Source organism: Lactuca sativa, chromosome 4, assembly GCF_002870075.4.
Source record: "Lactuca sativa cultivar Salinas chromosome 4, Lsat_Salinas_v11, whole genome shotgun sequence".
NCBI lineage: Eukaryota > Viridiplantae > Streptophyta > Magnoliopsida > Asterales > Asteraceae > Lactuca > Lactuca sativa.
In genome coordinates, this window is record NC_056626.2 from 202847258 (window position 1) to 202919346 (window position 72089).

A 72089-nucleotide genomic window follows, 5' to 3' on the forward strand; every position below is an offset into this window, starting at 1 on the left:
GAAACATTGGATCGATGCTTTACCTAGAAGACCCTTTTTTGAAACTACTGCTGATTAATCTTCTAGAAAAAACAAGCACCGTGGTGGAGAAACGACAACTAACCCCATTGAGAGAAACTAACTCTTTAACCATAAGTCGAAGACTCCAAGGTCGTGCTCGACAAGAAGACAAATAGTTTCCTCCTATAATTAACCATTCTGACCAGAATTCACACATTCGACCAGACCAGGATCTCCCCAGCCTTGTGACGTCCTACTAATAAACCGAATTACGGACCCCAGGACTAACCACTATTGTCGATAACCTCGCATAAAAATGCACTAGTGAAGTCTTGAATGTTAATCAATTGAGTGCATACTAAACTATACTATATACCTACTCGACACAATCAACCCTTACCCGCTATCTAATAACCACTCTCGGGCTTACCCCCAATCCACCAACTATCAACTGCTCTCGGGCTTCCCCCGACCCACAAAGCACTAACATCTCTCGGGCTTACCCACGATCTGCTAACCAGTACTATCTCCCAGGCTTACCCCTAATCTGCTAACCACTAATAACTCTCGACTTTAACCCGAATCTGCCAACCAGTAACACAACTACCTAGCCTAATACAGGCACACATTGAACTTATGAAACGTAACTATCCTTATTAGACCATTGGGTTGTGACTCGAACCCTTAAGTCCCAATCAAACAAGAACAAGGAAATCCTCACCACAACCCTTGACCTCAACCTTCTAACGTTCTTGCACTCTAAACATGACAAAATCATATGGAATCACCTATGAAACCTATAACACTCTGATTTCCTAGATGCAGAACATGAGAATTTATTCACAATGTAGGACCTACTCGACGAGTTGGTTGGTCCCAAATTGTAGTGTAGGAGTTGAGAAGGCCAAGTGATTTTTTGAGTCTACTCGATGAGTTGGAGGACCCCAAATCGACGAGTAGGAGCTTAGTGTGAAAACCCTAATTTTTAGGTTTGTGTCCTATTTAAAGGACCTTAAGCCTTCATATCCGCCTCCCTTGTCACCCTAATACCCTATGAGAAACCCTAATCATGTGTTTTTTCTTGTGAGAGAGAAAGAGAGAGAGTGAGAGAGAGAGAGAGAGAGAGAGAGAGAAGCTAACGTTGGGTGTCCTAGTGTATATTTGGAAGAGGATTGAAGAGCATCAATCCTTAGAATGAGAAGAGGCTTTCGGATCAAGTTTTTTTCTGTGCTAGCTTCAGTTTGAGTGTAAAAAGCTAGCAGCTTGAGTATTTCTTTTGATAACTCTACTTCTAGGGAGTTTTAGGACTTTTTCCCCTTAGCTTGTGGTTCTTGAGTTACTGGAGCTTGTCATGGAGTTAAGACTCCAGATCTAGACAAAAGGAGGTCCCATGAGCCCAAAGATCCAAGCTTTATCAAGCTTTGGCCAAGTCTCCATGCATGGAACCCTTTATGGAGCTTGTTTTGGCATTTTGAGCCCTAGGTGCCATGCATGAACGTAAATCTTGAATCTTTACATGATAAGTGAGCCTTAGAAGGCTAGATATAGAGTACGAGACATCATTTCCACCTAAAAATGTCTGACTTAGAAAATGGAATGAAGGGACTCGACAAGTCGGTGAGCTGACTCGACGAGTTGGTTAGGGTTTTCCCCGATGAGTCTGGACACGTTGTAGCTCACCGAGTTGATGAGACAACTCGACGAGTTAAGTTGGATTTCCACAAAACTTCTGTGAAAACGAAGGAACTCAACGAGCCACGTAGAGGCACTCGAGGAGTTTAGTTAACACGGACTGTTGACTTGAGCATTGACTTTTGTTGACTTTTAGGGTTTGGTCAACTATGGACTTTAAAGACCATAGAGGGGTAAAATGGTCTTTTCACCTTTTTTGAGATTTATGGGAGGTGTTAGCTTACCATATCGGAGTGGTTATTACAAATTGCTTATTATAGATAATTACATTATGTAGGCGGAGTCTAGATTGTTCGTGGGGTGCTAGATCTACTTGCATACTTCCGAGGTGAGTCTTCTCACTATACTTACCTGAGTGGTAATCATTGTGTGACCGGGGGGGGGGGGGGGTCTTATGTGCTTATACTAAGTTATGTGATATCATGCATTTTGTCTTTATGATTTATGTCGTATATTACTCCTGTGCCTTATTGAGTTATTTTGTTCTCGTGAGACTGGAGGGTCTTCACTAAGATACCGGACTGGAGGGTCCGACCCGAGCTGTGAGACCGGAGGTGTTGGATTAGTGTCTAAGCTCGTAACTATATTTGGTTTGCCTTCACCAAAGCAGCATGATAGGATGATTTATGAACAAAGAGGTTATTATGATTTATTAATATGTTATATGAATAACATATTAAAATAGAAATCATATAGTTTAGTTAATATTAGAAAAGAATTAATTATGTGGCTAAAATAGATTAATTAAATAAAGGGGACTGGAACTGTCAATTGTTTGATAGTTGACTTGGGCTGAGAATTCTTTTGGATTTAAGGGGTGGACGGAATTTGAGTGGGAGTCCATCTAAATTTCGTCCAAGGCCTTTATTCTGGAAGGTTCTTTGGACTGCTTAAGGTTTGCAAGTCTTTATTCGAATTATATACACTAGATATAAGGTTTGCAAGTCTTGGATGAACTGCATGTACAATAGAGAAGCCTAGATCCAAGCATTAGGGTTTGCATGAGCACATAGGATGTTCTTTTGGCTCAAACCCATCAGGAGGGTCTTCACTGAGACACATGACCGGAGGGTCCTTATCGAGATATAGCTATGAGAGGCTAATTATTTGCATGCGGTATTTTGGGTAAATCACTAAGCTTCGTGCTTACCGTATTGTATGATATGTGTTTCAGGTACTTTTCAGGATTGTAGGAAGGCACCGACTTGATTGTACACACTAGTTAGAGATCATGATTTTAAGGATTCTGGGATTTTATCAAGGGTTTAGGTCATTTTTGGTCACTTATCTTTTGGTTTTGTGCTCATTTGGTCACTTAACTCTTTTTAAGTTTTAAAAGGTCATTAAACTTTTGGCTTTTTGCTCATTTAGTCACTTAACTTTTGGTTTCGTTAGATTTAGTCACCTAACTTTTAAAATTGTGCTCATTTAGTCACTAAACTTTTAAATTTTTTTTAAATGTTTAATGACTAAATGAGGACAATTTTAAAAGTTAGGTGACTAAATGAGCACAAAATCAAAAGTTTGATGACCATTTAAAACTTAAAAAGAGTTAAGTGACCTAATGAGCACAAAACCAAAAGTTAACTGACCAAAAATGACCTAAACCCTTTTATCGAACATTGTTGACTTGTGTTTTGATAAATCATAAGTTTTTTGGTTTTTGGGAAATGAGATATCGAGTTTATGTGATTTTAAAAATGAAATTTTTATTTGAAAATTTACAGTGTTACAAGTTGGTATCAGAGCCTTGGTTTGAGGGATTCGGATGTACTCTCAGATATGTTTGGACTCAAACTGAGGATTTGAGAAAAAATTTCTAAAAATAAATTATTTTTCTAAAACGAGTAAGAGTTGAAAGAGAAAACGAGATGGAGCAGTGTGTACAATCAGCCAGAACCCGAGCGGTGATTTCCCAAAGTACCATTACTTATTTACATTATGAGATATTTATGATATTAGAGTTGCATGCTAGAGGATAGGGTAGGTATTTCAGAAATTAGGGATAGAGTTGCCTAATTCATGATTCGTTAGCGTAGGGGATGCTATTGAGAGAGTAGTTAGATACAACGAGAGGTAGGGTTACTTGAGTTCGGTGATACGTTTTGAGTTGTGGATAGAGCAAGTGGAATTGTATGCTAGAGTAGCTTTATGTGCGGGTGCAGGTTATTCGATGCCCGAATTTTTCTTGCTTTGTGCTTTGTGGAACTCTTGATGATGGGAGTCAGCTACTAAGTGAATATGACGATATTCAGGAGGTAGATGGCTGGCATCATGAAGAGTTCTTCAACAGCTAATGGCATAAGAGTGTGAGAACCTAGGGAAAAATTTTAGTGCGATGAGTACGTTGTTTAGAGTTGATTATTCGCTGGAGAGCAAGTACGTGTAATGGGATTGGTGATCGAAGAGGTTGAGCAACTACTTAGGAAGTATGGGACAATCCGTGTGGAAAGTATGGGTAGATGTGGTAGGTAGTATGGGCCCGTACTATTGAAAGCAGAGGAACTATACTCGAAACAGGGAGAATTCCAAAGGCTCTAAATAGCAGGTTGAGGGGAGATAACATGGTTCGGGTACCATGATTTGTAGCAGAGTGTGTTTCCATCTTTACTAGTTATCTGATGATGGGTGTTCAGACTGAGAACGAATATGGTAAACTGGGGGGGGGGGGGAGAGGGCCATGTTGGTTAAACTTCTATAGAGTGTACCTTGCGAGGGAAAATTGAGTTTAGATCTCAAGGAGTTTGACTGGTGAGCTGCCAATTGGAGTCGCAGGACTTGAGGAAAAGTGGAGATGTTACGTCGTGGAGGATTGTGGTCTAGTTTGAGTGAGCGGCCAATGATTGAGATGTCACTTTCGGTGACGAGAATTACACTATTTCCGCTTCCCTTATGGAGCGAAGTAGATAACGAGTTTTCAGTCTCAGAGTTTGGAAGTAAACCTTGTGGAGTAGCATTTAGTTCAGATATCTTCACTAGAGTATGTGGGGTATGTCTGGTGGGAGGTATTTATATATCATGAGAGAGTCACTACAGGGGACTGAGATGGATGAGGACAAGGATATGCCTTAGATGAGTATAAGTAAGACAAATTTTTGCAGCAGTTCCAAGTAATCAAGAGGAGTATCGGGGCGGCAGCCCTCGTTGTTTACATTGTACATCAACTGTGAGAGTGAGGTCTCTTGCTTCTATGATAATTCACACGATGGCATGGTGGCTGAGGAATCAGAGATGAGGTGTGTGTCATAGTTCATTACTCTCAGGTTGAGAGTCATAACTAGTTCGGGACAGTCGAGATGTTCGGTGATGTGTCGGTATGAGATTTTGGGTGACTAGAGGCAGTCACATTGGGAGGATTTTAAGGTTTTCATCTGAGATACAGGATGCTTGGAGTTATTTGGTCATTATCTAGAAGATCATCGAGTGTTGTGTGGTATGTTCCATGATTCGAGAATGGTACATCTAGTGAGCTAGTCTGTAGTGTGGTTTGTTTGGTATGTCAAGGGACGATGGTTCGAACCCTAAGTGGGGGAGAACTGGGTATTCTAGGGGGAGGATCCTCAATATGATGTGGTACAGAAGTTTGGGTTATAGGGATCTGCAGACCCAGTATATGAGACGAGAGTCATGTGATAGTCAAGACAAGTAAACAGTAAGAGGATGCATCTTGCATAGACTCATGAGAGAATGAGTGTCTTCATGATAGGTGGCCGTTAGACAGGAATCTGATTATGTTCAGTGTTCTTTAGGTTTGCCAATATTTGAGTTTCAAGACAGTCGGGTTGTTGAGGTCAAGTTTTGATTGCTGAGAGATCGATAGTTAGGCGTATAGATTATTACCTGTACTTCGGGAAGGGCGCGATTTATTTTTCAATCAACTTCATGGTCGGTATGAGTAGTTTCACAAGGGCTTGATCGGTAGGGGATGCGATCTTAGATTTTCGTCAACGCATTCTCAATCGTTTATAATTCCTCCATGCTGCAAGTTGTGAGTTGGAGTACTTCAAGGCTTCGAGTTATGTGAGTGGAAGATCAGTAGTCGTGGCAAGACACTGTGAGATTTTGTGATGGCATATCGAGGTATCCTAGTATGATTCCCTAATTTGTTGGATTACTATGAGACTTGAGTCTGTCAGATGGCAAGTGGATCGAACGACTATATTTCCAGATGTGAGATTATCAGTTATTTGTCGCCGACAAGGATTTTCCAAGGGTGTGAACTGTACTGAGGGAAAGTGACTAGTCTACGAGAATTTTCGTCAAGAGTAGTGGTGCATAATCTGGGTAGGTGTGTGCACCTATCTATGTTGGGCCGCGGAGCATGATTTAGTGAACTCAATGTGGTGATCATTTGATGAGGAGTTTGTGAGGTGATAAGAGAGTGAATGGATCCGAGTGGGAGTAATCACTTAGGACAGTCAGGGAAAAACCGTCGAATGAGCTCATGGCTAGTGAGAGAGTGTTGTAAGACTACGGAGAGTCGTAGCATACACGATTCAGTGAGGGAGAGTATCGTATTACTGTGGGGAGCCGTAGCATACACAAGACAATGAGAGAGAGAGAGTATCGTATGACTGTGGGGAGCCGTAGCATACACGAGTCAGTGAGAGAGAGTATTGTATGACTGCGGGGAGCCATAGTATTCATGAGTCAGAGAGAGAGTATGGTATGACTGCGGGGAGCCATAGTATACATGAGTCAGAGAGAGAGAGAGATTATCGTATGATTGCGGGGAGCCGCAAAATACATGATTCAGAGAGAGAGAGAGTGTGTGTCGTAAGACTGCGGGGAGTCGTAGGATTCACGAGTCAATGAGGGAGAGTATCGTAAGACTACGAGGAGCCGTAGCATTCACGAGTCAATGAGAAGGAGTATCATAAAACTACGGGGAGCCGTAGCACCCAGAAGTCAGTGAGAGAGTGATGTAAGACTGTAGGGAGCCGTGGCATTCACTAGTCAGAGTGTAATGAAGAGGGGTTTTGGGTTTGACTAGCCTTGTCAGTTGAGTCTTTGGGAACCTGGTGACCGAACCATGGGCGAGACTAGGGTCTCAACAATGGTCGGGAACCGTTATATTTTGAGTTAGGGAGGGTTGTCGCAAATCGGAAGGATCATGTTTTAATGCATGCGTTGGTTCGTGGAACATGGTTTATGAGTTGAATGTCAGATTGGATATGAGTGGTTCCAATTCAGTATCGGACCAGAGACTCTGTTGTTTGAGTTTGGCTCTATCTGTGTGGAGGACAAGTCGTTTGGGGTTCGGATTTTTCAGATGAATTTCATTCTGAGTGGAAATGTTTCCCATATGATGTTTTTAGACAGGGATGAATCGGTTCGTTAGTTTGAGTAGGACCACGACACATATGAATTAGCAAGTAGTATACGACCGAGGTCATAGGTGAGGTGCGACTTCAGATCGGTTTTAATAATCGCTTGGGATAAAGCGAACTTCAGAATTTTGAAGTTCAAGTGTGATTGGTTGAGACAGCTCGGTTTGATAAAATGACTGTGAAGTTGTATGTCCGACTATGCTAGGGTAGCCTTGAAGGTTCAACTTTTAGGTCGGGAGCTGACCTGGGACTCTAAGAGGGAAGGAACATTTAAAGGTAAGCTGAGGCCTATGATTATGGATATCTGAGGATATTTCCGACCGGGCATGGTCATTCTGTTGTCTGAGGGCAGAGTATTGAGATTCATTCTTCAGATTGGTTCTGATTGCAGTGTCGCTGATTGGTCCTTGGTGAGATGTGACTCCTCCGTTCCTTTTGAGTTACGATCGGGATCGAATAGTATGTCTGACGTGAGTGATCGACAACAAATTTTAGTTAAAGAATTGCCCCCATCAGTCGCGATGAGATAATCAGAGTTGGGAGTGTTATCAGTCCGAGATTCGATGAGCGATTGGTTTGGTGATATTCTGCATGGGCGGTCTATCGGGGAGATAGACCACTACAGTTTCTGAGTTTTGGAGAGTCAAAGTCGATGCTGCGTCAGGAACGGGGTCCGTCCTTTTCAGGTTGGGAGCTCCTGTCAGTTTTGGATGTCTTAGGAAGGAGATCGTTGTATGATATGATATTTTCCGGTAGTTCTTCTCTGGTTATTTTTTCGATCAATGTGTTGATAAAGATTGATTTTGAGGACGAAATCTATTTCAAGTGGGGGAGAATTTTAACACTCCGATTTCCTGGATGCGGAACTTAAGAATTTATTCACAGTGTAGGACCTACTCGACGAGTTGGTTGGTCCTAACTCGTCATGTAGGATTTAAGAGGGCTGCGTGATTTTTTGAGTCTACTCAATGAGTTGGAGGACCCTAACTCGATGAGTAGGAGCTGAGTGTGAAAACCCTAATTGTCAGGGTTTGTGTCCTATTTAAAGGACCTTAAGCCTTCATATTCGCCTCCCTTGTCACCCTAATAACCTGTAAGAAACCCTAATCATGTGTTTTTGCTTGTGAGGAAGAGAGAAGAAAACTTTAGGTGTCCTAGTGCATATATGGAAGAGGATTGAAGAGCATCAAGCCTTGGAACGAGAAGATGCTTTTGGATGAAGTGTTTTTCTGTGCTAGCTTCAGTTTAGTGGTAAAAAGCTACCACCTTGAGTATTTCTTTTGATAGATCTCCTTCTAGGGAGTTTTAGGGCATTTTCCCCTTATCTTGTCATTCTTGAGTTGTTGGAGCTTGTCATGGAGTTGAGACTCCAGATTTGGACAAAAGGAGGTCCCATGGGCCCAAAGATCCAAGCTTTATCAAGTTTTAGGAAAGTCTCCATGCATGGAACCCTTTATGTAGCTTGTTTTGGCATTTTCAGCCCTCGGTGCCATGCATGAACGTAAAGCTTGCAGCTTTATGTGATAAGTGAACGTTAGAAGGCTAGATCCAGAGTATGACACATCATTTCCACCTAAAAATGCATGAATGATAAAATGGACTTAAAGGAGTCAACGAGTCGGTTAGGGTTTTCCCCGATGAGTCTAGACACTTTGTAACTCACCGAGTTAATGAGACAACTCGATGAATTAAGTTGGATTTCCACGAAACTTCTATGAAAATGAAGGAACTCGACGACCCACATAGAGGCACTCGAGGAGTTTAGTCAACATGGACTGTTGACTTGAGCATTGACTTTCGTTGACTTTTAGGGTTTGGTCAACTGTGGACTTTAGAGACCATGGAGGGGTAAAATGGTCTTTTTACCCTTTTTGAGATTTAGGGGAGGAGTTAGCTTAACATGTCGGAGTGATTATTACAAATTGCTTATTTGAGGTAATTACATTATGTAAGCGGAGTCTAGACTGTTAGTGGGGTGCTAGATCTACTTGCTTACTTCCGAGGTGAGTCTTGTCACTATACTTACTTGAATGGTAATTGTGTGACCAGAGGGTCTTATGTGCTTATACTGAGTTATGTGATATCATGCATTTTGTCTTTGTGATTTATGTTGTATATTACTCCTATGCCTTATTGAGTTACTTTGTTCTTGTGAGACTGGAGGGTCTTCACTAAGATATAGGATTAGAGGGTTCGACCCGAGCTGGGAGATCGGAGGGTCTTCACTACTACACATGAATGGAGGGTCCTTATAGAGATATATCCATGAGAGGCTAATTATTTTCATGCGGTATTTTGGGGAACTCACTAAGCTTCGTGCTTACCGTGTTGTGTGATATGTGTTTCAGGTACTTTTCAGGATCGCGGAAAAGTACCGACTTGATTGTACACACCAGTTAGAGATCATGATTTTGAGGATTATGGGATTTTATCAAACATTGTTGACTTGTGTTTTGACAAATTATACATTTTGTGGTTTTTAGGAAATGAGATATCGATTTTATGTGATTTGAAAAATGAAAACTTTATTTGAAAATTTACAGTGTTACGAAACCTATAACTAAGGCCATCTAGAAAGGATTCGCCAACTAGAAACGTACCTGGCATAGAACTTCGAAGATTAAAAAATCATGCAAAAGTCGCTATCTTGAGTAGGATGGCAGAAGACTGGAACCTGGTCCTAAATTCTCACACTACGTATTCTCCACTCTCCCCCACTTGTAATATATAATTCATTCAAATGCTGCCAACATGAAATTAAAGTTCCAACTCAAACTAACTGAAGCACTACATATTCTTGCCCCTAAGGAACAAACCTAAATGGAGTAAGATACTTCAAGCTGTTCAACTCAAACTTTCATCAAACAAGAATATGTAGAGAGATCAATTTGAAAGTTCTAAATCTATATCACCCCAGCACTGCTATGTCTACCAAGAACTTAGTATCGCCTCTATGAAAAATACATAAACAAGACCGTAATTTTCCTAAGGAAACTTTCCAAAAGAAAAAGTCAATTGATAAATGCAAAATAAAATAAATTGGAAAAATGCCATCACAAAATAAAAGAAACAATATGATGAGCTCTTCTTTCAGCCCTCGACACCTCAACCCTCCCCTAACGTCCATTTGGCATCTACCACACTAAAGGTGTAGGGTTCTGTACTTCACTAAAAATGAGAAGGGGATAATGGGCCTTGATGTGGCCTACCTACTCGCAATGGAAACAAATTCTCACTCTGTGCCTACAATCCCAACCAAAACGTCCCTCCTTGCCACATTTGCAACATGCAAAAGATTGATACTTTTTGTCATGAAACCTCCCACACTTATCATATCCTAAAGTCCTCTGCTCCACTACTCCTGATCTCAAGTCGACGAACTTCAACCACTTGGCCGTCAGTTGCGACTGCACTCAAACTGGCCTCTCCTCATTCATCTAGGTCTTTATCTCAATCTCTCTCCACCTGGCATTCGACAGTAGCTTAGCCAAAGTCCAGTACTATTGAGTCAATACAAAATCTCGAATCTCGGCCTTGATCATGCTCAAGTATCACCACATCTACATCTTCTTTGAAGCAACATACTCCTGGCATAAAAGGTCTCTCTCTGTAAACATCTTGGTGATCTCCATTAACGATTCTGTCGTCTGCTTGAGCAACATATACTCTTGTTCCAGACGCTCTCTCTCCACAAGTGGAACACAATCCACCTGGAACATCTCTAGAAACTGCTCCCAAGTCACTCTAGCTCGCTTTGGATATGAAAAAGTTTGGGTCACAAACTCCCACCAATCCTTCGCTCCCCAACGAAAATGCTTCAATGAAAACTTCAATTTTTGGTCCGCACGACACGAAAATGTGTAGAAACATTCATCCACGTCAGATATCCATCTTAGAGCGATAACTAGTCTTTTCCCCTTATGAACTCTGGAGGCTTTGTACTACTGAACTCTTGATAATGCATCGTTCTACCTCTATGAGGTCATGTAGAGGTGACGACTGTAATGGCTGCGACAGCAGCAGCCTACATGACAGGGGTATAGTGCCTGTTAAAATCCCCAACCACAAGGTCTTGACAGACTCAGACAACTCCGAAATCACCTCTCGGATCACCACAGGTACCTCGGTAGCAATGATCATACGAATCTCCTCATCACTAGGACCTGTCATCTTTGGGTGGCCAACGCCAGATCTCGAACCTGTTATAGGAACCATACTAACACACACAACGAAAAAGGGTCAAACATCAATACATAGTGCTCAAACACACTATGCCTTCACCTATTAGTTCCTTAGTAGCCTCGAGACTCTTTCTGATTCTCATATGGATCCTTTGCTTTTAGTAATATGAGCCCATACTACTTTCCATACGTATCTAATCAAAATTCAACTCAAGGTCCTAATTCACTACACTAGACTACTCCTAGGTATACTAACACCCACATAACCATAGGTAACTATCTACACTAGTTTACCTATCTACCAACCCGCTATCGCATACAAGGTATCATACAATAGTCTATGTCACCCATGGCAGATCACTAATGAATGCATAACTATATGTAATCAAAGGTGAGATAGACAATTGAACAGGTGATCTCACTCTAGAGCCACAAATAAACAAGGACCATGCAATAAAGCATGGATCAAGAGTTCTCAGGCTATCTTAAGTGACCACATATAACCACTAGGCCACTCAACTAGACGATCACCGACCCCTAATACTCTAACCAATATACCACTACTCATATATCCTAACATACAAGGATATATACATATATATATATATATATATATATATATATATATATATATATATATATATTGTCACACCCCAAAACCAAGAACGGCGGAAACGTTCTGGGGCGGAGGACGTTATGTAAAGTATTACAACAATGCAAAGTAGTAAACAAGCAACAACATAATCCATTGCATTAATAGTATAATTTTAAATACAAACGTGTTCTTTCATAGTATAAAACAACATAATGAATAATCAAAATAAAATACAAGTCTTGACCGCTCCGTCTTCACAAAACCTTGTCATCATACCTGTATATTTGTGACCTGAGAATACAAATTATTTTGAAAGCGAGTATCAGCAATAAATCTGGTGAATTCATAAGTATATATGTGTCTTTGATTTGTAAAACTGTAAAGAAAAGACATGTAATTGTTTGAAGGAAAGTTTGTATAAGTATGAAAATGTTTGTAAGTAATTGTAAACGTTTGAAAACCCTAGAAAATCCCATATTTCCTACTAGTATAAAAAGTAATCTTCTACCAAGTCTTGATTGGTTTGAAAGAAGCCTTCTACCAAGACCTGACTATTTTGAAAGTAGCCTTTTACCAAGACCCGACTATTTTGAAAGTAGCCTTCTACCAAGACCTGACTGTTTTGAAAGTAGCCTTCTACCAAGACCCGACTGTTTTGAAAGTTTGAACCTCTACTTAAGTGAAGGTTTTTCCTTTAGCAACTATTATTATTCAAATCTAATCTACCTCATCGATTATGTGAATATGACACAAAGTAAAGGTAATAATGATATATTAACTGGAATTGTATCCTTTTGTACTTGTCGTATGTAAAGTGTAAGTACTGTAGTATTTCTAATAAGTGACTACTAATTTACTAATTGCCTTAATTGATTATTAAGGTATAATGGGATGGATAGATCCCATACTAAACGCTCCCCTATCAAGAGATTCTGAGAACCAAACGCGACCCCTGCAATGATTGCAAGCTGTGAACATCCACATTATTATGATCATGTATACCCAATATAACTATCACCTTTTGTTTAGAACAATGCGTTAGTGATTCATTGGTATAGTTAAATCCTGTAATTGTTCCATGCTATAGCACCTTGTCATGTATTGTATCTTCCTCCCTATTTCCTTTTATTGTGTGTTCTCTTAGGTTATCGTGTATTGTTTATATGGAATAGTATCTACGTAATAGTATGTAATAGTATCTCTTCATATAGTATGTAATGTATTAGTACGTCTGTAATTGTATCTCTTCATATAGTATGTATTGTATTAGTATAGACTCCTGAATGAACTGACTCTTGTGTGATTCCCTGTACTTTGAATAGTAAGTGGTATCTCCTAACTATACCTATTAGAGCTACTGGTAATGTACGTGTATAACCGAGGTATGCCTTTGCTACCCAAAGGTACTGAACTGACTAATGGAACTTTTATGTCTATATATGTATACATGATATATAACTAATATTTAGATGACATTCGGACGAATAACCGATACCCTAAGGCCACATTCCAACGAGGAAAAGGAAATAAAGTGAGCTAGCCGTCCTAAGTCCTTTAAACATTACTTATATAACTATACATATATGGGCATGCATTTGACAATATAAAAGTATAAAAGAAGTTTTGTAAAACCTTTGAAAAGTTTAATAACTAAGAAATGATGACTTAATGTCAGTTTGTAAAACAATTTGAAAATAATTTGTTTGATAAGAACAGTTTTAAGCATAAGAAAACCTTTGTTTGAAACACAATTGTAACAGAATTTGAAAGGAAACATACAGTATGTAAGACAGTTTGATAAAGAGTTTTAAACATGTAAAAATGTTTGAGAAAGCCATTTGAAGTAATCTGTTTGGTAAAACAGCTAAAAGTGTAGTAAATCCATTTGTATGCTAGTTATTAATCACATGTGATTGATGTACTAACTAGCATGATTCAACTTGTATTCCCCCCCCCCATAAAAGCATTTATAAACATTTAAAAACATTTAAAAGGGTTATTTATGGGGTATGAACTCACCTATAGTGAGTGGTTTGGATGAATGGATGGTATAGGATGCTAAGTGTCAAGTGAAGACTTGAGCACACACATGGATCCTATTTATCATATAATAACACATACATGTATCCAATTAGTCATTTAACAACTAATTAACCAAGTTAAGACACCCTAGGATATGGAAAAACACTTTGATTCAAGTGCTAGTAGTATCAAGGGTTGCATCTAAGGTTTGTATAGCCACTTAAGGGGGCTTTCAGTCCAAGTGGTATGTTTCTTGTGGTTTTCGGTCCATATGGCTTTCAGTCCAAGAGGTTCTCGGTCCAAAAGGTTGGCCGGAAACTCTTATTCTTTGATGCATAAGGTGATTTCCAAGGGCTTCCAACAAGCAAGGAGTGTTCTAGATTCAATACTAAGCATTAGGAAGGCTTAAAGTCATTTTGCACCTTTCATAAGGCTTTTCAGTCTAAGGAGATGTACTAGACCGAAAACACCTTTGTTCTTGGATAAATGGATGTTTTCAATGCTCTAAATTAAGTATCCTTACTAGATAACAAGTATAGGATATAGATACTTACAATATGGAAGCAAAGAAGGTGTTTTTTGGCCCAAAACACTAGTGTGTGTTTTCGGTGTTCTTGGTGTTCTTGAACAACACTTGAAGATCTAAGAAAGTGGAATGATTCCACGGATGAAATCATGTAAGATCACTAGATAATGGAAAGAGATCAACTAAACAAGGAAGGAAACACTTACAATCTTGAAGATCTTGACAAAAATTCGGATGATACTTGAGAGAGAATTGTTCTTGACTTGCAAATGGAAAAAGAATGGTAAAAATGACTAAGTGTCATTTATATACCATTTAGGGTTTTCGGTCCAAACACCAATTGGGCCGAAAACTCCTAACTCTTGGAGTTTTGTGACTTAAATGTTGTACCATTAATCCTAAAGTATACTTCCTTTCGTTTATTCTTTCGAAGAATAAATATTTTAAAATACCCAAACGGACTTTAAACCGTGCTAAAAATTAGCATAAATGAATTGACTTTTTAATTAAAGTGCTTGACTGTAGAGTTCGTACAAAAGAAAATTTCGGGTTGTCACATCATCCCCCCGTTAGCGGTAATTTCATCCCGAAATTAGAGTTCAAGCAACTAAGTTATTACAAATAACTAAGTAAAAAGGGGAGGATATTTCAGTTTCATCTTATCCTCTCGCTCCCAAGTGAATTCAGGTCCTCTCTTGGCGTTCCAGCGAACCTTCACTATTGGGATGCGGCTTTGCTTCGTCTGCTTGACCTCACGGTCCATGATCTCTATAGGCTCTTCCATGAAGTTGAGGTTGTCGTTGATCTCGATCTCGTCGAGTGGGATTACAAGAGTCTCGCGGACAGACACTTTTTCAAGTTCGAGACGTGGAGGGTAAAATGTATGTTACTGAGTTCACGAGTTAGTTGAATTTGTAAGTTACAGGGCCGATTCCGACAAGAATCTCGAAGGTCCTAACTATCATGGATTTAGCTTTCCACGCTTTCCGACACGTATCAAGCCTTCCTAAGATGAGATTTCCCAAAAGAGTTTGGTCTCTCACTTGGAATTCCAAAGGTTTGTTCCTCTTGCTTCCCTTCCCAGTCAAGGGCTGCTCCCTTCTGGGTCGAAGCCATAATAGGTTCCGTAATTCGTGAGGAGTTCTAAATGAACTACGACAGTAGGTCAGCGAGACCTATAATTTGGCGAATTCCCGTCGGCGTCTTCGGTGTTGACAAATTGCCACATCACAACCATTCTCGGGCATGTGCTAATCACTCCTCGGACCAGCACAGTTGACCAGGATATGCCACTCCCAGGACTGACCATACCTCACCGAGCTTACTTGTGATATTCAACAATCGTAATACTTTTCTTCTTGTCATTGTGACACTGATTTTAGTATAATGCAGGTATGTATACTTAGTTAAATATTTTAATATTTAAAAGTATAACTCTTGGTCAGAGTATTTTAATCCCATTGTATTTATTGTTATTATATTTTATGGGTTGATATAGTTAATTCACTATAAACAATGCTCTGATACCAATCTGTCACACCCAAAAACCAAGAACGGCAGAAACGTTTTGGGGCGGAGGACGTCATGTAAAGTATCACAACAATGCAAAGTAATAAACAAGCAAAAACATCAACCATTGCATTAATAGTATAATTTTAAATACAAGTGTGTTCTTTCATAGTATAAAACAACATAATGAATAATCAAAATAAAAGACGAGTCTTAACCGCTCCGTCTTCAGAAAACCTGGTCGTCGTACCTGTCTATTTGTGACCTAAGAATACAAGTTATTTTGAAAGCGAGTATCAGCAATAAAGCCGATGAATTCATAAGTATTTATGTGTCTTTGATTTGTAAAACTGTAAAGAAAATCCATGTAATTGTTTGAAGGAAAGTTTGTATAAGTATGAAAATGTTTGTAAGTAATTGTAAACATTTGAAAACCCTAGAAAACCCCATATTTCCTACTAGTATAAAAATTAATTTTCTACCAAGACTCGACTGTTTTGAAAGAAGCGTTCTACCAAGACCTGACTATTTTGAAAGCAGCCTTCTACCAAGACCCGACTGTTTTGAAAGTAGCTTTCTACCAAGACCCGACTGTTTTGAAAGTATGAACCTCTACTTAAGTGAAGGTTTTCCCTTGTACAACTATTATTATTCATATCTAATCTACCTCATCGATTATGTGAATATGACACAAACTAAAGGTAACAATAATATATTAACTGGAATTGTATCCTTTTGTACTTGTCGTATGTAAAGTGTAAGTATTGTAGTATTTGTAATAAGTGACTACTATTGTACTAATTGCCTTAATTGAGTATTAAGGTATAATGTGATGGCTATATCCCATACTAAACGCTCCCCTGTCAAGAGATTCTGAGAACCAAACGTGAGCATCCACATTATTATGATCATGTATACCCAATATAACTATCACCTTTTGTTTAGAACAATGTGTTAGTGATTCATTGGTATAGTTAGATCCTGTAATTGTTCCATGCTATTGCACCTTGTCGTGTATTGTATCTTCCTCCCTATTTCTCTTTATTGTATGTTCTCTTAGGTTATCGTGGATTGTATCTATGAAATAGTATCTATGTAACAGTATGTAATAGTATCTCTTCATATAGTATGTAATGTATTAGTATGTCTGTAATTGTATCTCTTCATATAGTATGTATTGTATTAGTATAGACTCATGAATGAACTGACTCTTGTGTGATTCCCTGTACTTGAAATAGTAAGTAGTATCTCCTAATTATACCTATTATAGCTACTGGTAATGGACGTGTGTAACCAAGGTATGACTTTGCTACCCAAAGGTACTAAACTGTCTAATGGAACTTTTATGTCTATATATGTATTGTAACGACGTAAATTTTCAAAACAATTTTTCATTTTTAAAACATACTTTCATTCACACGATAATCATAAAAACATAATGTGTCTACTGTAATATAACAAAACATGTCCCAAGATCGCAGAATCATAAACTCTATAAGTGTGTACGGATCATGACGGCGCCTTCCCGCGATCCTCACTCGTACCTGAAAAACATCACATAACAACTGTAAGCATAAATGCTTAGTGAGTTCCCCAAAATACCACATACCCCACATACGCCTTTCCAGGCCATGACTCTGTAGGATCTTCCGATCCGTGTGTATCAGGGGACTTCTGTCCCAAATCCCGGTCGACATTCCGGTCCGAACCATATCGACCTTCCGGTCCGTACCCTCTTGACCTTCCGGTCCTTACCATACGTAACATACATAGCACATACATAAATATCAACTTGACCATCCGATCCTTATCATACATAACATACATAGCACATACATATCATATAACCGCATATAGCACATACATCATAGCATACAAGACATTCCGATCACACGTAGGTACCCTTCCAGGTACAATATAGTGAGGAGACTCACCTAAATGAAGTCGGATAAACTCTCGTGCTCAACGTCCCGACCTAGCCTCCTCCTATTATTCAAATAACATTCCCGATTAATACTCTCTCATGATCTCTTCTCTACAGACTGGGTAGAAGGCCATTCTACCCTTCCCTGAACTCTCCTGAATCAGTCTTTAACAGAACCCTAAGGTCAACAAAAGACAACGGTTAACTTTGACCCGACTCGTTGAGTGCACATGGGTGACTCGGCGAGTCCATGCGGGTCCTCTGAATCCTTTCATCCTCTCATGGTTCGTCAAGTCATCCTTCCACTCGACAAGTTACACCTGTCACGAATCGCGGGGCAAACCCGACTCGACTGGTCGAGTCCAATTATGGACTCAGTGAGTTGCTCCCATACCTACTCTCAAATGACCGTCTGAGGTCAGATCTGCTTTACCAACCTATAGATTTGGCCTCCCAGTGCTCAAAGTTCAATCCTCCATGAACAAGCATAAAGCAGAATGGGAAAGGTTCTCTGAACCTCCAAAGGTCCAGATCTAAGGTCTAACCCATCAAGGGACCATATACTCAACCTTTCAAGCCTTAAAAGGGTTTATAGAAAACCCTAAATCATATATTTTAACCCACAACAGAAGGGATGTATATTTGATACCTCAATAGTGTAGATCTGAACTTGAAAACCTTGGATCCGCAGCCCCCTTGACATCCTCTTGTTGGAACCACTTTTCTTTTGCTAATACACTCAAGAAATGGTGAGTTAGCCTTCCTCAAGCACCACACACACACACACACTCTCTCTAGGGTTTCTCAGGGGTGAAGTGGCCACAATGAAGGCTATAAAGGCCTTTAAACAGGGCACAGGCCCCGAGAATTTGGGTTTTACTTAACAGCGCGGACTCGTCGAGTCCATCCATCGACTCGCCGAGTCCTTCATTAAATCAGACCAAAAATACGCGATCCCACTCGGCAAGTCTGAGCGCCTACTCGCTGACGTCCTCTCTAAAATTCAATATGAATACTCAAAATAGGATACCTGGGAATCCGGATGTTACAATTCTCCCCCACTAAAATCAGACTTCGCCCTCGAAGTCCTGCTCAACAAACAACTCTGGATGCTGCTCCTGCATCTCTAACTCCGGCTCCCAGGTTAGCTCGGACCCTTTTCGATGTTGCCATTGGACCTGCACCAGTGACACCTCCTTGTTCCTCAGAACCTTGATCTTCCGATCCCAGATCGCGATTGGTCTCTCAGCGTAATTCAGGCTCGCATCTACCTGAATATCCTCCAGTGGTACCACTGCCGACTCGTCAGCTATACACTTCCTTAACTGAGACACGTGGAAGGTATCATGAATCTGGCTCAACTCTGTAGGTACGCTCTAACTGATATGCTACCTTGCCTACCCTCGCGGTCACCCTGAATGGACCGATGTACCGGGGCCCCAACTTGCTCCTCTTCTTGAATCGGATCACTCCTTTCGAAGGAGATACTTTCAGGACTACAAAGTCCCCCACCTGGAACTCCAGCTCAAATCGTCGGCAATCCGCATAACTCTTCTGACGACTTTGAGCCATCAGTAACCTCTGTCTAACCTGCTGAATCTGCTTTGTCGTCTGAAGTACTATCTCAGTACTACCCATCACACGCTGCCCTACGTCTCCCAACAAATGGGAGTCCGACACCTCCTCCCATACAACAACTCAAAGGGAGGCATACCAATACTAGAATGGTGGTTGTTGCTGTAGGAAAACTCAGCCAACGGCAAATACGTATCCCAACTTCCTCCGAACTCCAATACACATGCTCGGAGTATGTCTTCGAGCGTCTGAATCGTACATTCACTATGTTCGTCTATATGTGAGTGGTAGGCGGTACCAAAATGCAACCTCGTACCCAACTCCTCGTGGAACTTCTTCCAGAACCTGGAAGTGAAACGTACATCTCGATCTGACACAATCGAGATTGGTACCCCATTACGCGATACCACCTACCTCACATACAACTCTGCCAACCTCTCGGCAGAAGAGCTCTCACTTATAGCAAGAAAATGTGCGCTCTTTGTCAGCCGGTCGACGATCACCCAAATTGCATTGACACCCCTCGCGGTCCTCGGCAATTTGGTAATGAAATCCATGGAAATCTGTTCCAACTTCCACTGGGGAACCTCAAGCGGCTGCAACTTGCCATGCAGACGCTGGTGCTCAGCCTTAACCTTGCGATAGGTCAAGCACTTCTCAACAAACCACACGACATCCTTTTTCATACAGGGCCACCAATAATCTCTCTTTAGCTCCAAAAACATCTTCGTGGCCCTAGGATGGATCGATAACCTTGATCTATGCGCCTCCTCCATCAGAATGGTATGTGCCCCGCCTGCATACGGCACCCAAATCCGACCTTGAAAGGTCATCAGCCCTCGACTATCAGTAACAAACTCAGGTACCTATCCAATCATCTGCTCCCTCTTGCAGTTCTCCGGTCTCATGGCCTCAGCCTGGGCCTCCCGAATGGTGTCCAACACCGGAGTCATCACTGTCAATCTCATACAAGTGCCTCGAATCGGGGCACTCTCCGCCCTTCGGCTCAGCCCATCAGCTACAACATTAGCTTTTCCTGGGTGGTATAGGATTTCACAATCGTAATCCCTTACCACGTCCAACCATCTCCTTTGATGCATATTCAGATTGGGCTGATCCATCAAATACTTCAAACTCTTGTGGTCCGTGTATATGGTACACCGAACCCCATACAAATAGTGATGCTAGATCTTAAGGGCGAACACCACTGCCCCCAACTCCAGATTGTGGGTGGGATACCTCGTCTCATGAGGCTTCAGCTGCCTCGATGCATACGCTATCACATGCCCCCTCTGCATGAGTACTGCACCCAACCCCGATATCAATGCATCACAATACACCACGAAATCCTCCATCCCTTCCGGGAGGGCTAACACAGGGGCTTCGCATAACTTCTGGCGAAGTGCCTCAAACGAGGTCTGCTGCTCCGGACCCCATGAAAAAGCAACACCCTTCCGGGTCAACCTGGTGAGAGGCACGACAATCTTGGAGAAATATCAGATAAATCTCCGATAGTAGCCGGCCAATCCCAGAAAACTCCTTATCTCGGTGGTTGATCTCGGCACCTCCCACCTCATAACCACCTCAATATTGGCTGGATCGACCATAATCCCATCCTAGTTGACGAGATGTCCCAAGAACTGGACCTCTCATAACCAGAACTCGCACTTGGAGAATTTGGCATAAAGCCTCTCCGTCCTCAATACTCCGAGAATCTCTCTCAGATGCTCCTCGTGCTGCTCTCTAGATCTCGAATACACCAGTATATCGTCGATGAACACGATCACCGAACGATCTAGCATCGGTCTACACACCCTGTTCATGGGATCCATGAACACTGCTGGTGTGTTGGTGAGCCTGAAAGGCATGACCACGAACTCGTAATGCCCATAACGAGTCTTGAACGCCGTCTTCTGGATATCCTCATCACGCACTCTCATCTGGTGATATCCAGACCTTAGATCAATATTGGAAAACCAAGACGCTCCCTGCAAGTGATCGAACAAATCGTCGATCATCGGTAATGGATAACGGTTCTTGACCATCAACTTGTTCAACTCCCGGTAGTCAATACACATCCGGTGTGAACCATCCTCTTTCTTGACAAAAAGGATCGGCGCTCCCCATAACGAGCTACTCGGTCGAATAAACCCCTTCCCCAGCAGCTCCTGAAGCTGCGAGGATAACTCCTGCATCTCTGGCGGCGAAAGCCGATAAGGCGCCTTGGCGATAGGCGTTGCCCTCGTAACCAAATCAATGCGGAACTCCACCTACCTCTCGGGAGGCACACCCGGAAACTCCTCGGTAAAAACATCCGGGAACTTACACACTATCGAAATGTCATCCACCGAACTTGGCCCCTCAGCGGCCCCTCGTGTGTCCATCACATAGGCTACAAACCCGCTGCAGCCCTGCTGTAAACTCTGTCTCGCTCTGGCAGCCAAACAAAACGCTGATTCAGAACGAGTACCCTCACCGTACACCGTAAGTACTCCCCCACTAGGGTCTCGTATTGTCACCATCTGTCACTCGCAGTCTATAACAGCCCCAAATCGGCTCAACCAATCCATGCCCACTATGACACACACGTCCTCCATCGCTATCGGGACCAGATCTATCGGAAACTCAACGCCGAAGATCTCGAGTACACATCCTCGTATCACCTCCGTAGCATACACCGCTCGCTCGTCAGCTATGGAAACTCGTAGAGGTCGACTCAACGCCTCTTGTCTACTACTGATGTGCCGACTAAATGTTATCGACACAAATTATCGACTCGCACCTGAGTCAAATAACATTAAGGCAGGTACAAAACTCCCAAGAAAAGTACCTACGTATATCATCTTATAAGCACAATATCTCAACTCAGCATAAAATAAATAAGAATACATACCAGCCACTACATCAGGCGCTGCGCGGACCTCCTCTGCTGTCAATTGGAAAGCTCTCCCACGAGCCTTCGGTGCCTCGGCCTTCACTGGCCGAACCTTGATAACCCTAGCAGCAGGTGCAGATCCTTGTGCTAATCCCTAATGTAACTGTGGGCACTCGGCCTTCTGATGGCCAGTCTGGTTGCAATGAAAGCAAACCATAAATCCCTTGGGGCAATCCTTGGCGATATTCCCCTCCTTGCTGCATTTGTAGCAAGCACCTGATCGACAGACCCCATCATGTCCCTTGCCGCACTTTCCGCAAGTGCGGCCCTTCTAGCCTCCAGATCTCGTATCAACGGACTTGGCCTGCTTGGCTACCGGTTGAGACTGTACCGGGCACCGATCCATCCTCTGAGACTCGGCCTCCTCCTTGGCCTGAATCTCCAAGTCAATCTCCCTCTTCCGGGCATTTTCCTGGAGCTCAGCAAATGTCCGGTAAGTCGAGTTCGACACAAACTCCCAAATGTCTCTCCTCAAAACGCCCAAATACCAGCTCATACGTGTCTGCTCAGAAGACACCTGCTCGGGGCAGAACATCGCCCTCTCATGAAACTTCCTGGTAACCACAGTAACAGAATCAGTACCCTGCTTGAGAGTCAAGAACTCCTGAACCAACCGTTCCCTCTCCACCGGGGGAACATACTCATCTCTGAACATGGTGGTGAACCTCTCCTAGGTCACCGCTGAAACCTCTGCAAGAGTGAAGCTTGCCGTCATGAACTTCCACCAGTCCTTCGCTCCCAAGCGAAGCTGGTTCAGCGCGAACCGAACGCTTAGATGCTCTGGACATGAACATGTGTAGAAGCATCCCTCAATATCAGTAATCCATCTCATCGCAGTGACCAGATCCTGCGTCCCATCAAACTCGGGTGGCTTTGTGTTGCTGAACTCCCGAAACAACAACGAGTCACCTCCCTGAGGCCTGGCAGCAGCCACAGTTGCGGTAGCTGCAGCAACCATAGCCTCAGTCACCGCGGCGTACCGCTCATCAAAAGTCTCAATCGGTGTGGTCTTGATAGACACAAACATCTCTGGAATCTCGGCTAACATCGCCGTTGCCACCTCATCGTGGATCATCGACGAAGCTCCTCGTCACTCACACCGCTCGCCTCAGGTCTGTGGTGTGTCCCAACCATGATGTCTCTAAAATACAACATAATAATATCAGAGACTCGCTCGAGTATACTCATACTCGATGACTCAACCCTACTTGTTCCTTAGTACCCAAAAGATTCTTACTTAGAGTGCGCACTGCTCTGGTGTCTTCAGTAGTACGGGCCCTATACTACCGTCCACACCGCATCAATATTCACCCTAATTCCTCCTCCTTGAATCCCAGATCACAAGTACTCTATATCTCACTGGCATAGGCTATCAGCTCCTCATTGCTACCTATTCGCTCTCACGCATCACATAGCAACAAAATCCTTCCTAGGCTAAGGCATCACAAAATCAGGCCACTCTAGTCCTAATATGAATACCTATCCAATTCTAGCATGCATATCATATCATAACATATCTCATAACACATAAGGTAAGGGTATTTTGGGAAATCATGGTTCGGGTGCTGGCTGATCGTACACACTGCTCCTTTCTGTCTTTCTCAAAACCTTTTACTCTTTTAGAAAAAAAAATTATTTTATGAAAAACTTTCTCAATTCCTCAGTTTGAGTTCAGATTCATCCGAAGATGCACCCAAATCCCTCAAACCAAGGCTCTGATACCAACTTATAACGACGTAAATTTTCAAAACAATTTTTTATTTTTAAAACATACTTTGATTCACATGATAATCATAAAAACATAATGTGTCCACTGTAACATAACAAAACATGTCCCAAGATCTCAGAATCATAAACTCTATAAGTGTGTACGGATCATGCCGGCGCCTTCCCGCGATCCTCGCTCGTACCTGAAACACATAACATAACATGTGTAAGCATAAATGCTTAGTGAGTTCCCCAAAATATCACATACCCCACATACGCCTTTCCAGGCCATGACACTGTAGGATCTTCCGATCCGTGTGTCTCAAGGGACTTCTGTCCGAAATCCCAGTAGACCTTCCGGTCCTACCCATATCGACCTTCCGGTCCGTACCCTCTTGACCTTCCGGTCCATATCATCTTGACCTTCCGGTCCTTACCATACGTAACATACATAGCACATACATAAATATCATCTTGACCTTCCGGTCCTTATCATATATAACATACATAGCACATACATATCACATAACCGCATATAGCACATACATCATAGCATACAAGACCTTCCGGTCACACGTAGGTACCCTTCCAGGTACAGTATAGTGAGGAGACTCACCTCAATGAAGTCGGATAAACTCTCGTGCTCAATGTCCCGACCTAGCCTCCTCCTATTATTCAAATAACATTCCCGGTCAACACTCTCTCATGATCTCTTCTCTACAGACTGGGTAGAAGGCCATTCTACCCTTCCCTGAACTCTCCTGAATCAGTCTTGACCAGAACCCTAAGGTCAACAAAAGACAACGGTCAACTTTGACCCGACTCATCGAGTGCACATGGGCGACTCGGCGAGTTCATGCGGGTCCTCTGAATCCTTTCAACCTCTCATGGCTCATCGAGTCATCCTTCCACTCGACGAGTTACACCTGTCACGAATCGCGGGGCAACTCTGACTCGACTCGTCGAGTCCACTTATGTACTCGGCGAGTTGCTCCCATAACTACTCTCAAATGACCTTCTGAGGTCAGATCTGCTTTTCTAAACTATAGATCTGGCCTCCCAGTGCTCAAAGTTCATGTAAAGGTGCAACCTTTACGTGCATGCAACCCACATCAAGCCATAAATGGAGAAATAACTCTAAAAATGGCAACCTAGTCTCCAATCCTCCATGAACAAGCATAAAGCAGAATAGGAAAGGTTCTCTGGACCTCCATGGGTCCGGATCTGAGGTCTAACCCAACAAGGGACCATATACTCAACCTTTCAAGCCTTAAAAGGGTTTATAGAAAACCCTAAATCATAGATTTTAACCCACAACAGAAGGGAAGTTCGATTTCATACCTCAATAGTGTAGATCTGAACTTGAAAACCTTGGATCCGCAGCCCCCTTGACTTCCTCTTGTTGGAACCACTTTTCTTTTGCTTAAACACTCAAGAAATTATGAGTTAGCCTTCCTCAAGCACCACAAACACACACACACACACACACACTCTCTCTCTCTCTCTCTCTCTCTCTCTAGGGTTTCTCAGGGTGATGTGGTTGCAATGGAGGCTATAAAGGCCTTTAAATAGGGCATAGGACCCGAGAATTAGGGTTTTACTTAATAGTGCGGACTCGCCGAGTCCATCCATCGACTCGCCGAGTCCATCCATCCTCTCTAAAATTCAATATGAATACTCAAAATAGGATACCTGGGAATCCGGATGTTACATGTATACATGATATATAACTAATATTTAGACGACATTTGGACGAATAACTGATACCCTAAGGCCACATCCCAACGAGGAAAAGGAAATAAAGTGAGCTAGCCGTCCTAAGTCCTTTAAAGATTACATATATAACTATACATATATGGGCATGCATTTGACAATATAAAAGTATAAAAGAAGTTTTGTAAAACCTTTGAAAAGTTTAATAACCAAGAAATGATGACTTGATGTCAGTTGGTAAAACAATTTGAAAACAGTTTGTTTGATAAGAACAGTTTTAAGCATAAGAAAACCTTTGTTTGAAACACATTTGTAACGGAGTTTGAAAAGAAACATACAATATGCAAGACAGTTTGATAAAGTGTTTTAAACATGTAAAAATGTTTGAAAAAGCCATTTGATGTAATCTGTTTGGTAAAACAGCTAAAAGTGTAGTAAATCCATTTGTATGCTAGTTATTAATCACACGTGATTGATGTACTAACTAGCATGATTCAACTTGTATCCCCCCCCCCCCCCATAAAAGCATTTATAGACAGTTAAAAACATTTAAATGGGTTATTTAAGGGGTATGAACTCACCTGTAATGAGTGGTTTGGATGAACGGATGGTATAGGATGCTAAGTGTCAAGTGAAGACTTGAGCACACACACGGATCCTATTTATCATAGAATAACACATATATGTATCCAATTAGTCATTTAACAACTAATTAACTAAGATGAGACACTCTAGGATATGGAAAATCACTTTGATTCAAGTGCTAGTAGTATCAAGAGTTGCATCTAAGGGTTGTATAGCCACTTAAGGGGGCTTTTGGCCCAAGTGGTATGTTTCTTGTGGTTTTTGGTCCAAATGGCTTTCGGTCCAAGAGGTTTTCAGTCCAAAAGGTTGGTCGAAAACACTCGTTATTTGATGCATAAGGTGATTTCCAATGGCTTCCAACAAGCAAGAAGTGTTCTAGACTCGATGCTAAGCATTAGGAAGGCTTAAAGTCCTTTTGCACCTTTCATAAGGGTTTTCGGTCTAAGGAGATGCACTAGACCGAAAACACCTTTGTTCTTGGATAAATGGATGTTTTCAAGGCTCTAAATTAAGTATCCTTACTAGATAACAAGTATAGAAGATAGATACTTACAATATGGAAGCAAAGAAGGTGTTTTTCGGCCCAAAACACTAGTGTGTGTGTTCTTGGTGTTGAAGGATTATGACTGTGAGATCCTTTATCACCCAGGGAAGGCCAACGTCGTGGCCGATGCGTTGAGCCTCCAGGCAGTAGCGGCCCCTATCAGAGTCATTTGTTTGAGGATGATGGTGATTACTCCATTATTGGAGCAAATCAAGGAGCCACAGGTAGAGAGCCTCAAGGAGGAGAGACAGAAGTGTGAGAGAATCGTGGGTCGAGTAGCTTCTTTTGACTATGATAGTAGAGGATTGTTGACCCTTCATGGGAGAGTTTGGGTGCCGTACTGGGGCAGAGTACGACAAGTGTTGATGGATGAGGCTCATAAGTCTCGATTTTCCATTCATCCAGGGGCGACGAAGATGTATAGAGATCTTTGACCCTATTATTGGTGGCCCTGCATGAAGTGGGATGTCGCCTGGTATGTGGAGAGGTGCCTGACCTGCAGGAAGGTTAAGGCAGAGCACCAAAGACCTCACGGCAAGATGTAACCGTTGAACATTCCAGTGTGGAAATGGGAAGACATCACCATGGATTTCATCATGAAGCTTCCCAGGACTGCGCGTGGAGTGGATTCTATATGGGTTATAGTGGATCGGTTGACAAAGAGTGCTCATTTTATACCGATCCAGGAGAGTATATCAGCGGAGAAGTTAGCTGATATTTATGTGAGAGAGGTGGTGGCACGTCATGGAGTGCTTGTTTCAGTGGTGTCAGACCGAGATGTCCGTTTTACTTCTAGATTCTGGAAGCGGTTTCACGACGAGATGGGTACTCATCTCCATTTTAGCACCGCTTTCCATCCTCAGACGGATGGGCAGAGCGAGAGAACGATTCAGACTCTCGAGGACATGCTACGAGCATGTGTTCTAGACTTCGGTGGCAGTTGGGATACGTACCTTCCGTTAGCGGAATTTTCGTATAACAACAGTTACCACGCGAATATTGCTCGACCTCCTTTCGAGATGCTCTATGGGAGGAAGTGCAGGACCCCGATTTGTTGGGGCGAGGTCGGTCGGCGAGTCATTGGAAGCACCGAAGTGGTGCTCAAAGCGACAGAGTTGATCCAGCAGGTTCGTGGCAGACTGCAGACTGTGCAGAGTCGGCAGAAGAGTTACGCCGATAGGAGGCGTTCAGATTTGGAGTTCCAGGTGGGCGATATGGTCCTCCTGAAGGTATCACCCTGGAAGGGTGTTATCAGGTTTCGGAAGAGGGGCAAGTTGGGCCCCAGGTTCATTGGTTCTTTTAGGGTTTTGGCCCGGGTGGGTCGGGTTGCTTATCGATTGGATCTTCCGTCAGAGCTTAGCCAGATCCACAACACTTTCCATCTTCCGTCAATCTACCCAACCTAATTGATTCTCATGAATCCTAAATCAACGATTATCTGGAGGAATCACCCAACTTGATGAATCGTTCGAGTAACTGCTTGACTACATAACTAGAGGAGTCCTAGGCTAGTGTAGGTCATATAAAGGCAACCGATGTTCAGAGTTATTGATAAATATGGTATCCCAATTTATCTACGTTTGTGGGTTATAAGTCCATACTAGCAATGTAATTCACTAGACCGCCTAGAATAGTCGAGTGTTGTCATCTACACTGGTTGATGGCCCATACATACTTGGAAGTTATCTGATCTGGACCCACCATTTATGGTCATTCAAAAAGAGGAGGACTACTACACTCCGTTTGGATCTCACACTCTACCCCATAATGAGACCTATCAAATATTCATCTTATTGGAGATATGCACCTTTTATAAGTCTATACTATCCCAGAGTTTGACTAAGGGCAATATGATCATAACATAGTTATTGATAAGTAGTATTATTATAGTATACAAATATCACATAGTATAATTAACACAATTAGCATTTAATAAGTACTTTTAATAAATTATGCGCTTGAAATTAACTACGCACTCACTTGACAAAAGTAGGTGATACGGGGTTACGATATCTCTTCGCTTTAACACACTATATCCTTTCAAAAGAGCTAGATGTATATAATACTATGTCTTAGTCTATTTTCATATTTTTTATAACTATAATATGGTAGTCGAAGTTCCTCATAAATCCCAATGTCTACATCAAGACCTATCGAATAAGGAATGACCAAGTAGGATCATATTAGAGGTAGGGTCCCTTTAATATACAAAGTATATTATTTGGAAATCTCACGTTAAACACCTCACTAAATTCAGCCTAGACATCACTCCCGTATGTAGATCAATCAATATAATGACTTGGAATCCTTCATAAATCTTATTTATAGTTCACAATAACGACTATAACTATAAATATAAGTTATAGTTAAGTTAAAATAAGCGTAGCCTAACTTACAGAGTTTTCTAGCGAGAATCAGTAATCGTGTGGACAAAACTCTGACCCGGGAACTTCTTTTTCTTTGGATATCTGACGCTGCAGGGCCTCGCTAAAGTGGTCGGAAAATAGAGAGTAAAGGGAGTAAGGGCTAGAAAAAGTTCTCGAGGGATTTGGAGGAAAAGTGTGAACGGAAATGGCTAAAACTGAAGGTATTTATAGGCCAAATCTGAGGGCGCATTGCACACTATGTCAGTGTGCGCCCCACACAATGTCGAGAAGGGTGACGTGGTATGTTTTGACACGTGGGAAAGTTTAGGTGGGGATTCGTAGCTATGTCGGTGCATGCCGCTCCCTTGGTCGGCACACTTAAAATCTTACAAAAACATTAAAAACTCATATCTTCTTCATACGAGATCCGTTTGACGTTCTTTATATTCACACTTAGCTATTGACGAGTCTATAATTTTCATTTAGACTCCATCTGCAAGTTCTCACTTTATTTTTAAAGTTATAACTTTAACAAAATTAGACTGCTAAAGTCCGTATAAAAATCATAACTTTATCATATGATATTCGTTCTCGACTTTGTTTATATCGATGGATAGGTATTGATGAGATCTTCAACTCTCGTTTAGATTGTTTTTCCTAAAAATCAACCAATTTTAGTTTTGGTTTCTAAGTCATATACTGTTATGCTGAAACTTTAAAAAATCATAACTTCCTCTCACGATGTTAGATTTAGGCGTTCTTTATATAAGAGTTCATTTTTCCGATTATTACGAATTTTGTTTTAATTATTTATCCAAAACAATATTTTATTTTTAATTAATATTTTAGCCCTATTTATTACATTTCGACGTGAGATTTCACATAGATATTACATACACCTAATATCTATAAAATTCATATATATATATATATATATATATATATATATATATATATATATATATATATATATATATATATATATATATATATATGAATAATTTACTTTTATTTATTCTAAAAAAATTTCAATAGTTAAACGACAAGGTTACAAATTTGATAACTAAGTTTGGCATGAAACAAAGATGTTACACACAAAGACGTGTAGAAACACTCACCACGACGTGGAGACTTCATGGCCATGTCAGGACAAAACAGTTGACATGTAGGACTCGCCAGGTCATGACAATCCTTTTGTTATGTGGTGGACCCTACCAGAATGCCATACTCCCCATTAAGTACCTAATTCTTACAGATCTAAACTCATAACTTCAAATCTAGTCTATTCAAGTGACTTAATAGATAAAGTTTCCAACTTTATCCATTAGGACTCCACCACAAGGCATGATCTACAATTCTAAGTCCAATAATTCTTTAATAAGGCCAAATCTTGAAAACGAACATAAGGTAACTCCAACCATGACTCTTTTCTAAATTACCAGAAGGTTACAGACATGACAAGCTCCAAAGTTGTAACACCCCAATTTTGGTATGATATTTATATAATTATTTTTCTTCAAGTTTTAGGGGGGAACTCGACTAGTCAGTAGCCGGACTCGTCGAGTAGAGTCGGGATTTCGAGTAAATTAAGTTGGCGACTCGACGAGTCCATATTCCGGACTCGGCGAGTCCGCCAGTCTGGATGAAACCCTAATTTCAAGGGTTTTCACCCTATTTAAACAACTTTTGGGGCCTCTAGTCAGCCCCCATCACCCCCAGAGCATCATTTTCGAAACCCTAGAGCCCTCTTTGCATTTTCGTGAGATTTGGTGTGTTTCTTTGAAGATCTTGAGAGAAAAAGGAAGGTAGATCAAGAGGAGAAGAAGGAGATCCTAGATCCTTGAGGAATTTTAGAAGATAGTAAGGTATATCTTGGCCCTTTTCTGTTTGTATGCTTAAATCCCCTTTTTTAAGCCATTAAAGCTATTCTTGAACCATTTCTTGGCTTAGTAGTAGCATAGAGGACTCATTGAGATGATTTACCTTCGGATCTAGCTAGGTTTGAGTTCCAGAAGCTTAGATCTAGTACCTTTATGGAACCTTTTTGCATGAAAGCTCTAGATCTACTTTTGTAGTGTGCTTTGAACCCTAAAACCTTCATTTGATGTTATTTACACGTAAAGTTGGAAACTTTACATGTTAACCAAGCCCCAAGAACCCAGATCTATGAATGGAATGGACTGGTTTCAAGCAGAATCGAGTATATAGTGTTTGCATGCATACGACTCGGTGAGTCGTTCTTCAGACTCGGCGAGTCGAGTCGCGAGTCCCCTGTTTTCCCTTTTTCGAGTTATGCCGAGTGGAAACAATGAGTGAGAGATGGACTTAGTGAGCTGGAGGGTAGACTCATTCATGGAAGAACTCGGCGAGTCAATGCCCTGACTCGGCGAGTCCCAGGCAATCTTCATGCCTCAAGAACAGACTCGATGAGTTGTTTATACAATTCGACGAGTCATAGTCAGAGTGTTCATATGTTGAAGGAGAACTCGACGAGTTGTTCATACAACTCGGCGAGTCGGATGCAGATTGATTAAGTGTTAGTTTCGAAGAGGAACTCGTCGAGTCTATGCCAAACTCGACGAGTAGTAACGGGCTGAAGCATGAAAGTGAGAGTAAGGACTCGATGAGTTGGTGACCCAACTCGACGAGTCAGGTCAACTGAATGTTGACTTTGATCGATAGGTTGACTTTGACCAAGGGTAAGATAGTCTTTTTACCCTCAGTATTATTATTAGTATTTGATTGAGGGTACTTATGAAAATTGTAGCCGGGGTGAAGTCGGAGTCGCAACAGAAAGATTCCGGAGCAGTTCTTTCAGCAGCTAGGCTACGAGGTGAGTTTCCTTCCAGTAGGAACGGGTCTAAGGACACAATGCCGGCCCGTTGAGCTAGCAGTAGTTTCCAGACTTCGGTCCGATGCAGTAGTTAGTATGTTTGATGCCTTCATGGCTCAGACAGGATTTATGTGATATGTGTTCCGGGGCACGGCCCGATGCAGTATGCAGTATATGTGTGTTCATGTTAGTTGATATGTTTATGTTATGCTTTGTTCAGTTAGTTCCGGACTTCGGTCCGATGTAGTTAGTCCGGACTTCGGTCCAATACAGGGGACAAGGTCCCCGTCAGTTTCCGGACTTCAGTCTGATGCAGGGGCAAGGCCCCAGTTAGTCCAGACTTTGGTCCGATGCAAGGGACAAGGTCCCAGTCAGTTTCCGGACTTCGGTCCGATGCAGGGGGCAAGACCCCAGTTAGTCCAGACCTCGGTCCGATGCAGTGGGCAAGGCCCAGTATGTGATTTATATGGTTGTATGGTATGTGGTAGTTTGGGGGAGCTCACTAAGCTTTGTGCTTACAGTTTCAGTTTTGGTTTCAGGTACTTCCGAAAGTAAAGGGAAGAGCTCGGGATGATGGCATCGCACACACCACAGCTTCAGTCTTTTTCCTGGGAGTTTGTTTTGATTGATAGTTTGATTTGGCACAAATGTTCATGACATTTTTTTATGGGTTGAGATATTTGACACATGGTTTTATGATGTGACGATCAGTATATGATTTCTATTGTTATTAAAACAAAAATTTTTGGGTCGTATTTTTGGATATTACAGAAGTTCCTCAAACTCCAAGAGCATCCATGGAAGGGACCAAAACCACCCAAAATAACCTTAAACTTAAATCTAGAAGAAGAAATGCCAAGGTAAGAATTTTATACCTCAAAGCTCAGAGATTAGAAGAGAATGATGGATCCAAACTAGCTCGTTGCTTCCTTGCACCAATGTGAACTTCCTTCTTCCTCCATCCCCACCAAAATCCAAAGAATAAGCTCTAAATCAAGAAGATAAACTCTCAAACATGAAAAAAGGCTAGGGTTTCGTGATGAGAGTTTGGAGGTTGAAGAAGATGCCCTAATCCTTGAGATTGGGTGCTTAAATATGGAGAAAACCCTAAAAATAAGGCCTTTGGCTACATCGGTTGCCATGTCGTGGCCTTCCTCTTGCCACGTAAGGCCGCGTCCTGGCGGTCATCCATACATGCGTTTCATGAATTTGGCATGTCACGTCATGGTGCCCTATTCACCACGTCGTGGCACAAATTTTTTACAAGAACCTTACATTTGATCATTCAAAGCTCTCCAACGATCCATTCTGGAAAACGAACGTTACATTTCTAAATCCCCTGGAAAGGGTTAAAAAAATTCGTCAAAGGAGAGGAAAAGGGAATGTCCGAAAATTCTAAGCGAATGAAAGAGTAAAATGGTTTGATCTCTACCACCATATTTATAGGCTACCGTTGCTTAGTCCAAAGCAACTCTAATCCCATATGGGACAAGCGTTAAAATAGCCCCCTGCCTTATTCTTATGATTCTTGAATATTCCAATTAACTAACTTTTAATTAATTAATATCAACCCCATGAATTAGTTAATTCTCAATTAACTCAAAAATAGTTTCTGATTAATTTATTAAAACATAATAAATTAATAAACTATTTTTTCTCCTTAATTTATCTTATTTTTAATTCATCAAATGGGTCATGAATGCAATCCAAAAGAACTCTATTATTATTAGAAATATTACTTATAGCTAATGATCCTTAACATCTTTTCAACATGATTTTATTACAGCAGCTAGGTTGATCGATCTTTCATTGATGTTTGGCCGTTTACAAAAATGTTAACATTCTTTTGGTCGATATTATTCAACCTTGACGATCGTTTTTCTTGAAAGCCGTATCTAGAGAAAAATAATGTTTCTCTAATCCAGTGCGTATGTAACAGTTTTATATCACATTATTTGTGGCAGCATATCCATTTTTTAACCCTATTGGAACATTTGATTGTCAAAGCCCATATATTAACTATCAACTTTTTTTTGGTATTTTTTGTTTTTCTTTATAAAATAAACTATTTTTTCTTTTTATTTTGGCAAAAAAAGAAAAAACTCTTGTTTTTTATTATTTTGGGTTACAATACAGTTAGATCTTTTATTGTTGGACGACGCAGCACACGTGCAACACTTTTCATCTCGCAGCTGTTTGTTTTTTAGAAGTCTTTGGAGTAAAAAATCTTTGTGCATGTTCTGTTTGATGCAACATTTTGTATTGTCTCTTGCAACCTTTTTTTTTCTTGCTAAAATCTTGATAGGTCTTGATTATATGTTGCTGAAATCTTATTTCATTTTTTTTGTTTATTCTTGTTGAATTTTTTTTTTTCGTTTTATTTATATTGAATAATAATAATTTTTTGATGAAATATCATTAATTTTTTTGTTAAAATATCATTATTTTTTTTGTTGAAATGTCATTTTTTTTTTGCTGAAATATCATAAATTTTTCCTGAAATGTCATACATTATTAAATTCTCGGTATTAAAAACTATTTTTGGTTTATAAAATCAGTTTATTTTAATTTTTAATATCTACAGCAGCATGCAGATGTTAAAAAAACAAACACGTTTCTTATTACAATCTGCAACCGTTTGATCCACCTCATCTGCTGCAGAGAGTTGCAGAGATGTTCCGCAGACTTTCTAAATTTTTTTCTTCAAAAAACAAACAGATAAATTTTTTCTTTCAAAAAACAAACAGTTTTGTGCCCACATTAATTGATTTTCAAAGCCATTAAAACACCCATTTTGATCTTTTCCTACCATATACTAAAGCCTACTTATTCGAATTTCTAAGTCACTTATGCGTTTTTTATTACAGCCAGAATATCAATTTTCTTTGTTATTTTTTCGTTAGCCTATAAACAACTAACAGAATCGGTTTCTCAGCCACTACCTAGAAATTGATTTTTTCGTTCCTTCGATTTTTCTTTAGTTTTTGTAGAGATGATTTAAAATCGTTTTCTTACTACTGTCATCAAATATATATCAACTTTCATTTTTTGGAGCATGGCCGTATATTTCCATTTTGACAAGTGAAGAATTTAAAAACTCCCACTATCTCAAGAAGAATTCCTAGAGCAACACTTCTACTTAGTTGAAATAAAAAAAAAAAAAAAAAGTTGTTAAACGTTGTGATTTAGAAATTCTCGTTTGCATTTATAAAACTGTTTTGGATATTATCGGTAGCGACTTCTACATTGTTGTCAAGCACTTGAAAATGTGGAATTATTAACAGGGCCTGCAACTCTTCTTTCATAATCCTAGTACTAAAAACTAGTGGTCCAACAACGTTTGAAGAATTATGGCCCATAAGTTTGATAGGTTACCTCTAAAAAAATTGCACAAAAAGTGTTTGAGGAAAGGCTCAAAAAGTTAACCAATGTTGTTGTCATTCATTCACAAACAACTTTCGTGGAAAATAGACACATTCTCAATGGACTACTAGTTGTTAACGAAGTGATCACATGGTTGAAAAAGAGCAATTTCAATGTTGTTATCCTCAACATTGGCTTTCGTCTATCTTAAGTGGGTTATTTGGACTCCATTGTGGTACATATGAAATTTAGGATTGAATGGCGTATATGGATCAAAAGTAGCTTGTCTTTGGATCCGGTATCGGTGATTATAAATTGTGCACCAACCAGAGAAACTTATTTGAAAAAGAATCCTTCGTAGAAACCACGCTAACCTTATTTTTTACCATATCACAAAGAGGGTCTTAAAATAACATTAACAACAAAAAAAATCGTTGTAATCATACATTTGGAATACACAGATGATGTAATCCTAATCGGGAGTTAGGGATTCATAGATGCTAGAAATTAGCATTTGGTTTAAAAGGTAACCCGACCAAAAGCATATTTTTTGCTTTGGTAAAGTTCTCTTAAGGCATCTCCAACCCACCCCAAACTCAATTTCTTCCCCCATTTTCACTTTTATTTTTGGAGACATGAATAGTATTCTCCTATATATGGGGAAATACTATTCATATATCTCCAAAAATGGAGATGAAGTTTGATTGTCATTTTTAATCTCTCTCATTTTTATTTTATATATTTCTAGTTTATTTTATCTATTAATTGTAATTTAAATGCAATATTTAATATTTATAATATCATGTTATCTACTAATTTATATTAATTAATCATAAATATAGAATTTAATTAGTAGAGGGGTGTATTTGATAATATATAAGTTATAAAAATGGAATATTTTAGGAATATACTCTTTGGGGTAAAAAATGCGGTAGAAAATGGAATAAGGTTGAAGATGAAACACTATTTACTCTATTTATTGAGGAAAAATATAGATGAGTTGGAGATGGTCTTAGAGCTTGATCTGATTGCTCGAAGTTTGAATTGTGGAGTTGGTAGATTACTATTCAAATACTTGGGACTTCTAGTAGGTGCCACATTTAAATTATTGTTCAAAGATCCACCCCAAAAAAGTCTACGTCTAATCCTTTCATTACTTTTAAGTATTTTAACAGGATCTTTATAACTATAAAATAAATACGTACCAAAGTTTCCTTATACTTCTTTGTATAAGGTGGTATGATACCACAAAGAGAATGTGGTTACTTCCCATTTGGAAAGTTCTTCCACTTATGGATCATTAGGGTCCAATAGGGTACACAATATCTTATAATTTAAATGCAATATTTAATATTTATAATATCATGTTATCTACTAATTTATATTAATTAATCATAAATATAGAGTTTAATTAGTAGAGGGGTGTATTTGATAATATATATAAGTTATAAAAATGGAATATTTTAGGAATATACTCTTTGAGGTAAAAAATGGGGTAGGAAATGGAATAGGGTTGAAGATGAAACACTATTTACTCCATTTATTGAGGAAAAATGCAGATGAGTTGGAGATGGTCTTAGAGCTTGATCTGATTGCTCGAAGTTTGAATTGTGGAGTCGGTAGATTACTATTCAAATACTTGGGACTTCTAGTAGGTGCCACAATATCTAGTGTACCCTATTAGACCCTAGTGATCCATAAGTGGAAGAACTTTCCAAATGGGAAGTAACCACACTCTCTTTGTGGTATCATACCACCTTATACAAAGAAGTATAAGGAAACCTTGGTACGTATTTATTTTATATTTATAAAGATCCTGTTAAAATACTTAAAAGTAATGAAAGGATTAGACGTAGACTTTTTTGGGGTGGATCTTTGAACAATAAGAAGATGACATGGATTTTATGGGAAAAAAATACTTGCTCAAAAGTAATGTATTGGGTTGGGAATTGGGTTTTTAAAGGCACAAAAGTGTGCTCTTTTATTGAAGTGATGGTGGAGGTTTTAAACCTGTGGATCAGAAATATGGACCGAAATTGTAAAAACAATTTATGGTTAATGGGAAGGTCTTACCAACCCATTGGTGGATAAAAGAAAAAGGTGATGTTGGAGATTCACATATTGCTAGGTTTAAATTGGTATGTTACATGGTTGACAATAAAATATTAAGTATTAATAATAATTTCAATTAATTATACCATTGCACACAAATACTTATATATACAAATTAAATATTTTTAAAATGATACTCTCCAATAAGATATAACTAAAATAAGGAATTGGTACGTACTTCAAGTAATTGTAACATTCTACTTTTTATTTTTTATTTTACTATTATACTTTGAATAATCTATCTTGTTATAGCAACAACATTCAAAACGAAATCTAATTTAACTGTTGTAATTAAGTAGAGTGTCTTGATTGTAACAAAATTTGAATGTTTATTAATTGTTGTAATTATGATGGTTGATGGAAAGTTAGACCCCAAAAGTTTAGTCAAAGACAAACAATTTTAGTGTTACCATCTCCATCATTTAGACCAAGCGGATAGAATTTCATCTCAACTGCCTCTTTACTTTCATTTCTTTTGATTAAAAGATTTTTAGTTCAGTTATGATAAGTATGATGCAAGTTCTTGCTATTAGTCAGAAAAACATTAAGCAATCCAAAAGGAAGTTATCTAACACCGTAAAACAAACAAAACAGATAACAAAATGAGTTTACATGTTTAAGAGGCATATATCTCACAACAGAGTCAATATAATCCTTGACAGGTTCACCGGATGACACCATGTACCTTTACCTAAACTCCATTAACTTGGGATGTTGTTCTCTAAGCATTCCACTAACAATAAACTGACATTGATGAAAAAACAGTGTTATTGATCACAAAAACAAGCATAAGAAAGAGAAATAGACTCTTTTTGTTCATATACCTCATATCCTTTTGCTCTATTTTCCATAACAAACCTCAAAACACCATAGTAAGCAATAACAATAGACAAATGGAGTATCAGATGATACAATATTGTCAAACTTAATCTTGATTACATCTATATAATATAAGTAAAAAATAATGTTGATGGATTAGCAGTTTAAGAGAGAAAAAAACTCCCTTATCCTCCTTCCATTCTCACCTGACAGATCTAGAAAGGAAATAACCACGGGGAAGAATATCTATAACAATTTATTCCAATTTAAAAATCATTAAAAGCTATTATTTAGAAACCAAAATGGTAGACTGGGTATAATGTTAGTGGAAAGCAATCAAATATAAAAGAAATGTATTACCTTTTTGTAAAGTAATTAACAGGGTGGCTGTCGACATCTACGATTAGTCAACGATTGGTTGTAAAGGTGAGAGTGATGGTGCTGTTAGTGACAATGAGTGATGGTGTGTCCTTGGATTAAGGGATTATATAGAGATAGAGATAGAGATGACTTGTGGTGGGTTGCGTGGGAAAAAGTTGGGTGGAGCCAGTTGGTGGTGCGAGAAACGAAGAACGGGTGGTGGTGAACTACTGGTTTGTCATTGGGGGTTATACCTCTGATGTAGTGTGTGGTGTTGCCGATGTTAGGTGGCTATGGTGGAGGCGAATTAGGGTGAGGGTTTAGGTTACTAATGACAGATGAGAGAGAGGTGATTGCGGTGTTTCTAACGGCGGCTTCAAGAAATTGGTCGCAATATTAAAACCGCAGAGAGAGAGAGAGAGAGAGAGAGAGAGAGAGAGAGAGAGACGGGATATATGTGGCATGGCAGCATGTACCGTAAGATACATTTAGGTGCGTGTATAAACTTATAGATGATTGTAAGCTTAATATGATTATACCTGATGTTCAAATAGTTGTACCTCTTAAATTTCAAGAAATGAGCAATATGTTTAATAATATAGTAAAGATATTAACTTAACGGCAAATAACTTAAATTGTTTTGGAAAAAATAACTATATGAAAAATTACCAACAAATTCAATAACCTATCTCATCCCTAAAAATCGATTTCCATGCAGATTCTTGTTTAAATATGAAACAAAAACAAATTATAAATATTTTTTATACAAATATTAGTCCATTCATTAGTACAAGGGTATGAAATGGAAGAAAATTTTCATAGAGTAAAATGTTAAGCTCTAAAGTACAAGGTGAGAATTCGATCCTCATCAAGATCCAAACCCGAAATAACCAAATGGGTTTTCAAAGAGTCCACGATTGGGGATCACTTAACATTACTATGCATCATGTTAATTAATGTTATACTAAAACAAAAGAAAATACAAATTCAACCAATAAAAAAACCTTAAAAATCAAATAGGGTGTTTAAATAGAAAAATAGGGTGTCTTTTTAGCTAACCCTAATTTTAACATGATTAAGCAAAAAAAAAAATGCAAAGTGTGATATCAAGGTAAGGGAGCAACCAAAGTTTGCGATTAACCATTAGATAGCATTAAAAGTCAACATTTTTGTTGTTTCAATGAAAAATAATTAGATAGCATTAAAAATATACTTTGAGAGGTGTTTTTTTACTATTTTTTTTTCATGTTATTTATTTTGGGTTACCAAGTAACCACAAAGTAGAATACAACCATGTTGCTGATTGGGCTTGTAAGATATACAAAATGTGTCCTTAATTATTCATACCCCTTCTCTTATGAAACTATTTTTGAAATAACTTCAGATATGAACTCCTTTTCCTTCCAAATGAAAAAATAACACAAGAACTGCAATTAAAATAATTCAACACATATGTAATTAGATGTAGAAATTGGTAATTGTTAGTGCAAACGTATTTGGTTTGATTAGTCGATTAAAAATTAAAAAATGACCAAAGGACTTAATGCAAGAAATAACAACATACTTTCAATTATTTGTGTATTATAATATCTTGTTTTCATTTCTTTATAAAAACATCATCTTTTATTTGAAAATACAATGTTGTAATAAAAATAAATTAAAGTAGAAAACTATAAACACAAAGTCCTAAAATACATTTCTATTTCTTTCGTTTAGCTACTTTTTTGTTAGACATGATAACACCTATGGAAGAAAGACTGAATGACACAAAATTTCATAATGGTATAGAAAGAGAATTACCTTTCCACCGGCAAACTTGTGAAATGGCTATCTACATGTATCATGCCATAAATATTGTTAATAGATACATCACTGCAAGATCATAGGCAAAACATAATCGTCAAATATAAAGTTAAAATTTATAGTTCATGACATTTGGTTGAACAGTTGGTGGGTAGGAATTATGCATTGTTATTCTTTGTCACACCTTGCCTCATGCTTCCTCCTAAGGTGTTTGATAGCTTGATGATATTTGAAACAGATCACAAGAATTTAAAACACTATAGTATTTCAAATCGATTCCTATTTGAAATAACTCTATCCCTTGATCTTACATTACAATTTAATCTAAAACAATAGAAAAAAAAAATATCAAGAATAGGTAAAGCTCACCTCAATCACAAATATGCTCGAACCCTAGTTTTGTCTTCTTTGTGTTTGTATTTTTGAGAGTTCCTACCTTTACGTGATCGATTTAACTAATTTCGGATGGAAACATGTTCATTGAGATGGTTGTTCTATCTCTAAATCGGTTGCTTGGATAAAAACACAATGTAAGTTTAAAAATTCAATTAATGATGGAAAAGTAATGATAATAAAAAATGATATCCATATTTTACGTTATTGGAGGGATTTAAGGAGATAACAACTTCAGTTACAATTTTGAAGAAGTAGAAGGGTATTTTGACTGTGTAATTGTTTCATTTTGAAACAATTTTTTTTTTTTATTTTCAATATCTTATGAAGGAGACCATTCAAACTAATACTGTTAGAGATAATTTGTTTTCTCAAACCATATTGATTTGAAATATAAATAACCTTTTATATTCCTTAGTTAATTGCATTTACAATATTTGTAAGTTTGATAACTTTTTGCATTCTCATTATATATGTAGCTATATTAGTATTTTTTTTGTTCTCTCAAAAAGGCCTTTAAATAGTTGAATGTATTGTGATTCAAAAAACTTTCATTTAGTTCAAGAGTTTATGATTCAAATATTAGTAGTATTTTCTCACAAAAGCTTTCATGTAGTTCAAACGTTTACGATTAAAAAGGGAATAATTGAAGAAGTATGTTATGTCGTATCAATGATAATTGTAATATTATTTCATTTCCTTAATAATAATGCTTGAAATTTGATAAAAGCTTGAGCAAAACATTTCCAACTTTAAGCCATCATTTTGTATTACTTAATGAAAGTATTTGGGACTTAATAGAATTTATAAATTTCCAATAACTTTTTGCATTCTCTAATTATATATGTAGTTATAATAGTACCTTGTTCTCGCCAAAAGTCTTCATGTTATTGAAGGTATTGTGATTCAAAAAGCTTTCATATAGTTCAAACGTTTACGATTCAAATATTAGTAGTATTTTCTCACAAAATGTTTTCACGTTGTTCAAACGTTTACAATTAAAAAATGAAGAGTTGAAGAAATGGGTTATGGCATATCAATGGTAATTGTAATATGATTTTTTTTTCTTTGATAATAATGTTTGAAATTTGATAAAAGATTGAAAAAACTTTTCCAACTTTAAGCCACTTTTTCTTATGATTTAATTTAAGTATTTGGGACTTAAAAGAAGTAAGAACAAGCGCCCAAACCCATAAAGTCTTTCCTTTCTCTCTCTTATTTTTTTTTCTGCCAACGTCTCTCTCTCTCTCTCTCTCTCTCTCTCTCTCTCTTTGGGGTTTTTATTCACCAAAATAAGACACACATCCTTGGAATCGGAGGTATTGTGACATCCCCAAAATCTCGGCCAGAAAAGACCGATTTTCATTTATGCTTTTAAATAATTTCAGAGTAAATCCTTTTGATTTGAAAGAGTTGCGGAATTTGTTCCCAAAAACAAAACATGATAAAATAATATTTATCAAAGCATTTCATCAAGAGATGCATTTCATTATATAATCAAAACTCGGGATGTCATGTTCCGATACAGACCATAAAGCATAAACGATAAACATTACAAGTCATTCAACAAATATATACATATACAGACTTGTAAACAAAACAACAAGATGATCCATCCATCTTACGCCCTTGTGCCACTTCCTGTAATACAAATAAAACTGAGTGGGTTAGGCTTGGGAGCCTGGTGAGCATATAGGGTTTTCAACCCACAATAAATAAGTTATATTTAATTTCACCAACCAATCACTATCCCGATTACCCATTCCCGTTATCCTCACTTTACGTCCCTAAAACAACTATCTCAAGGGACCTAATCTAGGATTTTCATCGGGACGGACATCACTGCGAAGGGGTTTCCTCAACAATAGATATCCTAAAGGCAACCATGAGGGGGATAGAGTACACCGGTGAACACATCGTTCACAACACCTACAGGTTATGAACCTGCTAGCATTCCACTGAACTGTCTAGAAAGAGTCCGTGGTCGTTATCCATACTCCGCTGAATAACTAGATCAACAAGAACAACAACATCGAGGCCTCTCATCTGTTTATTACACACCAACTATCTACCCATGTTCTACCCAACATATTAGTAGATAAGAATATATATTTTCATACGTAGTTTAAACCTGTATATCATTTTCATTCAATATATATATTCCATATAACAGATGAGGCATACCACATAACACGTATTTCATAAAGAAATAAGCAGATCTATAAGATAGAAGAGAGTGAATACACATTCACACATAACACAACCAAATATATACACATAGCACGTATTTATATATATAATACTTCGTATTATTGTATTTGGAAGAAATAACTACACACTCACCTGATCAGAAGATGATCGGACAGCGCTACGGATTATAGAAGTAGTATTCCTCAGCAGATCTGGAAGATCCCCTCGAAAATCGAACTTCTCGTGGGCAGAGCTTCGACTCGGGAACCGCGCTTCTCGGGATCTTCGGGGTCTCGGGACTTGCCTCGGGGCTAGAGTATGATACCGGTGCTTCGGGGTAGCTTCGGCACGAAAAACGATGCAAAAGACTAGAGAGAAGAGAAGAAATTGAACAACAAAGAAGGCTGTCTTCGGATCCTTTATATAGAGGTTGGAACCTCGGAGTACGCGGGGCGTACAGGCGTACGCAGCGCGTACGCGTCCGAAATCGTCATTGCATGCGTCATCCGAAGTGTCGACACTATCGGAGTTACGCGATAGCGTAACCTCGTACGCGGGGCGTACTCCGGATTACACCGGTGACACAGCTTCGGATAATACCTTTGATTTATAATTAAATTTAATTACTAAATGATTAATAAACTTCGGAAATTCATAACTTTTTCATACGAACTCTGTTTTCGACGTTCTTTATATCCACGGAAAGGTGAGACCACGCTCTACGACTTTCGTTTAGACTCCGTCGGCTAATTTTGACTTTATTTTTATTAATTATTTTTAATAGGCCGCAACATAAACTTTCGTTATAAATTCATAACTTCTTCGTTTGACGTCCGTTCTCGCCTAACTTTTTATCGCTTGGATACCAACAATGAGATCTTCGATTCTCATTTAGATTGCTTCGGCTAACAACCGCTCGATCTCAATTCGAGTGTTTCAGGCTGTATACCGCTAAGCCGGAACTTCGATAAATCATAACTTCCTCATACGAAGTCAGATTTGGGCGTTCTATATATATTCGGAAACCTCGTTTCAACTACTACAACATTAACCAAAGATATTAAGTTCATTTTACACTTAAATTTTGACGCTTATTTTTATTCTTAATTAATCAGACCACATAATTAAGCAATTAAGCACAAAACACATAATACTCAAATAATACATTCTTATTATTTCAAAACGGGTTACGAAGGTTAACCTAGACTATTACATTGCTAAAAATGGAAAGCCCGGAAACACAGGCGTTACAATTCTCTCCACCTTAGAATGATTCCGTCCCCGGAATCACACATCAATAAACAACTGCGGATAGCGACCCATCATGTCACTCTCCGTCTCCCAGGTGAGATTCGGCCCATTCGTGTGTTTCCATCGGACAAGCACTAACCCAACCATCTTGCGTCGCAATTTCTTAGTCTTTCGGTCAACAATTGCCTCTGGTTCTTCAACCAACCTTTTGTTCTCATCAATTCTCAATTCAGAAATTGGAATTATGTCGGGAACTTCTCCCGTGAACTTCCTCAAATAACACACATGAAAAGTGTTGTGAATTCCATTCAGTTCTTCGGGTAATTCGAGCTTGTAAGCTTGGTTCCCAATCCTCTGAAGAACTTTAAACGGTCCAATAAACCTTGGACTCAACTTTCCCCTTTTACCAAATCTTATAAGTCCCTTCCACGGCGAGACTTTAAGCAAAACCGAATCCCCAACCTCAAAAGTTATCGGTCTCCTCTTCTTGTCAGCATAGCTCTTTTGACGATCCTGAGCCGCTAACATTCTTTCCCTAATTATTTTCAACTTTTCAGCAGTTTGATGAACCAACTCCGGTCCCATAAACTGCTTTTCCCCAGCCTCAAGCCAACAAGACGGCGTACGACACTTCTGTCCATACAAAGCTTGGTAAGGTGCCATCTTAATGCTCGAGTGGAAACTATTATTATAGGAAAATTCTACCAACGGTAAATGTTCATCCCAATTACCTAGGAATTCCAAGGTACATGCTCTCAGCATATCTTCAAGTGTTTGTATCGTTCGTTCGCTCTGACCATCAGTCTGCGGATGGTAAGCTGTACTTAAACACAACTTGGTACCCAATTCGTCTTGTAGACTTTTCCAAAACCTCGATGTGAAACGGCTATCACGATCCTACACAATCGTCAATGGAACACCGTGAAGCCTCACAATTTCCTTCACGTAAGAATTTGCAAGCTTCTCCATAGACCATTTCTCCCTGGCCGCTATGAAATGCGCACTCTTAGTGAATCGATCAACGACCACCCAAATCATGTCGTGACCATTCTTTGTTCTGGGCAGTTTAGTGACAAAATCCATAGCAATGTCTTCCCACTTGCCCATAGGCACATGCAATGGTTCTAAACTCTCGTACGGTTTCTGATGTTGTGTCTTGACTCTCGCACAAGTCACACACTTGGCCACATACTTTGCAACATCAAGCTTCATCGTCGGCCACCAGTAGTAGGGTTTCAGGTCCCTATACATTTTAGTGCTACCCGGATGAATCGAGTACATGGTCTTGTGAGCTTCTTCCATCAGAAGATCTCTGACTCCTCCTGTCTTAGGTATCCAAATCCGATCTTGGAATACCTTCAGTCCATGACTGTTTACACCGAACACCAACGTTTTGCCCAAACGTTCTTCCTTTCGATCATTCTTCTCAGAAGCTTCGCTTTGTGCTTTCTTTATACTTTCCAAAATAGTCGAGACAACTTCAATTCTCAACGCTCTTGGCCTTTTCCTTTCAAGATTGACTTTCCGACTGAGAGCATCAGCAACAACATTTGCTTTACCGGGGTGGTAAAGTATCTCGCAGTCATAGTCTTTAAGTAATTCTAGCCAGCGTCGTTGCCTCATATTCAATTCCTTCTGATTAAAGAGATATTGGAGACTCTTATGATCAGTGAAAAGTTTGCACTTCGTGCCATAGAGGTAATGCCTCCATATTTTCAGAGCGAAAACTACCGCTGCCAACTCCAAATCATGAGTCGGGTAATTCTTTTCATGCTCTTTCAGCTGCCGAGACGCATATGCTATCACCTTTTCTCTTTGGGTCAAAACACAACCCAAACCAACACCAGACGCATCGCTATAGACAGCGAAGTCTTCAACTCCATCGGGTAGAGAAAGTATCGGTGCCTCGCATAGCTTCTTCTTTAGCTTCTCAAATGCTTCCTGATGCTTCTCACCCCAAGCATAAGTAGCTCCTTTGTGGGTCAAAGCTGACAATGGACTAGCGATCGAAGAAAAGCCTTGGATAAACCTTCGGTAATATCCGGCTAATCCTAAAAAGCTTCGAATCTCCGTGGGACTTTTCGGTTGTTCCCACTTCGTCAAAGCTTCGATCTTCGCTGGATCAACCATTATCCCTTCTTGGTTGACCACGTAACCCAAGAATTGGACTTCACGAATCCAAAAATCACATTTGGAGAACTTAGCATACAGCTTCTCCTTCTTCAAGACTTCCAACACTTCTCGCAAGTGTCTGCCATGCTCCTCCTGGCTTTTCGAGTAAATCAGAATGTCGTCTATGAACACTATCACGGATTTATCAAGGAACGGGTTACAAACCCTATTCATCAAATCCATGAATGCTGCTGGAGCATTGGTTAGTCCAAACGACATAACCAAGAACTCGTAGTGTCCATATCTTGTTCTGAATGCAGTCTTCTCGATATCTTGCTCTCTTACTTTCAGCTGATGATATCCTGACCTAAGATCGATCTTCGAGAAATAGCTCGAACCTTGCAATTGATCAAACAGGTCATCAATCCTTGGCAACGGATATCTATTCTTTATTGTTGCCTTGTTCAACTCTCTGTAATCGATGCACATTCTCATACTTCCATCTTTCTTCTTTACAAATAACACCGGAGCTCCCCAGGGCGATGAACTAGGTCTAATGAAACCGTTGTCCAATAACTCATGAAGTTGCATCATTAGCTCCTTCATCTCCGTCGGTGCTAATCGATAAGGTGCTTTTGCAATTGGCATCGTTCCTGGCAATAAGTCAATACGGAATTCCACTTGTCGATCAGGCGGTAATCCAGGAAGATCTTCGGGAAATACTTCCGGATAATCACACACAACTGGAATATTCTGCATCACCTTCTTTTCCTTCTTAGCATCAATCATGAATGCTAAATACGATGTACACCCCTTGGTCAAACATTTTCTGGCTTTCATCAATGAAATGATTCCAGAATTCACTCTGCATTTATCTCCATACACCATAAACGAATCTTTCCCAGGCGGGTTTACTTTGACTATTTTCTTCTTGCATAAAATTTCGGCGTCGTTGGCGCTAAGCCAATCCATTCCCAATACGATGTCGAAACCATTAAGTTCGATAGGCAATAATTCCTCGTGGAACTTATTCCCATTCAGATCAATTAAGATGTTTTTCATGCGATAGCTAACAGGTACAAACTTGCCACTAGCAACTTCGACTAATAAGGCATTATCTAGTCTAACAACAGGCAAAGCTAGTTTTCTACCAAATTCATGCGATATAAAGGAGTAATTGGCTCCAGAATCAAATAAAATTTGGGCAGGCAATTCGTTAACGAGAAAGGTACCTGAAGCGACATCAGCTTCATCTTTAGCAGCTTCCAGTGTCATCTGGAATGCTCTCGCCTTTGGCTTTGGCGGAATGTTGGGTCTAGCTGCCTCCTTCTTCTTCGGGCAGTCCCTCGACATATGACCCTCCTCACCACAACCATAGCAAACTTTCTTCGTGAGGTTACACTCATTGGCATAGTGCCCTGGCTTTCCACACTTGTAGCATGTGTTCGCCACCTCACATCTTCCATGATGCTTCTTCTTACATTTGTCGCACCATTTCGCTTCACCTCCACCTCCCCTCGAACCAGACTTCGAGAACTTGTTTTTCTTGTTGGACCCTGAAGTTCCATCGAACTTCCTCTTTTATCCAACATCTATCCTTTCCAGACCCTTTTCCTTCTGCTGGGCCTCCACATTCTTAGCTGCACGAACAGCCGTTTTCAGAGTGGTTGCCATCTTGACTGTCGGACCAAAGTCAGCAGGCAGTCCGTTAGCAAACCTCTCAATCTTGGAGAGTTCCGTCGGCACTAGGTACGGAAACAACTTCATCTTCTCAGTAAATGCAGTAGCATAGTCATCTATGCTCATCTTCCCTTTCTTCAAGTTTTGGAACTCATTGTTCAGATCAATCAGATCTATCTCTGAACAATACTGCACCCTCAGCTGTTCCAAGAACTCCTCCCATGACATTTTCAGGGCTTCTCCTCGTGGCATAGTATCTGCCAACAACTTCCACCAACTCAAGACCCCAGTCTTCAGTTGTCTAACCGCAAAGACGGTCTTCTGTTTGTTGCTACAGTCGCAACTTTCAAATACCATCTCCATTTCGGAGATCCAATCCATTATCTCAACAGGCTTTGGGCTCCCAGAAAGACTTGGCGGTTTGGCGCCCAAGAAATTCTTGTACAAACGCCCATCCTTGTTGTTTCTCCTTTCTGGATCGTTCCTTCGTTCCTCTTGAGTCCCAACTTGATTCACCATGCGACTATTGTTCCTTTCCTCCGATTGCTCGGGAATCAATTCAGGTTCCTCAATAGGTATGACAGGTTCATCCCTATTATTATGCAACATTTGTCGCATCTCCTCCCTTTGTTCGGCTAGCATAGCCCGAATCATGGCTTGCACCGCAACCATTGTTATTGGTTCTGGTGCTGCTGCTACAACAGGTATCTGCTCAATCACTGGCGGTTGATTCCTGTTTTCATCCGCGTTTCCAACGCCACTCCTCGTTCTCACCATTTTGATCGACACACCGAATAAGGTGAAATTAGATCTTCATTCACGATAGATATTCAAATCATCCTTATCACTCCGAAACGTTTACATGCTAGTTCTAATAACGTAGACATACGCTTCGAATCCTACACACATAAGGTTTCCAGATCCGGTCGGCAACAGACCGTAGATCCGAACAATAATATCATATATGGCAACATATAACATTTAGCACATAAAAGCATTTTAGGAAACTTTCCTAAAAATAAGCTAGTGCTCGTGTCTAAATCACAACAGACACACATCTCAAAACTTCACTTAGCATTCTAAGTTTAAGTCTAGAAATCCTACAAATTCCTAGTTCGCTTAAACTAATGCTCTGATACCAACTGTGACATCCCCAAAATCTCGGCCAGAATAGACCGATTTTCATTTATGCTTTTAAATAATTTCAGAGTAAATCCTTTTGATTTGAAAGAGTTGCGGAATTTGTTCCCAAAAACAAAACATGATAAAACAATATTTATCAAAGCATTTCATCAAGAGATGCATTTCGTTATATAATCAAAACTCGGGATGTCATGTTCCGATACAGACCATAAAGCATAAACGATAAACATTACAAGTCATTCAACAAATATATACATATACAGACTTGTAAAAAAAACAACAAGATGATCCATCCATCTTACGCCCTTGTGCCACTTCCTGTAATACAAATAAAACTGAGTGGGTCAGGCTTGGGAGCCTGGTGAGCATATAGGGTTTTCAACCCACAATAAATAAGTTATATTTAATTTCACCAACCAATCACTATCCCGATTACCCATTCCCGTTATCCTCACTTTACGTCCCTAAAACAACTATCTCAAGGGACCTAATCTAGGATTTTCATCGGGACGGACATCACTGCGAAGGGGTTTCCTCAACAATAGATATCCTAAAGGCAACCATGAGGGGGATAGAGTACACCGGTGAACACATCGTTCACAACACCTACAGGTTATGAACCTGCTAGCGTTCCACTGGACTGTCTAGAAAGAGTCCATGGTCGTTATCCATACTCCGCTGAATAACTAGATCAACAAGAACAACAACATTGAGGCCTCTCATTTGTTTATTACACACCAACTATCTACCCATGTTATACCCAACATATTAGTAGATAAGAATATATATTTTCATACGTAGTTTAAACCTGTATATCGTTTTCATTCAATATATATATATTCCATATAACAGATGAGGCATACCACATAGCACGTATTTCATAAAGAAATAAGCAGATCTATAAGATAGAAGAGAGCGAATACACATTCACACATAACACAACCAAATATATACACATAACACGTATTTATATATATAATACTTCGTATTATTGTATTTGGAAGAAATAACTACACACTCACCTGATCAGAAGATGATCGGACAGCGCTACGGCTTATAGAAGTAGTATTCCTCAGCAGATCTGGAAGATCCCCTCGAAAATCGAACTTCTCGCGGGCAGAGCTTCGACTCGGGAACCGCGCTTCTCGGGATCTTCGGGGTCTCGGGACATGCCTCGGGGCTAGAGTATGATACCGGGGATTCGGGGTAGCTTTGGCACGAAAAATGATGCAAAAGACTAGAGAGAAGAGAAGAAATTGAACAACAAAGAAGGCTGTCTTCGGATCCTTTATATAGAGGCTGGAACCTCGTAGTACGCGGGGCGTACAGGCGTACGCAGCGCGTACGCGTCCTAAATCGTCATTGCATGCGTCATCCGAAGTGTCGACACTATCGGAGTTACTCGATAGCGTAACCTCGTACGCGGGGCGTACTCCGGATTACACCGGTGACACAGCTTCGGATAATACCTTTGATTTATAATTAAATTTAATTACTAAATGATTAATAAACTTCGGAAATTCATAACTTTTTCATACGAACTCCGTTTTCGACGTTCTTTATATCCACGGAAAGGTGAGACCACGCTCTACGACTTTCGTTTAGACTCCGTCTGCTAATTTTGACTTTATTTTTATTAATTATTTTTAATAGGCCGCGACAGAAACTTTCGTTATAAATTCATAACTTCTTCGTTTGACGTCCGTTCTCGCCTAACTTTTTATCGCTTCGATACCAACAATGAGATATTCGATTCTCATTTAGATTGCTTCGGCTAACAACCGCTCGATCTCAATTCGAGTGTTTCAGGCTGTATACCGCTAAGCCGGAACTTCGATAAATCATAACTTCCTCATACGAAGTCAGATTTGGGCGTTCTATATATATTCGGAAACCTCGTTTCGACTACTACAACATTAACCAAAGATATTAAGTTTATTTTACACTTAATTTTTGACGCTTATTTTTATTCTTAATAAATCAGACCACATAATTAAGCAATTAAGCACAAAACACATAATACTCCAATAATATATTCTTATTATTTCAAAACGGGTTACAAAAGTTAACCTAGACTATTACATTGCTAAAAATGGGAAGCCCGGAAACACAGGCGTTACAGGTATACTGATGAAGAATGAAATAAGTTATGTCTCTCCTCAATATATTGGCTCTAAAGTCATCTTTTCTCTTTTTTGACATGTAGATTTTGATCTCAGGTTTGAAGATTTGTTTGGTGTTTTATGTAATGATTTTTATATAATACATGATACTAATGTTTAGTAATGATAATTTGTTTATATATCTATATATCTCGTATAAAGTAGGCCATCCAAATTACTATGGTTCAACAAGAATCATCTATCTTGAACCATACTCATTTAAAAATTTTACTTTTTTCATCTTATGCTAATTAACTACATGATTAATTGAGATATTTTGCCTATATAAAATATTATTTCATTCTTGGTTTTTCAATAGAGTTTGAATGAGGAAATATGTTGGGAATAACTAAAGATGGATATTATAGCTAAACTTTTACATCACTAAAAGGTATTTGGATGATTATCTCAGTTTTTTTCGGTTTATATTTACGTACTTTTAATAATTTTTTTATATTTCAAGAAAACAATTATGGTTGAGTATGAATTTATTTAAATTTATTTGTTACAATTATTTGAAAATGTATGTTCTTGGTTTGTAAAATCCTATATTTTTTATTGGGTTTCGTCATCGGGTATGTAACTAATATAATTAGAAGGATAATTATATTATTATTCAATAGTTTACTGAATGAATACGTTTCACTTTAACATAATTTAGAAAGCTTTTAATAGTAAATATCAAATTTTTTGTTTATCAAGGTTCAATAGTATATCTAAAGGAGACGAGTCCAAATGGTGTGCATACGACGAGGAGTTTGGTCACATTACCGAAGATTGCATAGACTTATGAAAGGAGATTAGTTACTTACTTAGCAAGCGATACCTAAAGGATATCCTCGGCTGAAGAAAAGAAAGATTCAAAGAAAAGGATTAGGATCCTCATAAGACCCTACAAAAACCAAGATCCGCTCTTGCGGATGCTAAGGTAATCAATGTAATCTCTGGAGGATCTGACACTTGTGGTGGCACCTCTTACTCTGCAGCAAAAAGGCATGCTAAAGTGTCAAAGATGGAGAAAGAAGAAAGGCCACTTGATGAGACTATTTCGCTATTAGATCGACAGATTCAAAACATATAAACAGGAATGAAGTAATCAAAGAGCACAAGAATGGATCAAATGATGTCGAATGATTAACATCACACACATCAGAAGATCTCGATGAAGAACTTCGACTGTAGAGGTGTGTTTAGGGTTAGAATGCAAAAGCTAATAATGAGAACGACAATTATTAAAGCTATACATGCATGCATAATATATAGTCTAACCCTAAGCTTAAACCACGGTTGGAAAGGCCCTAATCGGGAAATCAAAATATAACTTTAAGCCCATATGACGCAACACACTAAACCCAACAATCTCCCCCCTTTGAGTCAATAGAGGCGAGAGACTAGTTTGGTTGTGAAAGAACTGACTTCTTAATAGTCTTGAACACCTTCGGTATAATGGCCAAAGGAGTGTGACGAAAGGATATATACCACCGAAGCATGTCAGAGAGGTTCTTCTTATCCAAATCACTGTTCTGTTTACACCTGTGAGTTATGTCAAGAACGTGCTGCAAGCAGAAAGTGGAGAACAGGTATTTGTCAACAAGAGCGATAAGAAATCTTTCACCTTCACTTCTTGTGAACATGACAATGTGATGAACCAGATCAATCTTGCCTAATTTCATCTTATTTAAATCACTTAGCTTCCCAATATTCTTCATAATTGGCTTCTTTCTTAAAACCTTTGCAATCTCTTGATCCATCTTAGCAACCTCATGGATGTAGGAAGCTAACATTCTATTAATATGATCGGGGATCGGTCCATACTATTCTTGATTAGTAAGCATAATATTGAACATCAGAATCCAATCATGTGGGTTCAGGTTCGGAAGATCAGCTAATGAAATCATATGAACCGAGTTATCAGAACGTTGGGTCACCCTGAACTTCACATTGATGAATTTCCTAGCAGCATACGGCTTCAATATGTTGATAGAGGTTATTTTCTGAGCACTCCATGTCAAGTATTAGGGTTGAGAAAATTCAAAATAAAAATCTATCGGATCACGATCAACCGGTGGGTGAGGAGAAGGGACTTCAACCGTTGAATCAAAACAGTGGAACACGAATGCCCTACAAGTGATAGGCATATCAAACTGAGAATCCCTCGTGTTTTTGCATTAAAAAGAGGTCACAGGTTCCAACCTGTGAGTGCTAGGAGAATCAATTGCTTCTTTAATTAATCTTTCCCGTGTCCAAGTGGGAAAGAGAGCCTGCTTGCAAATCAGATCATCTTGAGCTGCTTTCTGCTTTCGCTCTTCATCTTCTCTTTCTCTGGCTATTTTCAAATTTTCATCAGCCTCTTTTTCCCTTTTCTTTCGCTTTAAAGCATGAGCGATAGTTTCTTCTTCTTCATCATCACTATCTTCCACAACACCCTTTGGTTCTTCCTATCCACCAGAACCCGAAGTTGCATTAACCTTCAGTTCGGTTTTGATAGTGACTTTGGGAGGATTCTGATAAGCTTCTCCCCCTTGTTACGTAGTGACCACAGTCTCCGTAACACCCTGAATCTGACTTAAAATCTGAATAGCAGGAAGAAGTTTAGCTGTCAAATGATTCCGGATGGTGAGGGTGAGAACAAGATCATGAACATTGACAAGATTATTGAGAATCGAGAGAACGACCCCATCACTGCTTTTAAGAATGGATCGCTCAGTCTTTAGTGAAGCAATCTCCTTCTAAGCTTGAGCAAGATGAGCAAGTTCGTCCATTATCCTGTTTTCCATGGCTAGATCAGCCTGAAGCTTATCAAGGCGAGAGGCGACCGAAGTAAGAAAAGAAGAGTGATCATCTTGGAGCGCAGTTCGAACAGAATCAAACTTTGTTGTCTCTTCTTGAAGGGACTTTGTGAGAGAATCAACCGAAGCATTAACCTTCGTAGCATTGGTGTCGGCATGGCCTCTAAATGATTCCAAGAAAATCTTTGAATCGTGAACTAGATCAGTTACTTCGCTTGCTGCCTTCTTGTAGGTAGATGTGGAGGAATCCACAACCTTTGTGGAGTTGTCAAGTGAGCTGTATATTGCTGAAGAGCAGTATCAAGAAAAGCCTTTAACACAACATCTGAATAAGGTGCTGAGGAAGTAAGCAACTTATCAAGCTTATCATTGATATCTTTCAAATGTTGCTTGGTCACCGAAGCAACATCATCATCTTCACTTGGAATGCGATAAGGACTGTAATAAGTGGGGTCAAAGTCAAAGTTTTCACCTCCCAGAATAGGCTCAGATTCTGTCGAAGGTGATGGTGAGAGAGGTTTAGTAGTGACAGGGGTGTCAATACCAACGGTATGTGCCCCTGTATCAGATACATTGACACTCACCGAAGGGCCGGTGGTTGTGGTTGTTGTAGCTTGAGAAAAGATAGGTGGTGGTAATGGAGCAGTGGTAGTGCATTGAGAAGAGCCAGGAGGTGGAATGGGAGCAACGGAGATTGGTATAATGGTTTGTTTTAGAGAAGGAGGAGGAGTAGGAACAAGAATCTATACTTCAGGAGTTGGAGATTGGGGAGGAGTGTTTCCCCTTGGTGAGCCTTCATGTTGATCATCCTCTTCATCATTGATTGGTTTCTCCTCTTCATCAGAAGAATCAGAAGGCGTTGGAGCCTTCGGTCGTTTTGCCATCTTCTTGACCTTTTTCTTTTTGGGAGCCGAAGGTGCAGCGGTATTAGCCGTTCACTTTTTAGGAGAGGAGGGGCCTTCGTTTTAAGCTTTCTTAGACTCTTGTTTCTTCCCCCTCTTTGTAGGTTTGTCAGCCGCCTCCAAAGCACTCTTCATCTCAGGAGTGAGTTGTCTTGGACCCGAAGGAGTAAATTTCCTATAATCTGCCATAACTCTACTTTCACTCGTGACACATCGACTCATTGTTTCAGTAATAGAACCAATGTAAGTGAACTTTGTAGGGTTAGTCATTATAATTTTGACCGTGTGAAATATAGCAATGGAAGACTTCAAAGCATCCGCCATGACAGGAACCTGAAAAGTATCAATGGCTCTGCGAGTGACTAGTGTCCAGAAGCGAGCATAAGAAATCTCAGAATGTTTGGTCGAGGAGTTGAGACTCTGCACTAGTTGTGACCAGAGTAGTGATCCATAATCCAAATTGATTCCCTGGTAGAGACCATACAGAATGGTCATGAATCCTTTACTTGCCCCATCTGACCCTGCAACCCGTTCTGCTAGCCCCTTGTAGAGAAGAGTTAGCAGAACATGCCATTGAGGTAGTAGACACTACTTCTTGAAATTTTTCACTATAGTTAGAACATCTGTGTATCCCATGTCTTAGAACATCGAGAACAACTAAGTGGTTGTTATGAAATCCGGAGAGATAACAGAAGCATCAACATCAAGCCCTAGCAGTGAACATAAGTGTGCTTTGGATACCGATGTCTTGTGATTAAAGATTTCGAAAAAGATCCGTTCCTTGCATTTGTCGTAGGAAGCCGTGAAATAGACCTATGATAGGAGGGACATTGGAAATGATTCGACTTGTGTTAGAGCAATCACCAATGGAGAATACTTTAGACACTCTACAACGTGAAGCATGTATGAATCATAAAGAAAAGGATCCAACTGAATGATAAGATTCTATTCGGTTTTATCTTGAGCACGGTTAAAGAAGCTGTTTGATCTTGAATAGATGACGATTCCGCCATTGTTGAAGCACTCAAGAAGATGAAGAGTTGAATATCGTCTGGTGTATTCGAGAGAGAAGTTGAAGAAGGTTAGAAGGTACAATAGGCGTGAGAACTTCCTTTTATACCATTGCCAGGAGAGAGAAAATATCACCTATGACGATGCAATTTCTGAAACGTCGCTTGTAAGAGCGGGATTTGACAGCTTGGTTTCCCTAGAAACACATCATCAGGCGTGGGTGTAGAAACCGTTTCAAATTCACGCGCCTAAAAACGAATTATTTTCCTTATCCAAATACCGTCTCTTCAATTCTGAAAAAGGTTCATGTTAATCCTGAAAAAGATTCATGTTAAACCACGATATCTGTTAGAACCGAAAGCACAGATCTGAAAAGTGCCATTAGTACCACAATCAAGAGTTTGGAAAATCATAAAGATCTTCGTGCAAGAGTGTGCCAAATAAAAATAAATAAATCAAGATGTGTATGGGTTAAAAGTGATGCCTTGAAAGACATAAAAAGAATGATCCCGGGCACGAATCTCGTCCTTCAATGTCAAGAGAGACGGAGAAGTGTCTATGTGGTTTCCCATAAAATATGATCAAATGTTTGTTAAGAAACATTGAAAGAAATCTTTTCAAGTGTAGGCTTTAGTGGGTGGTTTAGCTTCAACCGAACTTTGATACTTAAAATAAGACCAAAAGTGAGATGACGTACTTGTGAGACTGATGTGGTCTATTGAACAAGTAGGTTTGGAGAATTTATTTTGTGATTGGATAATAATTAGAGATCTCAAAACAAAACTAAAACTGGATCTTATGGGAAGAAACGTCTTGGTGATAGACCATATCATAAAGATCACAAAAAAATAAAAAAAATTCTTAAGGTACAAGTAATAGCTTGATCTTATAAATGTTCACTGTCAATTCATTCAAGGTGTTGGATTTTGGGTCTCACTCAACACGTGGTGATCGTGACTAAGATCATCAAAACAGATGTTATGTAACCATAAACCTCAGTGGTAATTGGTGAGAGTCGTAAGGGTTATGATTGTGAAGCGAAACGTGATGGAGAATAATAAGGTGGTTGACGAACCGAAAGTACCTCTACTAATTAAGAATGACAAAGCAGAAAACTCTTAACTCATTGTGAGAAGAGTAAGGTAGCTCGTGACTTGAGTGAATTTAACAGCCTAATTGGGAAGAAACGATAGGTGTCAACCGAATCATTAAGGCTTCACTTGGAGTCTATGAGGCTTCGGTCTACATGCATCACCATGCTTCTAGGTGTTGGATTAGTGTCTAAGTCCATAACTATTTTGGTATGTACTTGACCTGATGGTGCATGGTCCTTTTGGGTTGCCTTCACCAAAGCAACTTGATAGGATGAATCATATTTTTTAATTAATATTAGTCAAGAATTAATTGGTAATTAGTTTTGTGACTAAAAGAGATTAATTAAACTTAAGGGACTGGAATTGTAATTATAAGATAATTACAATTTGGTCCATAGATTGTCTTAAATTAAGGAGTGGACGAATTCTATGGGGAAACCCATAAGGAAATCGTCCAAGGCTCTAATTAAAGGAGTCCATGGGTTGCTTAGGGCTTAAGCATCCAAATTAGGGTTTCCTTGTTAGATAACCCTAATAGCCTCACTATAAATAGACCCCTTAAGGACCAAAAACGTGGACAAGCTTCATTCTAGGGTTAGAACACGTTTTGGGCAGCCTCCATCCTCTCTCCTCTTCATCCTCTTGCTTATGGTGTTTGTGAACCATTAGAGGAGTGACAATTGTGACTCTAAGCTTTCTAAAGTCAATACAAGGAGATTTGGGATTGTTATTGCTACATAACAATCAAGGTAATATCTTAAACCCATTCTTATGTTAATATGATTACTTGTATGCTAGAATTAGGGTTTATAGTCTTGAATAACTTGCATGTACAATAGAGAAACCTAGATCCAAGCATTAGGGTTTGTATGAGCACATATGATGTTCTTAGGACTAAAACCCATCAGTGGTATCAGAGCCTAGATTGGTTTCTATTGTATTGATGCTTTGTATGTTGAAAAAAATTCGGTTTTGTGTTTCTGGGGGCTGAACTCGCCGAGTTTTCTAGATGAACTCGCCGAGTTTTCTAGATGAACTCGACGAGTTCATCTGGTCAGTGAGAGGGAAAACCGGGATTTCTTGTTGTTTTTGCTTGAGGATACTTGCCTTATCATATTAGATCAATATAAATCCGTTTTTTTTGATATATATATATATGACTATATTCTTGATCTAATTAAAGATATTTATCAATTAATAAAATATTTGTTTCCTTATGTGAAAATTGATTAATTATTTTGATTAAATTGAGAAATTGTTTTGCAAGAAATCATTAAATAAATCAAATATGGATAATTTTGTGATTAAATGTTAATTTAGATTATTTGTTATTTGATCCTTATGTTATGAAATGTTTCACATTTTCCCCTTTAGGTTTTATAGTTTAAATTTGACCTCAAAAGTTTTTGTTGTTTTGAAATTTAAATAGTTGAAACCCTAATGTTTTGAAAAAGGTTTCAAAACTTGCCCTCAAGTTTTGGAATTTAAATTTTAATTAATTGTTTAATTTTGATGTATATTTAAATTCTAAACCCTAATGTTTTGAAATGTTTCAAAACTTGCCCTCAAGTTTTGGAATTTAAAAGTTAATTAAAAGTTTAATTAGGAATGTTAAATTCTAAAACCCTAGTATTATTTTGAAAAAGTTCAAATCACACCCTTATGGTTTTATTAATTAATTAAGGTGTATAATTAAAAGAGGCTTAATAAATCCATAAAGTTTGGTTTACAATTTAATTGAATTAAAAGTATAATTGTTAAATTTGACCACCTAATATTTTAAAAGTGTAAAATACACCCTATACTATATAACATTAAAAGTCTAACATTATATATATGTATGAGTAAAAGTCAGTCTTACCGTTAGTAGGCCTCATTCACGAAGCTGGTCTATAAGGGGTTTTTAAGGAAATTGCCTATAAAATGGCGATTGAATGGGTATCCACTCTTACCCACCGCACTCTTGACTAGTGGAGGGTCGTTAGCCGAACGGGTAGGATAAGACGAAACCTTCCATTATAAGTATAATGAATTATTAAAGTAACTAAATGTTTTCATAAAATTCCCAATCTTAGTTACTTAGGAAAAAGTGAATTGATGCAATTCCATGAAATTACACTTTGTGCCCTTGCAAAGACGTTAGTGGAGCGTCTGTGGTTTACCGGCACACTAAATGGTTCTAAGGAAAGGTAGCAAAGGGTGACTCAATGTTTGTCATAGTTCGGTGGAGCGTGTGTGGTTTACCGGTGTGACATCCCCAAAATCACGGCCAGAAAAGACCGGTTTGTTTATGCTTTATAAAAATCAGAGTACTTCATTTTATAAAAAAATGTTGCGGAATTTGTTCCCAGAAAAAACATGGTAAATACGTTATTAAAACATTTTCGAAGAAACGTATTTATTCCATTTTAAAACGTTTGGGATGTCATCGTTAATACAGAAACATAAGCATAAACAGAACTTACAATGATATACACTAGTGATCTATATCTCTTTAAATCTCTCAGTGTAATGTCACTTCATATCAACACCTGTGATATACATAAACTGAGTGGGTCAGGTTGGGAAACCTGGTGAGTACATAGGGTTTTCAACCCACAATAATATAATTATTATTTTTAAACATCAAACAATCAACCCAATTACCCATTCCCGTTATCCTCACATTACGTCCCTAAAACATCTAACACAAGGGACCTAGTCAAAGGACTATCATTGGGATGGAGTATACCTGGTGAGCACACAGTTCGAATAAACACACAGTTCGAATAAACACACAGTTCGAATAAACACACAGTTCGGTTAAACACACAGTTCGAATATACACCTACAGGTTACGAGCCTGCTAGTGTTCCACTGGACTGTCTAGAATAGTCCGTGGTTGTCATCTATACTCCGCTAGATGACTAGATCATCAAGAACAGCTATAACGAGGCCTCTCATTATTTTATTTTGTCAAAAAACAACTATTATATCTACCCGTGTTTTACCCCGCACATTATGTAGATATAAAATACTTATACAGTTTGAATCACTGAAAACATGTATAAAACGTTCTTCCAATATAGATAGCAAGTATACAGATAATATACACACACAACACGTAAAATACTTCATATCTATGTGTAAGCTGAAAGTAACTATGCACTCACCTGAGTAGGTGGTGACTCAGCACTCGGACAGCGCTTCGATACTCTCAAAACGATATTCCTTCGATAAAAACTAGTACCGATACCACTAGGGTTTAGTTTAACGATAACCGCGACAAATTAATTAGTCTGACTATTATTAAGCGTTAATAACGCTCAATATAACTCATAATAATAGCCCAAATAATTATTTTAAGGACCTAATAACATTCCTATAATTATTTGAAAGCTATATAAAAAATTGTGTAAGCGTAGCACACTTACAGCGAATTTTATCGAAAACCGGGAGTTAATTGGAGCAGCGTTTCGAAACCGAAAAACTCCTTTTTCTCGGGACTCCGGGAGCCTCGGGGCTTCCCTAGGGTGCTAGGGGTTTTATCTAGGGCTTAGGGATGTTTAGAACACTTAGAGAGAGAAAGAAGTTAGAGAGAGAGTGAAGAAAGGTGTGAAAATCCGAGAAATCTCGCATTCAATTTATAGGCCGGAGGTCCTTGGACTACGCGGGGCGTAGCCTCGGACGCGGCGCGTAACTCGGATAAGGGTGCCAGCTTCGCACCAGCTGGCTCGCAACATCGGAAGAGATAAGGCGAGGGTACGCGGGGCGTACTGACCTCGGACGCGGGGCGTATGCGAAGAGCGACGTGTTCTTCATCCGAAGCAAGATCTGATCAGCGATGGACGGCCCACAATGCGCCACGTCATCAGCTCCTTATCAGCCTTCGCAAATTGCATTCTCGACTTCTAAAAATCATAACTTTCGCATACGACCTCCGTTTTCGACGTTCTTTATATCCACGCGAAGGTGGGAACGTACTCTACAACTTTCGTTTAGACTTCGTCGGCTAATTTTGGCTCGATTTTAAGTTTTATATTATTAACGGGCCGAGACACGATTGGTCCGTTAAATCCTCATAACTTCTTCATCCGACACCCGTTTTCGCCCATCTTTTTCTCGTTACGCTACTCTCAATGAGATCTTTGATTTTCGTTTAGGTCATGTCGGCTAAAAACCGCTCGATCTAATATTCGAATTTCGGGCTGTACACTGCTAGTACGAAACTTCGAAAAATCATAACTTCTTCATACGAAGTCAGATTTGGGCGTTCTTTTTATCGATGTTCTTAGTTTAACATATTCTACGACTTCCGTTTAGATCGCTAAGGCTAAATCCCGCTCTATCGTAAATTCACTATTTACGCTTCCCGGTGCCGTGCCGGTTTTGCCGTAAAATTTCGACGGGCCATAACTTCTTCGTTATAACTCAGATTTCGGCGTTCTTTATATGTACGGAAACCTCGTGACATATACTACAACTTGGTTAAGATTATTTATTCTAAATAATCTTTTGTCGAAAAGTCGTTTTCGACCCCTATTGCCTCTAATTTGACTAGCCCAGATCTACGGGCGTTACAACCGGCACATCGAATAGGTGACTGTAACATGTGAGGGCACCATGTAAGTTTGCATGGTTATTCACACCCGCTTTGTGATCCTCGGCATCCCAGTCACAAATAAGAGGGGCATATCGAGATTTAAACATGTCATTGAAATGTTCAATGAATCTCATAGGATCTAGGAGTTTTCATAGATTTAAAACTTAAATTTCTTTTTCGTTTTTCATGGTGGAAATTAGTGAATCGTCATTCACTTACCTTCAAATGTTCTGCAGTTTGGGTTACGACATCCCTCTCCCGAGTTGTAGAACATTGTGTTGGGTCCTAGCCTTGGAATTTCATTTGGGTGATTTACCAAGGACTCAATCGATCAACTAACTTGAATTCGTTTTCTCCCGTTTTGTAGATGTCAAAGTTCGACAACTATGGTCTTCCTAAATCCCGTGGAACAAGCTTTCCACATGAAGATGATATTCCACGATTAGATCAAGGAACAAGAAATCATGATTCACTTCCTCCACCTCCTCCTATTATTCTCCCTAACCCACAAGTTCAAAGGCTTGAAAAGTTCAAGATCACTAAAGCCCTTTTGGCAAGTAAACATAAAGAAGGAAATCCGGTGTGTGCACACGTCCTAGGGATGAAGTCACACATTGATAGGTTAAGAATGTCGGGATCTGTTGTCTGTGAGGAAATGGCTGTTGATTGGGTTCTTTAGTCACTTCCTAACTCATATAGTGAGTTCGTAAGAGGGTACTATATGATGAACCGCGACGTGACCCTTATAGATCTCACCTATATGCTTATTGCTGCTGAATCAAAAATGTTTTGGCGCAATGGAAAAGAAAAGTTGATTGGTGAATCTGCCTTCAAGACCTATATGGATATAGACAATGGCAACGAAAGACATGCTATGATCAAAAAGTTTGATCATAAGAGAAAGGCAATGTCTAAAGTAGTTCCATGTCATGTTCCAAAAGAGTCAATTTTCTTTTATTGCCAAGAGAAAGGGCATTGGAGACAAAGCTGCCCCATTTACCTAAGAGATCTAAGAGATGGGAGAGTCGAAACGTATGGCTCTAATATAGGTAAAATCCATTAACTAACTCTTTTAAGCTTCTATTCTAGATTCTTAATACATAATGTGATAAGATTGCAATTGATGTTTTGTAGGATCGAAGAAAAGAAAGGAAGCTTAAGGGAAGAAGTGAGCAGAATCTAACCGTGAAGGAATGGATTTCGACCGCATTTCTCGAAGATTAGATTCTTGAGCTACTACTTAGAGTTAGAATTAGATTGCTAAGAAAGATGTATTAGCATAGTTTTTCAATGAATTGCATTGTAAGGACAAAATTTTTCCGCAATAAAATAAATTTTGATTTTATATTATTTACTTATCCTTGCAATGGCGTATATGAAAAATTGATGTTTGAATGTTTCTATTATTAGCAATAATGGATTTGGTTCTTATTATGTTATTTATGGAAAGTCGAGAGTTTACCAAATAGGGAGAGTTTCTCATCGCCCAAATTTCAATTGGACAGAAACTTGGAATCGTGCAACTTGGTTGCACATGAATGAGAAATTTCATATTTGGAAATTAGACTAATTCATTGACAAAGTGTCAAGTGAAGGACTAGGAGATCGAGCACACAAAGTTGCGTGTTGATCAAGTTCACCATAAGAGTAACAAGATATTCGTCATGGTTTACTAAAAGTTTAGTAAATATGATTACACTTATAAGATTAAGTGTAATTCGGAATTGATTAAAAAGGTGTAAATCAATAGTAGAACGAATAAGAAGAATCAAGTAGGCAGAAAGATAAAAGTTTCTCCATTCTAAGAAGAAGGCAGAGTACCTTTTATGCTTTATGATGGGTCTTAATGATTAAGAACCATATCTCAATTGATCCTCTAAGTGAGTCTTAGTACAATTGTATGTCTAAGAAGAGGAATCAAGAACTGAAGAAATGGTTAAATCAAGAAGTCAATCATACTTCGTTCCAAAACAAGTCTTAGAGTTAAGATTGTGACATTGAGTGGAAAAGTATTAAGAAGGTTTATAACATTCATCAAATGTGGAAAGTTGTGATGTCTTGGATAAGACAAAGACCAACTAGGACCAATTTATGAAGTGTTTTTATAAAAACTACACTAACTCTTGAATATTTGTTTGTCAAGAAATGTTCATCGACAAGAGAATCTTATATGTCAAGGAGTCAGTGGGAGTCTTAATGGTCCTGAAAAGTTTCAAGAACAAATCAAATAAACCTTATCGATCATCACTAGCACACGAGTTGAGGTTTACAACATATCGTGTTGACATTATTTTGTTTCTGTGCTGTTCCAATTGAGTTAATTATGCATGTGAGTCCTATGAGTTCTCATTTGAATGCATAAAAGGCAAGTACCTTGATCAATGGAAAGTACATTGATAAGAAAAGGTGAGCTTCTTAACTAATTGGAAGACATGGTGGGCATCTGTGCTACCATAAAGGCAAGAAATCGAGATCAAGAAAGTTCGATCCATATGAGTTTGAATTTGTCGTAAACTTTGGTTTTAACAAATTCACATGGATAGGAACAAATACACCGTTTAAATCTAAGTGTCATAAGATTTCCTCCTTCATGAAAATGATTGTGAGGAAATGCTTTCACTAAGAAAGATTTTAAGAAGATAGTGATTGTAAAATTGCATTCTCGAATTCGATTATGGTTACGGTATCCCTTTCCATAATTTGAATTGTGAGGTTTGGCAATTAGTCTTAATTGTTTAGACACGCATATGAACTATCTAAGGCAAAGGTGTATAAGTTCAAGAAGCCTTGATAAAAGATTATCAAAGCATTAAGTATTAGAAACATGGACTTAAGAAATTCAATAAGTATTGTTTTTCTGAAAGTTAAGATGTTTATGAATACATGTCGAAGCTAGTGGGAGCATAAGTGTTATGTTTATAATAATCATCATGATGTGGGAGCATAAATGTTATGATTGTATGATTATTAAGGCACATATTGCAAGTTGGCAATATTAATTATAGAAAACAAGAGTTATACCTTGCAAAGTCGTAAGGGTTGTAAAGTTGTTTTGCTATAATTAAGGGAGAGAATATTATGCTTCATTTCAAATCTAAAGGATTAGGTTGAGAAATGTTAATAAATTTAGTCAAGGGTACATAGTGTGTTCTTAAAATTTCGATTATGATTACGACATTCCTTTTCACAATTCGAATTTTGAGAACATAGCAAATAAAACATTATGCGTCGTGTCTCATACGCTTCGGGTATAGGATCGATTGCAAATGCTTTAATGTTTGACCATTCTGAAATTTTCCAAATGTCGAGTGCATTTAGAGGGAAAAGGGATTAGAATTGGTTTAGACTAAAATAATTAAACAACTATCAAAGGACAATCCAAATTTTGACGAGGATTGGTCGCCTGTGAGTAGTTGGAAGCATGGTATTGGATGGACCATATCGACATTATTATGAATAGAAAAGATTCTATTAAGAATGAGTTGTTAAATGGAAATTATGGAAATGTTTCCATATTGGATGGACCATATCGACATCATTACGAATAGATAAGATTCTATTAAGAATGAGTTGTCATATGGAAAATATGGAAACGTGTCCATATTGAGAATTGGATATTGAAAATCTATGTCTAGATTAGAAGCTTTTATGCAAAAGGATGTTCAAAGGAATGTACTTTGAGGAATTGTCTTGTAACAATGTCCAATAGAGGACTTTGTAATATCATTGGCAATAGTCTTTGTGACTTTGGTGCAGTGACATTACAAAAGGATCATTGCATAGAATGTTAGAATCTAGCATATTCTATAAGTAGCAAGAATTTGATATTCTTTCACTTATGAAAAATGATTTGGAGTTGTGAAATGAGAATGATTGGAAATGTGCTCAATTTGGTCTATTTCACAAAGTAAGAACCCTAGGTAAACATTGTGTGCATGCTAAGAGCATGGGACAAGTGTAATAATTCAAGTAAGAAGTTGATTACCCGAAACGACAAATAATGAGTAATCGATATGGTGATAAATAAAAGGTGTTTTATTTATACTCAAAGGTTTGAGGCCATATGGGATTAGTATTATTCTTGTGTTTCACTTTGCATGTTTTGACTTCCAGAATAATTTAATTGGTTAAGAACAGTCAAATTATTTAAATGGGCCACAATCATTCATATGTTGGAAGTAGATATGAATGAAGACTGTCGTGAATTAGTGTGTGGATTGTCTAAAGAGCATTAGATATAAGCAAATGTTTGCTGCAACGTTTATGAGTGCTTATGAATATGATTTGAGCATTGGACTAGACCCATGCTCACTTAGATCACTCCATGGATTGTGTCACGAGTGATTGGTGAGACGATAACATCTTATATTCTTGAAACCAAGATGTGTGAGTTGTATCTTGCGAATCGGTTGCACATTGATAATATGTAAACGCACTAGTAACTTGGTGTTATAAAACATATTGTTGTGTGTGATTCGGTGAGTAAGTGCAAGCAAGCATTTTATCAAAGTTTATCCGTTCCTTTTATCCAAAGTAGGATAAAAGTGATATCTTTGGGCCCCTCGATGATTTAGTGATGACAAACGTAAATGCTCAGCCGGGCTAGGGCTAATTTGATTTGTTCAATTAGTCAGTCGTCATAAATCGGGAGTCGAGATATAGTACAAAGAGAATGATTTGAAATCATGTCTTATACGATATCTAGAATGGAGGAATATATGATCCCTTATCTTAAGGACATGCGGATCTGATAGGATCAGAGTTGACAGCGGCTTTGGAAAGCTACGATTGCAGATCAGGATCTGAAGTCATACACATAATAGTTATTAGACTTATCCAAGTGGGAGACTGTTGGATTAGTGTCTAAGTCCATAACTATTTTGGTATGTACTTGACCCGATGGTGCATGGTCCTTTTGGGTTGCCTTCACCAAAGCAACTTGATAGGATGAATTATGGAGAGAAAGGATTAAATATGATTTATTAATATATTATGGGAATAATATATTAAAGGAGAAATCATATTTTTTAATTAATATTAGTCAAGAATTAATTGGTAATTAGTTTTGTGACTAAAAGAGATTAATTAAACTTAAGGGACTGAAATTGTAATTATAAGATAATTACAATTTGGGCCATAGATTGTCTTAAATTAAGGAGTGGACGAATTCTATGGGGAAACCCATAAGGAAATCGTCCAAGGCCCTAATTAAAGGAGTCCATGGGTTGCTTAGGGCTTAAGCATCCAAATTAGGGTTTCCTTGTTAGATAACCCTAATAGCCTCACTATAAATAGACCCCTTAAGGACCAAAAACGTGGACAAGCTTCATTCTAGGGTTAGAACACGTTTTGGGCAGCCTCCATCCTCTCTCCTCTTCATCCTCTTGCTTATGGTGTTTGTGAACCATTAGAGGAGTGACAATTGTGACTCTAAGCTTTCTAAAGTCAATACAAGGAGATTTGGGATTGTTATTGCTACATAACAATCAAGGTAATATCTTAAACCCATTCTTATGTTAATATGATTACTTGTATGCTAGAATTAGGGTTTATAGTCTTGAATAACTTGCATGTACAATAGAGAAACCTAGATCCAAGCATTAGGGTTTGTATGAGCACATAGGATGTTCTTAGGACTAAAACCCATCACTAGGGACACCTAACTAATATAAAGATAAGAGTGTTATACCTGCCCCGACTTCAATCGAGATAGCATCTGTGATTATCAAACCAAAAGAAACGAAACGAAACAAAAATAGAAAAATAAAATAATAAAAAATATTTTTGGATTTTTAAAAATTTCTGAAAAAGAATAAAAACAGAAAATAAAAATATTTTTGGATTTTTGTAATTTCTGAAAAGAATAAAAACAGAAAAGAAAAATAATTTTGGATTTTTGTAATTTCTGAAAAAGAATAAAAACAGAAAATAAAATAAATACTAAATGTAAACACACGAGAAAAAAAAAATTACTTTACAAAAATATACAACCGAAACCATAACTTAGAAAAGATGAAGCGAAATGGGCCGAGCGTTCGGTTCATTTCAGTTCTAGAAAATTCTAGAGCCGAAATAGACCGAGCATTCGGTTCATTTCGGTTCCCGAAAATTCTAGAGCCGAAATAGACCGAGCGTTTCGGTTCATTTCGGTTCCCAAAAATTCTGGAGCCGAAATAGACCGAGCGTTCGCTCTATTTCGCTTCTTCAATTTTTAGTGAAACAAAATGGGTTTCGGTACCAACTCAGCTTCCATCATTCCCAAACCTTGTAGAATTTTATTAAAGCTTGCTTTTGGTAGGGATTTAGTGAAGATGTCATCCAGTTGGTCTGAGGACTGAACGAAGTGAACTTCAACATTACCATCTTCCACGTGGTCCTTTATGAAGTGGTATCTTATGGCAATATGTTTAGTCTTAGAGTGTTGCACTGGATTATGACATATACGAATCACACATTCTGAGTCACAGTAGAGAGCGATTTTCTTCATGCTTAAGCCATAATCTCTAAGTTGGATTTGTATCCATATGACCTGCGATGTACAAGATGCTGCAGCGATGTACTCAGCTTCGGCTATGGAAAGAGACATGCAAGTTTGTTTCTTTGACTGCTAGCTGACAAGTTTGCCATCAAGGAACTAACATCAACTTATTGTGCTCTTTCGGTCTAATCCACATCCACCAAGATCAGCGTAAAAGAAAGCTTGAATGAAGAAGCCGGATTTTGCAAGATACCAAAGACCGAGAGACGAGGTTCGCTTCAAACACCTGAAGATATTTTTCATTGCAATCATATGAGGCTCTCTTGGATTTGCTTGAAACCTTGCACAATAACAGATAGAGAACATTATGTCCAGTCTACTAGCTATTAAATACATTAGAGATCCTATGATCCGACGATAGAGAGTCACATCAACAGCCGGTTTCTCAAGAGATGGAGTCAGCTTCGTGCCAAATGCCATTGGAACCTTTATTTTGGAATCTCTCGTCATGCCGAACTTTGCCAGCAAAGTCTTCGTGTATGCTTCCAGATTAATGAATATGCCTTCTGGTCCCTGTCTTATATTCAATCCAAGGAAAAAGTTAATTGGACCTATTGCGCTCATTTTAAATTTAGTCTCCATCAACTTCCTAAATTTAGCTGTTAAGCTTGGATTCGTGGAGACGAAGATGATGTCATTGATATAAATCTGAACTATCATTAAGTGTTCACCTTCTTTATTGTGAAAGAAGGTTGGGTCAACCGAACCTTGTTTGAATTTTGACATTTTGAGAAAACGTGTTAGAGTTTCATACCAGGCACTCGGGGCTTGCTTCAAACCAAAGATTGCTTTATCCAGTATGTAGCAATGATCAGGATACTTTTCGTTCACAAATCCGAGTGGTGGCTCAACGAATACCGCTTCTTCTAGTTCTCCATTCAAGAAAGCACATTTTACATCCATTTGGAAAACTTCAAAGTTTTTATATGCAACATATGCCAAAAAGATTCTCACTGATTTCAACCTTTCTATAGGAGCGAAGGTCTCTTCATAATCTAATCCTTCTTCCTGGCAATATCCTTTCACCACCAACCTTTCTTTGTTGCGAATGACGTTACCCTCTTTATCTAACTTATTTCTAAAAACCCATTTTAAACCGACTACAGATGCATGCTTTGGTGTGGGAGTCAGCCTCCAAACACGATTTCGTTCAAACTCATGGAGTTCGTCTTGCATAGCTTGCACCCAATCAAAGTGATCAAGAGAAGCATGTACCATATTCAGTTCAATTTTGGAGACAAACGAATTAAACATGCATAATTCTACTTGAGAGAATAAAGCAGCTTGCTTCTCCTTCAGTTGAGAGCGTGTGAGAACTCCCTATGATGATTTACCAAGTATTTGAGTTTTAGGATGATCTTTTGTCCACTTTATGAGAGGAGGGTAATTTGGATCATAGGCAGGATCCAACTCAGCATTGACTTCTTCTTCCAGTTCTGACAGATCGCCTTCGTCATTTGCGTTTTCATTCTCCCCCTCAAATGGCGAACCGAATCCCATGTCAGGTTCAGTACTATCCCCCTCAGATATATCTTCATGGTTTGGTGTTTTTTTTTATGGATTCCCCCTCCATGGAAAGGCAATTCGGTTGTTTCTGGTGTTGACGAACCCCCCTGGAGGATTGAGCTTTCTTTTGGAGGGTCATTGGTGGTAGGATGAACATTTGATGCAATAGGTTCGCTTTGAGTCGTCTTTTTGGTTGGTTGTTGAGGTTCTCTTTCCATGGCTTTAGCAGCCTCATCAATAATTTTCTTCAAGGAATCGATCTTGTTAGCTGCTACTTTCACTTCTGAGTTGATTGCCTTCTCTGGTTCATCAAAGAGCAGCATGTACTCTTCAAACATATTGGAAATGGGAACTGAGACTTGACCTGATCCCGGAAATATTTTTTCCGTTGGACCTGCGGTTACTTGAATTTTCTTCATATAATTATCATCAAAAGTTACATAGTAGGTTTCTTCAATTTTCCTTGAGCGTTTATTCAGAACCCTATATGCTTTTGAAGTAAGCGAATAGCCAAGAAAGATCCCTTCATCTGACTTTACATCGAACTTATTTCGGTTCTCTTTGGAGTTGAAAATAAAGCATCTTGAACTGAACACATGGAAAAACTTTACATTGGGCTTGTGATTATTCAAGATTTCGTATGGGGTTATGGAAAATCGCTTGTTGAGGAAAGACTGGTTCTGCGTCTAACAAGCAACAGCTATAGCATTTGCCCATATGTATATTGGAAGAGAAGCGCAACTCATCATGGTTCGGGCTACTTCACACAATGAACGATTTCACATTTCAATGATCCCATTCTTTTGTGGAGTATAGGGAGCAGAGAACTTGTAAGTTACTCCCTTTTCAGCCAGAAAATCTCCAAGATCTTTATTTTTGAACTCTAGACCATTATCGCTTCTTATGTTTCTTACCACCGTTCGCGACTGCAATTCCACTTGCTTGATGAAAACCTTCAGCTTGGGAGTCGCCTCTGATTTCTGTTTAGGAAAGAAAACCTAGGTGAAGCTTGAAAAATCATCTACAATCACAAGTATGAACTTACTACCACCGATGCTTTCAATAGCCGAAGGACCACATAAGTCGATGTGTAGAAATTCAAGTGGTTCGATTATTTTTGTATTGATACGAGAAGGGTGACTCTTTTTGATCTGCTTGCCCATAACGCATGCTATGCACATGTGTTCTTTGTCAAATTTGAGAACAGGAAGTCCACACAGATGATCACCAAGCACCAGTTTATTGATATATTTGAAGTTCAGGTGCGAAAGTCTTCGGTGCCACAACCAACTTTCTTCTGAGTTCGCCTTTGTTAGAAGGCATACAACTGGCTTTCCTCTGATTGGATTGATATTCGGCGGATACATCTTGCCTTTGCGCATGGATTTCAATAGGACTTTCTTAGTTTTCTTTTCGATAATCTCTGAACCCTCGTCATCGAATGAAACCTTTAATCTGGTTCCCATAACTAGTTGAGAGACACTGATTAGGTTATGTTGTAATCCTTCCACATAAGCTACTTTGCGAATTGAAAATTCTCCATTTGTAATCATCCCATATCCTTTGATCATGCCATATGAGTTGTTTCCATATTTTACACATCCACCATCCTTAAGGAACCGAAACTCTCTAAGCTCTTCCCTCCTTCCTATCATGTGACGAGAGCAGCCACTGTCATTATACTATTCGTTGTCAAACTGCTCGTCACCTATAACCTGCAAAATTAAGCAGATTTAGGAACCCAAAGTGTCTTGGGCCCGGATGATTTTTTCACAGAATAGGGAATTGCAACAGAAATATCAACCATATATGTTCTTTTTATCAATGTGGTTTCATCTTTTCGTTTGATGGTGTAAACTTTGATTTTAATTTTGTCTTTCTTTATTTTGGGTATGTCTTTGCTAGTTGGTTTTTCAGTTGAGTTTCACTTTGGAGACCTAAGGTTTGATGACTTTTTCTTAACTTGTCCTTCATTACTAGAGACAAGTTTTCCCTTTCCCTTGATATCCTTCACCGGGTTTGGTTTTGGTTGAGAGTGAGAAGGATTGGATTTTGGACCGAAACTTGAATTTCGGTTCTTGTGAACACTATTAGGACCGAAACAGGTTGTTCGGTTCTCCTGACTGCATGATTGGCAGTGATTGACTTGTGCTCCCTTTTTCATCTTCAAATTAGAAGCTTTTTCAGAGCGAACATAAGTGGGGTTTTGTGACATCCCCAAAATCTCGGCCAGGAAAGACCG

At 38.8% G+C, this 72089-nt stretch overlaps 1 long non-coding RNA gene across 1 annotated transcript; it reads right to left on the reverse strand.

Annotated features, from left to right (window-relative positions):
• Positions 1–38107: 38107 nt before the first annotated feature.
• On the reverse strand, positions 38108–38588 carry LOC128133893 (uncharacterized). Its single transcript, XR_008232197.1, has 2 exons — positions 38337–38588; positions 38108–38256 (listed from the first exon to the last, which is right to left on the reverse strand). It is a non-coding gene; the product is annotated as an uncharacterized LOC128133893 (long non-coding RNA).
• Positions 38589–72089: the final 33501 nt, after the last annotated feature.